The sequence below is a fragment of the Esox lucius genome, chromosome 5, assembly GCF_011004845.1.
Source record: "Esox lucius isolate fEsoLuc1 chromosome 5, fEsoLuc1.pri, whole genome shotgun sequence".
NCBI classification, from domain to species: domain Eukaryota; kingdom Metazoa; phylum Chordata; class Actinopteri; order Esociformes; family Esocidae; genus Esox; species Esox lucius.
Genome location: NC_047573.1, coordinates 33,218,879 through 33,290,967, shown reverse-complemented (window position 1 = coordinate 33,290,967; position 72,089 = coordinate 33,218,879). Strand labels below are relative to the sequence as shown.

The following is a 72,089-nucleotide window of genomic DNA, read 5'->3' as shown; positions in this document are numbered from 1 at the left end:
GTTGTGGGGCTGTCTTGGTTGACACGCCTGTGCAACATCGCGTGGCGGTCGGGGACAGTGCCTCTGGGATGGCAGACCAGGGTGGTGGTCCCTCTTTTTAAGAAGGGGGACCGGAGGGTGTGTTCCAACTATAGGGGGATCACACTTCTCAGCCTCCCCGGGAAAGTCTATGCCAGGGTTCTGGAGAGGAGAATACGGCCGATAGTAGAACCTCGGATTCAGGAGGAACAGTGTGGTTTTCGTCCGGGCCGTGGAACACTGGACCAGCTCTATACCCTCTACAGGGTGTTGGAGGGTTCATGGGAGTTTGCCCAACCAATCCACATGTGTTTTGTGGATTTGGAGAAGGCATTCGACTGTGTCCCTCGCGGCATCTTGTGGAGGGTGCTTGGGGAATATGGGGTCCTGGGTCCTTTGCTAAGGGCTGTCAGGTCCCTGTACAACCGAAGCAGGAGCTTGGTCCGCATTGCCGGCAGTAAGTCAGACTTGTTCCCAGTGCATGTTGGACTCCGGCAGGGCTGCCCTTTGTCACCGGTTCTGTTCGTAATTTTTATGGACAGAATTTCTAGGCGCAGCCAGGGGCCGGAGGGTGTCAGGTTTGGGGACCACACAATTTCGTCTCTGCTCTTTGCAGATGATGTTGTCGTGTTGGCCCCTTCTAACCAGGACCTTCAGCATGCGCTGGGACGGTTTGCAGCCGAGTGTGAAGCGGTGGGGATGAAAATCAGTACCTCCAAATCCGAGGCCATGGTCCTCAGTCGGAAAAGGGTGGCTTGCCCACTTCAGGTTGGTGGAGAGTGCCTGCCTCAAGTGGAGGAGTTTAAGTATCTAGGGGTCTTGTTCACGAGTGAGGGAAGGATGGAACGGGAGATTGACAGACGGATCGGTGCAGCTTCTGCAGTAATGCAGTCGATGTATCGGTCTGTCGTGGTGAAGAAAGAGCTGAGCCGCAAGGCGAAGCTCTCGATTTACCAGTCAATCTACGTTCCTACTCTCACCTATGGTCATGAGCTTTAGGTCATGACCGAAAGGACAAGATCCCGGATACAGGCGGCCGAAATGAGCTTTCTCCGCAGGGTGGCCGGGCGATCCCTTAGAGATAGGGTGAGAAGCTCGGTCACCCGGGAGGAGCTCAGAGTAGAGCCGCTGCTCCTCCACATCGAGAGGGGTCAGCTGAGGTGGCTTGGGCATCTTTTTCGGATGCCTCCGGAACGCCTTCCTGGGAAGGTGTTCCGGTCCCGTCCCACCGGGAGGAGACCCCGGGGAAGACCTAGGACACGCTGGAGGGACTATGTCTCCCGGCTGGCCTGGGAACGCCTCGGTGTCCCCCCGGAAGAGCTGGAGGAAGTGTCTGGGGAGAGGGAAGTCAGGGCATCCCTGCTTAGACTGCTGCCCCGCGACCCGGCCCCGGATAAGCGGAAGAAGATGGTATGGTATGGTATGGTATGGTATAAGTTAGAACTGAAGTAATTTTTTTGGATAGTAAATTTATTTAGATAGTAAATGTATAAATACAATAATATTTTATATTATTGTATTTACACTACTGTTCAAGATTTGGGTCACTTAGGAATGTTCTCACATTTAATGAGTTTGAATAAAAATAAATAGGAAATACAGTAATTGACAAGGTTAGAAATAATGATGTTTAAATGAAATAATAATTGTGTTCAATTAATGATTTTGGTAACACTTTACAATAAGGAGACAGTAATAATCATTATTAAATACATTGATTGACATGGATTCATGACTTATTAATGCATCTATAAAGCCTTGATTATGTGTGCATGTGTTAATAAACACATTAACATAGTGTAAACTAATAGTTAGTTAATGCATCTACAAATAATGAACTGTGTGTGGTTGTGTCAATAAACATGTAAAGATCTTACATTTTATTAATCTTTAATTATAATCAAACAAATTATTATTGTCTGCAAGTGCTTTTAAGCTATGAAAACATAGTTATGACTTTACAGTTTACAAGGATCACAAAGCTACTTAACTAATACTTAATTATCAGAACTTAATAGTTTAAAACCATTTGCAAGTTCTATTCAGCAATTAATAAACAAAAGAATAGTCGTGACTTTACAAAAAGGATAACACATTAACTTAACTATTTATTAATTATCAGTATGTAACAGTTCATAATCATCTAAAAGCATTAATAAACTAGAAAATACTGATTTACAGTCATTAGCATGAATAAATGAGATCTGCATTTTTGCACAAAATACTATAAAAAGCATCAGACATTTGGGTAATATTACTTCAGAGTTAATGAAATGCTGTTTTTTGTGAGAACATTCAAGCATGTTTAAAGTATATATATATATAACAGATTCTTGAAACAGTAGAATTATACATGTGATAATTAAGCAATACATTTGGAGTGTAACAAATGAGTTCTTGAACATCATGACATATCAACAAGAAATAATAAACAGGATTGACAACAGCTAATATTGTTCATGATGGACACAAGAAAATGCAAGTAAGTAAGCAACAGGTCACTAAGTAACAAGTAAGGTAATGTTCACGAAGGACAAAAGCCTGGCTTCTGTGACTGGACAGTATTCAGCAACAAATGACAGTAGTTGGGGGAAAGGTGTTGTTGGTTAAAGGAATTAGGGTTATTCTATATTTTGCCTTCTAAGAAATTATTTCATTTGAACTGATTATGTTCAATAATAAACGTTTAATTGTTTTTGCTATTTTGAAAGACACCAAATCATGAATCTGTAGTTGCATTATGTCATCATGAAATCATTTTAATTAATGTATGAATTCATGTTTTTTATTGGGCCATTCAACAGTTAACTAGCTATATTAATGTTTATTGACACATGTACACCAATTATAGTTTGCATCAATTAAAATTTGGATTGCAATATAATAATGTATTGATTGATGTTTTTTAACATGTCTTTTTTTAGTTACCTATTCATTTGGTAACATGTTTATTGACACAACCAAACACAGTTCATTATTTATAGATGCATTAATTAACTATTAGTTTACACTATGTTTTAATGTATTTGTTAATGTTTATTGATATGTGTTCAACAGTTACCTAATACTCGGTTAGTGTGTTCATTAACACATAGTCAAGGCTTTATAGATGCATTAATACGTCATGTATCCATGTCAATTAATGCAGTTAATAATGATTATTACTGTATCCTTATTGTAAAGTGTTACCATGATTTTTTATTCAAACTTTGCTATCATCCAAGAATCTTCTATTTGCAACAATTACAACCTTGCAGACCTTTGGCAATCTAATGGTCAATTTGTTTGGGTAATTTGAAGAGATTTCACCTCATGCGTCCTGAAACACCTCCCACAATTTGGATTGGCTGGATGTGCACTTCTTACGTACCATACGGTCAAGCAGCTCCCACAACAGCTCAGTAGGGCTGAGATCCAATGACTGTGCTGGCCACTCCATTATAGACAGAATAACAGCTGGCTGCTTTTTCCATAAATAGCTATTGCATAGTTTGGAGTTGTGCTTTGGGTCATTGTCCAGTTGTAGGAGGAAATTGGCTCCAATCAAGCATTGTCCACAGGGTATGGTATGGTGTTGCAAAATGGAGTCATAGCTTTGCTTCTTCAATATCCCTTTAACCCTGTACAAATCTCCCACTCTTCCACCACCAAAGCACCCCCAGACCATCACTTTGCCTCCACCATGCTTGACAGATGGTGTCAAGCACTCCTCCAGCGTCATTTCAATTGGTGATCCGAACATCTCTAACTTAGATTTGTCTGTTCACTGTCATTTAATGCCTATTCTCTGGAAACCATTTTTTATTTGACCCATTGAATAACCAATGTTGTGGATATGTTTTCATAAAGATATTTTGCCTTTTATCTTTAATTTATAAAGGGTAACTGTAAACAACGAGGGGCCCTCACAAATGGCACAGTGGTCTGAATTACTGCAGTTTTTCTGCACTGTTATGACCTCAGTTCACTCCTAGGCTTTGCCATAGTAGACTGTGGCCAGGAGTTACCAATGGATGTTGGATCCCACATGGAAGTATTATACAGCTCAGGAAAAAATTAAGAGACCACTGCAAAATTATCAGTTTCTCTGGTATTACAATTCATAGGTATGTGTTTGATTAAAATTAACAGTTTTGTTTTATTCTATCTTATCATATACTTAAAACATTGCTTCCAAATTCCAAATAAAAATATTGTCATTTAAAGGATTTATTTGTAGAAAATAACAACTTGTCTAAATAACTGATTTGTAATCAAATGCTCTCCACCAGTCTGTTACATTGCTGTTGGGTGACTTTATGACACTCCTGGCACAACATTTGAAGTAGCTTGGCTTTGTTTGATGGCTTGTGACCATCCATCTTCCTAGGCTGGCCATGACAGGGTCTTGATCAGTTGGTCCTCCATCCACACCTAGATTGACCTGGCTGTGTGGCATGGAGCATTGTCCTGCAGGAAAAAATTATTCTCAGAGTTGGGAAACATTGTCAGAGAAGAAGGAAGCAGGTGTTCTTCCAGGATAACCTTGTACTTGGCTTGATTCATGTGTCCTTCACAATGACAAATCTGCCTGATTCCAGCCTTGCATCCCAAGATCATCACCGATCCTCCACCGATCCTCCACTCTTCACAGTGGGTGTGAGACACTGTGGCTTGTAGGCCTCTCCAGTTCTCTGTCTAACCATTAGATGACCAGGTATTGGGCAAAGCTGAAAATTTGACTCTTCAGAGAAGATGACCTTACTCCATTCCTCTATGGTCCAATCCTTATGGTCTTTTGCAAATTTCAGCCTGGCTCTTCTTTGCCTCTCATTGATTAAGTGATTTTTTCTAGCTTTGCACAACGTCAGCCCTGCCCCTAGTAGCCTGTTTCGAACCATCCTCGCCGTGCACTTCACCCCAGCTGCTGTTTGCCATTCTTTTTGTAGGTCATTTGATGTCATCCTACTGTTGTTGAGTGGCATTCGAATGAGTTGACAGGCATTTCAGTCAGAGGACAGTCATTTTCACCCTCTGCCTGTAGCTTTGTTGTCCCTAATGTCTGTTGCTTGACCTTGTTCTTATGAACTGCCGTCTTTAAAACTTTCAGGATGGAAGCAAGCTGACGCTGACTGTATCCCTCTGCCAGTAAAGACAAAATGTAACCCTTCTTTTCCTCACTCAAAGCTTTTCTTATCAACTATTTTGTCATGCTGAATTTTTTTTTAAATTACCTTTGAGGTACTACTTGCACTGTTTTTGCCATCCAGCTGGTCCTATTACAAGAGGATATTGATGACAACAGCAGTGTTTTTTCTACTTTTCCTCGTAAAAAGATTTGATTCAGGTAATTACCTAATCAGCACCTCATTACGTAAAATGAGGTGTGCCTGTGTTGGCATTTAAGAAAAATTAGGAGTGGTCTCTTAATTTTATCCAGAGCTGTATGTGCATATATAATTTGCAAGAGTTTTCCGTGTGGGATATTGGCCCAGTGCTGTCCAAGTGGAGGGAGGTTGTCAGCAAGTGTTATTCTGTGTTGTTATGCGTTAATGACTCGGGTGCCTGTGTAACATTTCTTTATCGGTTCACACACAACAAAATCTATTATTGCATAACAACCTGTACTATTTGTGGTACTGTTAGGATAAAGAGATGGAGAAACTAGACTGGGGTTGCACCAAGGTAGAATATCAAAACATGTACTGCAAAAGAGCCACCTACACACACTAATCTTTTTCTACTTCTCTTCTACTAATATCAGGTCAGTATAACTGCACAAAACATCTTATCTATATTTGTGCATTAAAGATAATTAATATAAACGTGTTTGGAGTAAGTTATGATTATTGGAAAATGTTTTGTTATGGTAACTGAAAAGTTATTTTGTTTGCTGTGATTGGAATATGTTGTTTGAAAGCATGTATATTGTTATGCAATGTATTCATTTTTCCTAAATATGCACGGTTGAGTTCAAGAGCTGTTTTGTGTAAGTACAAAAAAGGATGGTAATGCGCACATAATATGGTGGTGCCAGGGTATTAAATTAGGATAGTAGTCTAGGAGAGGACCACCCTGCGCGCAAGTTAGTTAATTTGTCTGCAGTGAAATACTTCCTGAGGCCCTATTGTAAGGGCACACTACACTTGTTAATCTGTAAAGGTTGCACTGTTATTTAATTAAAGGCTCATTTAGGAAAAGGAAAGTCAAATGTAAAGTATTGTACTTTTTTTGGAAATATTTCTTTACATTAGAAGAATAAGAATTCATGGTGAAAGTGTTTGAACTAAGAATATTGAGAATATTAGAGAAAAAACTGCAAAGGAGCAAGCTACATACTAATCTTTGTCTGTTTCTCTCTCAGACAGTGTCAGCTCAGACAGTGTCTGAGGCCAGTAACTCAAAATTACTGGTAGCCTAGTGCTTATGAGTGAAGGGCCAGTAAACAAAAAGTCATTGGTTTTAATCCCTGAACAAGGTGAGAAATCTGACTCTGAATTCATCTTTTCTCTTCTAAGTTCTCTTCTAAGTTTTCTCAATTTCTTTCTCACTATTTATAATTTTTTTCCCCTGCTACAGCTCCTGTGACAAAGTTGGGAACCCTCAGGTCAAAATCTAAGGTGTAATGGCAGAATATCTTTAATGCCCGAGTGAGAGCCATGGGTGGTAGTTGCACAGACCATTGGAGGGGCAAATGCAGAGAGAATTTTTTTTCCAAACAAAAGTATTTTCTTCTCTCAGAGGTTAGGGAGTTCATTCTCAGCCGGAACCCAATCACAGCTGGGCTCGGCCTTAAATTCTGATAATGTAGCTGGACTTGCGACAGTGATATTTTTTAAATAAACACAACAATAAATAAAAATGTAATAGAAAAACTCTCTCTGTTAGCTGCAAGGATGGCATGCAGTTAGTGCTGGATTGTGCATTAGGCTATTTGTATCAGCTAGTGCCGTAGTTGTGTTAAAATATTCATATTTTTATAGACGTTTGGAAAAGTTAAATCATCCTATATTATGGGGTCAGATTTTCAGGCACGATAAAATCTTTAAGTTGGAATACATTCTGCTTTTTAAATATATAGCTAATCTATTAATAAGCTACTGCTCTGGAAAAAATTAAGAAACCACTGCACCTTTTTATTTCCTTTCCAAAAAAGTTGAAAAGGGAAGTTTTGAGTGAGGAACAGAATTTTGCAGTGTTCAATTTGCAGTGGTCTCTTAATTTTAACCCTTTGGTTTCTCACTCAAAACCTTTATATAACAGCAGCTCTTCTAGCTGCCGAATGCTTGGTTATACAATGCCCTTTTTACGCACATCAACAGTCTTGTAGTCCATATCTAATTTTCTGTTTCTTTATTTACAAAATGCAAACATTAAACATACTTGAGAGACCGTGAATATCCAACTTAGTGTGAGGTTGAACAGTGCATTGGAATTTGAGTAGAATTCTTGGGCAACAGTAGTTGTAGAATGTGATTCAGTGAATGTGATATTTTGCATTTTGAATCATCAGAGAGTGCTCTTCTACTACTTCCATCCTGCATGGTTGATAAAACTGACAACATTGGCTGCTATTTTTGCATTCATCATGAGTTGTTCCTTTTGTTTGATTTTGTTCACTTGATTTAACTTCTGTTTTCTAGTCCTTTGCAAATTTTGAAATAGCAGAGTAACCCCTTTAGCGGTCATTTTTCTCAGTCTTTTTTGCACATCATTTCCATCAACATCACAATCATCATTTGCAACCTTTGTCTGAACAACATCTCCACCATCAACACCAGTAGCCATCTCAGAATCTGATTTCTCCTTTCCATCCATAAACAACAATACAACCAGCACATAATATCAGCGCAGCATGTCTCTGTTCAATTCAAACTTCAAACTCCATTTTATGAAGCCTTTAAACAAAGTAAACAGCACCCACCGGCCTTCCTTTGTTTCCGTCCTGTGTCCATGTTGCCAACTTACAGCGAGCAGGATCCCTTTAATCCTCATTCATCGTCCTTTGTTTGGAGTTGATACAGAAACCACTTCAAATAGCGCTCCACGTATAATCCATTCAACGCATCTTCGCGATCCCACGGGAAGCCAGGGGGGTCCGAAAACCAGTCAGTATCTGGTGTGACCACCATTTGCCTCACGCAGTGCAACACATCTCCTTCGCATAGAGTTGATCAGGTTGTTGATTGTGGCCTGTGGAATGTTGCTCCACTCCTCTTCAATGGCTGTGCGAAGTTGTTGGATATTGGCAGGATCTGGAACACGCTGTCGTGTACGCCGATCCAGAGCATCCCAAACATGCTCAATGGGTGACATGTCCAGTGAGTATGCTGGCCATGCAAGAACTGGGATGTTTTCAGCTTCCAGGAATTGTGTACAGATCCTTGTAACATGGGACCGTGCATTATCATGCTGCAACATGAGGTGATGGTCGTGGATGAATGGCAGAACAATGGGCCTCAGGATCTCATCACGGTATCTCTGTGCATTCAAAATGCCATCAATAAAATGCACCTGTGTTCATTGTCCATAACACACGCCTGCCCATACCATAACCCTACCGCCACCATGGGCCACTCGATTCACAACGTCGACATCAGCAAACCGCTCACCCACACAACGCCATACATGCTGTCTGCCATCTGCCCTGTACAGTGAAAACCAGGATTCCTCCGTGAAGAGAACTCCTCTCCAAAGTGCTAGACCCCCTACGAATGTGAGTATTTGCCTACTCAAGTCGGTTACGACGCCGAACTGCAGTCAGGTCGAGACCCTGATGAGGGCAACGAGCATGAAGATGAGCTTCCCTGAGAAGGTTTCTGACAGTTTGTGCAGAATTCTTTGGTTATGCAAACTGCATGTTGCAGCAGCTGTCCGGGTGGCTGGTCTCAGACGATCTTGGAGGTGAAGATGCTGGATGTGGAGGTCCTGGGCTGGTGTGGTTACACGTGGTCTGTGGTTGGGAGGCCAGTTGGATGTACTGCCAAATTCTCTGAAATGCCTTGGGAGACGGCTTATGGTAGAGAAATTAACATTAAATTCACGGGCAACAGCTCTGGTGGACATTCCTGAAGTCAGCATGCCAATTGTACGCTCCCTCAAAAATTGCAACATATGTGGCATTGTGCTATGTGATGGAACTGCACATTTTAGAGTGGCCTTTTCTTGTGGCCAGCCTAATGCACACCTGTGTCTAATCAGCATCTTAATATGCCACACCTGTGAGGTGGATGAATTATCTCGGCAAAGGAGAAGTGCTCAGCAACACAGATTTAGACAGATTTGTGAACTGTATTTGAGAGAAAAGGCCATTTGTGTACATAGAGAAAGTCTTAGAACTTTGAGTTCAGCTCCTGATAAATGGGGGCAAAAACCAAAGTGTTGTGTTCATTATTTATTCAGTGTATGATCATATTGATCACATGAACTTTTCAATTCTATGCACATTCAATGTACATTAACACATTTTAAGGTAACATTCATAGGCGCTATTATACTTACATTCATAATATTTAATACTTCTTTCATATTTTCTATATTGTCAGGGCCTTTTTTACACTCTTTGGAATTGTTGCCAGTGGAAATGTTCATGTATATAAGAAAAAAAAATTTTGCTCTACAGCTCCGGAAAAAGTTAAGAGACCACGGCACCTTTTTCTTTCCTTTCCAAAAAAGTCGAAAAGGAAGGTTTTGAGGGAGGAACAGAAGGTTTAAAATTAAGAGACCACTGCAAATTATTGATTTAAATTGAACACTTAAAACCTGGCACAACAAAGGAATAAGGTAAATCAGTTCACCTTTTTTGAACAGTCTTTCATTTTATTTTACATTTAAACGGTTTACAGGTAAACGGTACACACATACATGGCCGTCCACGTGATGTAAAAGAAAACAGGACTAGGCGACCTTATCCACTGCTCTGAGATCCAGTTCCAACACTCGTGTGCCCATTGTAGGCACTTTTGACAGTGAACAAGGTACTGTGGGCACTGGGACCGGTCTGCAGTTACGCAGCCCCATACTCAGCGATGCATTATGTGTTGTGACACATTCCTGTCTCTCTTCGGACCACTGTTGGTATGTATTCACAATTGCTGACAGGGAGCACCCCACAAGCCTTGTCATTTCAGAGATGCTCTGACCTAATCATCTGGCCATATCAACTTGGATCTTGTCAAAGTCGCTCAGGACTTTTCTCCTGTCCATTTGTCCTGCATCCAACACATTGGAAACGCTGTATTCAGGAATCTGAGTTGACAATATATCCCTACACACTTCAAAATCCATCCGGCTGCTTCTGTCTTCTGTCACATCATCAATAAACACTAGTGACCCAGTGCCATTGGAAAGGTAAGAAAAAGGTGCATTGGTCTCTTAATTTGTCCTGGAGCTGTATACATTGCTCCAAAAAACTTAATCACACATAATCATCACGGTATAACACCAAGTCAGTTGAACTTCAGGGATATCAATCTGTCCAGTCAGGAAGCATAAGCGATTGTGAATCAATGTCACCTGTTTTGGTGCAAATAAAAGTGACAGAATATGCACTGGACAGGCAATTGCAAGATAATGGCCAAAAAGTGAATGGTTTATGCAGTTGGTGGCCACAGACAGATGCTCTCTCCTTATCCTTACTGACTGATTCTTCTCTAGTGTTGCATTTTGCTAGTGTCCTTGCCACAACTGGTAGCATGAGGTGGTACCTGCAGCCCATTTAGGTTGCACAGGTTGTCCAGCTCCTCCAGGATGGCACATCCATACGTGCCATCACAAGAAGGTTTGTTGTGTCTCCTAGTACAGTCTGAAGAGCTTGGAGGAGTTACCAGGAGATGGGCTGTTACAGAAGGAGAGCTGGGCAGAGCTGTAGAAGGGCATCAACCCAGCAGCAGGACCGGTATCTGCTCTTTTGTGCAAGGAGGAACGGGAGAAGCACTGCCAGAGCCCTACAAAATGACTTCCTGCAGGCTACTGGTGTGCATGTTTCTGACCAAACTGTCAGAAACAGACTCCATGAGGGCCTGACGTCCTCTAGTCGGACCGATCAATTGGCAGAGAACACCAGGATTGGCAGGTCCGCCATTGGCGCCACGTTCCCTTCACAGATGAGAGCTGATTCACACTGAGCATGTGACAAACGTGAAAGAGTCTGGAGATGCCATGGCTATCCAGCGGTATCTTAACTGCTGTTGGGTACCGGCATGAAATCCTCAGACCTTACACCGATGCAGTGGGCCCTGAGTTCCTCCTGGCGCAGGATAATACCCAGCCTCATGTGGCCAGTGTGTGTAGGCAATTCCTGGATGACGAAAGCATTGATGTCATTGACTGGCCCTCACGTTCTCCAGACATTAATCCAATTGAGAATCTCTGGGACATTATGTGTCGGTGCATTCAACGCCGCCAAGTAATGCCACAGACTTTCCAGGAGCTCACTGATGCCCTGATCCAGGTCTGGGAGGAGATCCCCCAGGACACCATCCGCCGTCTCATCAGAAGCATGCCCAGAGGTTGTCGCAGAGGCGTGCGTCGTCCATCTTTTTAACGCACGTAACTCACTCAGATGGGCATGTGCCCGTCTTTTTTTGAGCGCCACTCAGTCCAACACATCGTCCATCCATGTGAGCCGACAATTCCGCCCACTTTTTCCCTTGGAAGGTCTGTGCATGGTTCTGAGTGGTGGCATGGGGGGGCCTCCATGGCAAATGTTTGCAGCCATGGGAGAGAAAGCTCCGTCACTGGGTTTTCGGGAGTGCATACAGGCACGTGGGAGCCATACACACTACTGTCACATTATGAGATGCCTTGATGAAATTCACACAAGTTGGAGCAGTCTGTGAATTCAATTGTTTACTTTGATATTTGGTGTGAGTTTGAATCCAGCCCTCAATCGGTTCGGGATTTTAGGTTTCATTGACCGTTGTTGTGTCATTTTGTTCTCAGCGAATTACACAATGTACGGTAAAGATTTTGATCTTTAATATATTTCCTTCATTGAGATCCGAAGTGTGATTTAAGTGTACTGTCCATCTGTGTGACTCGTGTCACTCAAGCAGACAGGCATGCATCTATTAACTTTATGAGTATGTGTATAAGTATGTATGTACATGTAAATACAGTAGTACCAAGAACCCAATGGCAACTCTAACAGAGTTTCAGGTTTTCTCTGGAGAGATTTGAGAGCCTGCCAGAAGGACAGTAAAAGTAAAATGACATGCCGTCTGAAGGACTCTCAGAGTATGAGGAAAAAGATTCTCTGGTCTGATGAGACCAAAGTCAAACTGTTATTGTCACATCCACCCCTGGGGCAAATTCTCCTCCTGTTCCGTTCAAGCGCAGGCGGTCGGCGTCGCCAGCCTTCTAGCTGGCACCACCCTAGCCATCATTATCTTTTCCCGGACTGTCTTTGTGCAGTCAGTGATCACACCTGTTATCTTTTCTCCCCCATTAGCTGTGTGCATATAGGTCCCTCTGCTCCCCGTGTCCTTGTGGGTTATTTGTTTGTGTGTGTATGCTGTGTGCTACACCTTGAGAGTATAGAGTTGCCTTACAGTAGTATAGTTATTTTGCATCCCAGGTATGGGCTAGATTTACATTGGGTTACGTCCCAACTCCCCTTTGTTTCAACTTTCCTTTGGGTTCCAATAAACACCCATTTATCCAGCCACTGGCCCTGCCTCCATTCCTGTAACGTGGCAGTTATGCAATGCTGGAGTGGCTTTGAAAAACGTTTGTGAATGCCCTTGACTGGGTAGTCAAAGCCTGCATTTAAACCATTTTAAACATTTGTTTGGACAACCAAAGATCGCAGTTCACCGACACTCCTTATGAAATAAGACAGCTTGAGAAGATCGACAAGAAAGAAGGATAGAAACTGCCCAAATTCAGATGTGCAATGCTGGTAGAGACATACCCAAGAAAACTCTAAACAGGGTCTGAATAATTATGTATATGAGATATTTCAGTTTTTTTATTTTATATAGTAATGTACAAAAATGTTAGGCCACTTGAGAAAATTCTTTAAAGTAATTACTTGAGCTGTTTAAAAGTGTTAATTTTGTAGACAAAATGTAAATATTACATAATAATAAGCATTCATTCAATGAAAACTAATTAAAATTAAAATATTTTCTTGTGATTTTAAAAGCAAAAGGTAATCTAATTTCTTTAAGAAGTCCTTAGGTAAATTCTTCTAGGCTTTTTTGGCCTTTCCATAGATGTTTAGTTTTGCTCCTTTATGTTCTTTTCCCTTTCGTAGTGATCCCACAGCTTTAATTATGTTGAGTGTCTGTGTTCCATGTGCAGAATTCAGCTCCATGTAGGCCTCAGTCGTCATTACGGTGTTTAATGTCATTATCGTTTTGAAACATTATGTTTTTCCTAATCTTAGACATCTTATTAGACGTCTCACATTTGAAGCATTTATTTTCATACCAGATGATTCACCCAAATATTTAGTAAGCACAGCTTGTTATTTTCTATTTTCCCTTGCCCAGCATCTTCACATTTCTTTATTACATTTCTTGCATATTGATTACCTTCAGAACAACACAAGCAATTCTTATAAAATTTTATTGTATTAATGTGTATTGAAATTATGCTGTAAATGCACCATTTCTTTAAACCAACTTATTTATTTATTGTCCATCCAGGATGTTGTAATAGTTCTTACAATGAGTTTCTTAACAGGCAATTTGCATTAATCATTTAAGAAAAACAAGTGCCTCATCAGTATCCTGTTCAGTATCAGTATAATCTTTTATGTATTAAACTAAAAAATAATTGGAAACATTTTCTATGAGCTATTAGAAATTACTTTAAAAATGTATTTTGTTAGGAGCACAGCCATGTTATAATTATTGGAACCTAGTGCCACTCTCAGCTATAGAGCTTTGTACAGAAAAAATATCAATACAGGTTGATGATGGTACCAGACTTATTAGTGAATGTTGTGGTTGGTAGTGTTATCAAGTGGGTCAGGTTACATATACAGTGGAGAGAACAAGTATTTGATACACTGCATGTAGAAGTCTGTAATTTTTATCATAGGGACTCTTCAACTGTGAGTGAAGGAATCTAAAACAAAAATCCAGAAAATCACATTGTATAATTTTTAAGTAATTAATTTGAATTTTATTGCATGACATAAGTATTTGATACATCAGAAAAGCAGAACTTAATATCTGGTACAGAAACCTTTGTTATGGAGCCACTCCTTAGTTGCCCTGGCTGTGTGTTTCGGGTCGTTGTCATGCTGGAAGACCTAGCCACGACCCATCTTCAATGCTCTTACTGAGGGAAGGAGGTTGTTGGCCAAGATCTCGTGATACATGGCCCCATCTATCCTCCCCTCAATACGGTGCAGTCGTCCTGTCCCCTTTGCAGAAAAGCATCCCCAAAGAATTATGTTTCCACCTCCATGCTTCACGGTTGGGATGGTGTTCTTGGGGTTGTACTCATCCTTCTTCTTCCTCCAAACACGGTGAGTGGCGTTTAGACCAAAACGCTCTATTTTTGTCTCATCAGACCACATGACCTTCTCCCATTCCTCCCTTGGATCATCCAGATGGTCATTGGCAAACTTCAGACGGGCCTGGACATGCGCTGGTTTGAGCAGGGGGACATTGCGTTCGATGCAGTATTTTAATCCATGATGGCGTAGTGTGTTACTAATGGTTTTCTTTGAGAATGTGATCCCAGCTCTCTTCAGTTCATTGACCAGGTCCTGCCGTGTAGTTCTGGGCTGATCCCTCGCCTTCCTCATGATCATTGATGCCCCACGAGGTGAGATCTTGCATGGAGCCCCAGACCGAGGGAGATTGACCGTCATCTTGAACTGATGCTGCCACCGCTATGCTTCACAGTAGGGACGATGTTCTTGGGATGATGTGCAGTGTTAGGCTTGAGCCAACTGGTGCTTTGCATTGAGGCCAAAAAGCTCTATTTTGGTCTCATCAGACCACAGAATCTTCTACTTGTTATCAGTCTCCCACCACATGCCTTCTAGCCAACTCTGGTGAGATTTGATGTGTTTCTCAACAATGGATTTATTTTTGCCACTCTCCCATAAAGGCCACCTTTGTGAAGCATCCTAACTGTTGTTGCATTATCCACAGTCTCTTCCAGCTCACCCTAGGATGACTGGAACTCCTTTAAGGTTGCCATGGGCCTCTTGCTGGTCACCCTGAAGAGTGCCCTTCTCACCTGGATACTTAATTTTTTGAGGGAGGTCTGTTGTAGATAAATTCAGTTGTCCAAAATTCTCTCTATTTCTAAATTGTATTTATTGTTCCCCAGGGGATATTCAATGCCTTGATCATATTCTCTTATCCTAGCCCATATTGGGGCTTTTGAGTTTTTGTTAAGAATTGTATTAACCAACTGTTTGAACTCCCAGAGACAGGTGTATTTAACCTGACATAAACACACACAGGAAGATTTCATTAAACTCATTGTCTGACTTGATTTGTGTTGATCAGTGGCAAATAACCCTGATTAAATACATTTTTATTTAATGTTAAATGAGGAGTCCAAGGGGGTAAATACATTTCAAAACGGTTGTATATAATTCCATGTTTTCATCCAATACTTCATACAACAAGTGACAACAATATATTACACATCAGCAATAGAAGGCCAGAAGCAGCCAAGAAGGATATGTTTAAAATATGGTGAATGCACTTCTACCATCCATGGAGCCTTTATCTTGCTCAGCATTAAGTTGTTGTGCTGTTTGGCTGGATTATGACTCTGCACATGACCTGCATCTCCACTAGCATTCCAATGCTTTTTAAAAAGATTGTTTCCATGTACTAATATTGCTATTATATTAATATTGTTTGATTGCACTAAACAGCAAATTTCATTAATCCTATTCCATAACCTGCATATATTAAAATGAGCAATCAACAGACCTTGTTTTGGTAAGTGTGAGGTATTTGATTATCCAAGACTGAGTAAGCAGTTGTAGTCAAAGACAATTTGTGTTTGTTCATGTGTGCACATGTGTTGCCAGGGGTCTTGGATTACTGACCCTAGAGATTGTTTCTGTCACTTCAGTTTCTGTCACTCCTTATAAGCCTGTGGTAGAGATGAAGGATAATGAGCTTGTTACAGCCGTTGAAAGCTATGTCTCCACATTCATTGACAGTTTTCATGGCTGGGTATTTTGTCTGGTGCACAAATTCCAGAACAGCTATCTTTTATACCATAGAAATTTGACCATTGCTTTCACTTGGGCCAGTTACAGGTTTTGCCCAGGAGTTGGTATTATAGCACCAACAGGCTGGCACTCTGACTAGTTGAAAACCTAGTCATGACTTGTATGATACAGTCATAACAATCTGAAACATTTTAAATGCTACCTAACAATGTTATTTCCAAGGTAATAGCCTAGATTCAGGATGAAAAAATAATGCAATTTTAAAGAATTGACTTGTTTTAAATGGCTTTCATGTATTGGTGAGATTAAAGTTAGTGGTATGCTCCTGGAAATGATTGATGGAGAGTTTTAAGGCGAACAGCAAATATCGAAAATGTGTCTACTATGTGCCTAAATATCCGCTTCTGTCAAAGTGCAGTTTCATCAATCATGTATTGCTGGAAGCAAGTGTTTTAGCATGGACAACTTCACGTAAGCCCTGTTGCTTGGCAGACATTTCAGAGTAAAGTAGTCAAATGTATATTTCAATTAGTACACTGAACAAAATTATTAACGCAACACTTTTGTTTTTGCCCCCATTTATCATGAGCTGAACTCAAAGATCTAAGAGTTTCTCTATGTACACAAAAAGGCCTATTTCTCTCAAATATTGTTCACAAATCTGTCTAAATCTGGGTTAGTGAGCACTCTTTTGCCGAGATAATCCATCCACCTCACAGGTGTGGCATATCAAGATGCTGATTAGACAGCATGATTATTGCACAGGTGTGCATTAGGCTGGCCACAATAAAAGGACACTCTAAAATGTGCAGTTTAACTGTATTGGGGGGTCCGGGGGGGTCCAAAACCAGTCAGTATCTGGTGTGACCGCCATTTGCCTCACGCAATGCAACAATCCTTCGCATAGAGTTGATCAGGTTGTTGAATGTGGCCTGTGGAATGTTGGTGCACTACTGTTCAATGGCTGTGCGAAGTTGCTGGATATTGCCAGGACCTGGTACACGCTGTCGTATACGTCGATCCAGAAAATCCCAAACATGCTCAATGTGTGACATGTCCAGTGGGTTTGCTGGCCATGCAAGAACTGGGATGTTTTCAGCTTCCAGGAATTGTGTACAGATCCTTGCAACATGGGACCGTGCATTATCATGCTGCAACATGAGGTGATGGTCATGGATGAATGTCACAACAATGGGCCTCAGGATCTCATCACGGTATCTCTGTGCATTCAAAATGCCATCAATAAAATGCACTTGTGTTCATTGTCCATAACACACGCCTGCCCATACCATAACCCCACCGCCAACATGGACCACTCGATCCACAACGTTGACATCAGCAAACCGCTCACCCACACAACGCCATACATGCTGTCTGCCATCTGCTCTGTACAGTGAAAACCGGGATTCATCCGTGAAGAGAACACCTCTCCAAAGTGCCAGACGCCATTGAATGTGAGCATTTGCCCACTCAAGTCGGTTACGATGATGAACTGCAGTCAGGTCGAGACCCCGATGAGGACGACGAGCATGCAGATGAGCTTCCCTGAGAGGGTTTCTGACAGTTTGTGCCAAAATTCTTTGGTTCTGCAAACTGCATGTTGCAGCAGCTGTCCGGGTGGCTGGTCTCAGATGAGCTTAGAGGTGAAGATGCTGGATGTGGAGGTCCTGGGCTGGTATGGTTACACGTGGTCTGCGGTTGTGAGGCCGGTTGGATGTAAAGCCAAATTCTCTGAAATGCCTTGGGAGACAGCTTATGGTAGAGAAATTAACATTAAATTCACGGGCAACAGCTTTGGTGGACATTCCTGCAATCAGCATGCCAATTGCACGCTCCCTCAAAATCTGCAACATCTGTGGCATTGTGCTGGGTGATGGAACTGTACATTTTAGAGTGGCCTTTTATTGTGGCCAGCCTAAAGCACACCTGTGCGATAATCATGCTGTCTAATCAGCATCTTGATATGCCACACCTGTGAGGTGGACGGATTACCTCAGCAAAGGAGAAGTGCTCACTAACACAGATTTAGACAGATTTGTGAACAACATTTGAGAGAAATAGGCCTTTTGTGTACATAGAGAATGTCTTAGAAAGTTTTACTCATGATAAATGGGGGTGAAAACAAGAGTGTTGCGTTTATAATTTTGTTTGGTGTATGTTGGCCTCTTCAGAATGTTTCTTTATTTTCGTATACTTGCTTTTTTCAACAAAGTTGTCTGTAGCATTGCAATGAAAGAAAGGGTTAAATAACCTTGTGGCATACCATGCATTGTTGCGTTACCAGACTCTGTGACTGAGAGATGTGCTCACTGTCCAACATAGGTCAATGCTTTGGCCTGTACTCACTTTTGTTGCCAGCGATTTAGACATTAATGGCTGTGTGTTGAGTTATTTTGAGGGTACAGCAAATGTACACTGTTATACAAGCTGTTCACTCACTACTTTACATTGTAGCAAAGTGTCATTTCTTCAGTGTTGTCACATGGAAAGATATAATCAAATATTAGCAAAAATGTGAAGGGTCTACTCACTTTTGTGAGATACTATAGATGCTTTTTTTTCAAATTTGCACTTGTTCCCTTTTGTCTTAAGACTGCCCTTAATTTCAATTTCAAATATGCCTTTTGGAATTGTTCCACCGTTGATTCATCAATTCAGTTTAAAGACCTATGTAATTCTGCAAAACAAAAAATTAGGAGAAATTACAGTGAAATTAGCATTTACTGTTAAACTGAAAAACCCATATGGCAAAACAGAGAGTAGAAAAACGTATTATCAACTCATGAATAAGAAATGTTTCTTTTAGAGTTGTTTGAACACTTTCCCCATGGCACCCTTTCTGTCATTTATTACGCCATATGCTGCATGCATGTCCACCATTAAAAAATTAACTATACTTAGCCTACCTATTAGGATTTGGAAGCTTGAGTGTTAGTAGCTTGTGTCTCAATGTTCATTTTAATGTAAAGAAATCTTCTAGCCGAAAACTAAAGATTGGATCTTATTCCATTCATTCAGGACTCAAAGACTACATAGTAGTTAAAGTGTAACTTAGTTTCTAGCTCCAATGCTTGGGGTTCCACAAACAATTTTGAAACGTTTTTTCCCCTGATCAAACAATGTATTTCCAATGCCCTATGCAATTAGATTCCCAAATGGCTAATACTGGCAGATTCACGAACCAGACAGACAAAACACACACACAGTAAATTATTACAGAATACACCAGACTAATGACACCAGACTGTTTTCATTGGCAACATGATCAACCTCTGGGGTCAAGTGTTAACACTATTGACAACATGAAAAAGACCATTCACACTGTTATTGATGGCACTTGGAACACTCCTCTCTGGAGAGCTTCATTCTTGTACACACCAGTGCAAGTCGGCACATATGTGCCGCAGAGGCGAATGTGCTCAGATCTTGTTTGTGTATGTTTCTGTGTGTTTGCTGAAGCTCTGTTAGTCTAGGCCATGTCTATCTCGACGTGTTTTGTAATCAGATTCCAGCTGTCGTCTAGGCTAATATTGTTTTCTTTTTATATCACATTCCACTCACCCCAATCTCTTCAAGAAGCCAGGACATTTAGAGTTTTGAAATGAAATTCTTCAGGAGCACAGCAATACAGTAGCCCTCTGGTCAGAGGAGATAAAATACAAACAGCAATAGGAGGGGTGAGAGAGTGAGTATTATAAAGTAAGGAGATGCTGAGCTATTGTTTACAGAAAGAAATAATTCACCAAGTGAAATCCATACTGCTTAACTCAAAAATGATAAGCAGAGCCATATGTTTACTAAGCCCTGCTAAACGTAGAATAGTGAAAGAAGTATGAAGGTAGCTGTCATGTAATGTGCATGAAATTAGGTCCTAATTGGAGAAAACTCAATAATGAGTGATTAGTTGTAATCTTGACATCACTCTTGCAGTGTTTCTGTTCAATTAATTGCTTCATTACATAAACCTTGAATTAAAATGTCTAGGGAAGAATCTCAGGAAGACTGCCTGAGCACTGATAATGAGCTAGTGAACGAGAGAGTGAGAGAGAGAACGGGTAAGATAGAGACAAATCGGAGAAAAAATAGGGCGGAGGAGAGAGCGGAAAGAGAAAATATGGAGGAAGATCAGGAGGAAAAGTAATCTGTAACATTTCCTTAAAGTTGCGTACACAGATTGGCAGGTATACCAGCAGGGTGTAGCCAAATGTTTCAAGCTTCTGATAATGCAGCAAATAACAGACATTAGTCAAGTGTCAGCTTATAGTGAAGGCAGAACATAAAAAGGCAATCCATTAGATTGGGCTATGTTAACAATTGGTATATTGATAGATAAGCTTAGTGGAGAGTTTCTTAGGTACAACCATCTAGTACCGAGTTGGACCCAGAACAGGATAAATGATTCAAGGAATGGATTCTACTAGGTGTGAAACATTCCAAATGGATGTTGGCCCATGCAGATGCTATAGCGTCATGAAATTCCTGCAGATCAGAGGTTTAGTCATGATGCTAACAGCCTGTCCCATCTCATCCCGAAGATGCTCTATTGGGGTGAGGCCTGGGCACTGAGAGGGCAATTCAAGTAAACTCAAGATTTTTGCAATTCTGAATAATCTAGTGTTGGTAATCACAAGCCCATGGGTGCCACTTCTTGTTTTTAGCCAATAGGAATGGAACCTGGTATGGCTATCTGCTGCAATAGCCCATCCGTGACAAGGAACGATGAATTCCGAAATGCAGCACAGTTGTACTGCGCCATTATCTGCTTGTTTGCGGCCCATCTGTTAGCTTGCATAATTCTTGCCATTCTTCTTCCAACTCTGTTATTAATAAGCTGTTATCACTAACAGGACTGTCGCTGACTGAATTGTTTATTTTTTGGCTCAGTTCTCTGCAAATCTTTAGATGCTGTTGTACATGAAAAGTCCAGAAAGACGTACATTTCAGAGATAAATCTGTTAGGTCACTTGTTTTTCACGTTCTTATGTTTAATTGAATGCCTGTCTACCTGCACAGCCACTTGACTCCATCCAGAGGAGCAATTCATTTTTGTGAACAGGGTGGTGCACCTTAATAAACTGGCCACTGACTGAACAACAAGAAAAAAATACACCAACTGACTGGTGGCTTGGGTGAACCACGACACAATAGAAAATGGACGTGGGCAGACCATCAGACTGCAAGTCGGCTGGGGACGGCTATTCAGCAGCATAATAGCCTGAAAAAAGTAGCTCCTTTTCAGTCTCTCGGTCACTGCACTGACGCACCTGCACTGATGCAGCCTCTTAGATTGTCCCAAAGGCAAATTTACTCAGAAGAACCATTTCCTTCTCCTGAGTATGTCTCTTTAGCTTACATTGCACTCCCTGTACTCCACAGGTCATGTGGCAGTGACAAGTAGTGACTATGATTGGAATGTTAGCTGGAGAGACTGGAACACAAACTAGCTAGCTATTTCTGCCCCAAACTCCAGAGAAAAGTAGAAGCATCTCTGCCTAACCTAATGAACAAATGTTTGGCTAATGGAGAACTGAAGTATTATACTTGGGGAACAGAAACACACTCACACGTTAGCTGGCCTAAACTAGCATTAATTCTCTACTATATACGGTCCCAGTCAGTTGCTAGGCAACCATGGAACTCCTACCATTGGTGTCATGACTGCAGGTCTAGTGGGGAGCTGGAAAGGGGGGTTGGGGGGGGGCTGGGAATAATGATGACAAGGGGTCTTTTATTTAGAACCTGTTTGAAGGAAGGGATACACAGACAGGTCTGCTACTTCTCAGCCCTAGTCTTTCTACTACTTATTGTCTGCTTACAGGAAAATGTTTTTTACATAATATTTCAGACACCACAATTTTTATAAAATGTAGGTGAATGGTGTCTCATCAGGGAGATTGGTATTTGAAAAATTACACTGGTTAGGCATCGGAGAGAACCATAGTCAAATACTGTACTTCACAAATTTGAACAAGGATACAATATCTCCTGTAATGTTTCAGATATTACATACAGTGAGGGGAAAAAATATTTGATCCTCTGCTGATTTTGTACATTTGCCCACTGACAAAGAAATGATCAGTCTATAATTTTAATGTTAGGTTTATTTGAACAGTGAGAGACAGAATAAAGACAAAAAAATCTAGAAAAATACATGTTATAAATTCATTTGCATTTTAATAAGTGAAATCAGTATTTGATCCCCTCTCAATTAGAAAGATTTCTGTCTCCCAGGTGTCTTTTATACAGATAACGAGCTGAGATTAGGAGCACACTCAATCAATCAATCAGATTCCAAACTCTCCACCATGGCCAAGACCAAAGAGCTGTCCAAGGATGTCGGGGACAACACTGTAGACTTACACAAGGCTGGAATGGGATACAAGACCATTGCCAAGCAGCTTGGTGAGAAGGTGACAGTTGGTACGATTATTCACAAATGGAAGCAACAAAAAAGAACTGTCAATCTCCCTCGGTCTGGGGCTCCATGCAAGATCTCACCTCATGGAGAACGGAGAGGATCATGACAATGGTGAGTTATCAGCCCAGAACTACACGGGAGGATCTTGTCAATGATCTCAAGGCAGCTGGGACCATAGTCACCAAGAAAACAATTGGTAACACACTACACCATCAAGGACTGAAATCCTGCAGCACCCGCAAGGTCCCTCTGCTCAAGAAAGCACATGTACAGGCTAGTCTGAAGTTTGCCAATGAACATCTGAATGATTCAGAGGAGAACTGGGTGAAAGTGTTGAGGTCAGATGAGACCAAAATCGAACTCTTTGGCATCAACTCAACTCGCCATGTTTGGAGGAGGAGGAATGACCCCAAGAACACCATCCCCACCGTCAAACATGGGGGAAACATTATGCTTTGGGGGTGTTTTTCTGCTAAGGGGACAGGACAACTTCTCTGCATCAAAGGGACGATGGACGGGGCCTTGTACCATTAAATCATGGGTGAGAACCTCCTTCCCTCAGCCAGGGCATTGAAAATGGGTCGTAGATGGGTATTCCAGCATGACAATGACCCAAAACACACAGCCAAGGCATCAAAGGAGTGACTCAAGAAGAAGCACATTAAGGTCCTGGAGTGGCCTGGCCTGTCTCCAGACCTTAATCCCATAGAAAATCAGTGGAGGGAGCTGAAGGTTCGACTTGCCAAATGTCAGCCTCGAAACCTTAATGACACGGAGAAGATCTGCAAAGAGGAGTGGGACAAAATCCCTTCTGAGCTGTGTGCAAACTTGGTGGCCAACTACAAGAAACGTCGGACCTCTGTGATTGCCAACAAGGGTTTTGCCACCAAGTACTAAGTCCTGTTTTGCAGAGGGGTCAAATACTTATTTCATTAATTGAAATGCAAATCAATTTATAACAATTTTGACATGTTCACTGTTCAAATAAACCTACCATTAACATTATAGACTGATCATTTATTTGTCAGTGGGCAAATGTATAAAATCAGCAGGGAATCAAATACTTTTTCCATCACTGTAGCAATCAATTTCTCATGGGAACCAGTAGTCATTACATCCAATGCTTAGTTAACATAACAGCACTTACATTTCTCCAGCTCCATTCCTCAGCTGTTTACTACTAGGTCCGGGGTTACCTTTTATTGTTTGCCCAGCAGAATGCTCCTTTGTGGAAAATGTATTTTTCTAATGAACACGAGTCCTTCAGACTCCCTGTTATTCTGTTTACCTAATGCACTATGAATGACAATAGCTATGTCTTCCATGGTCAATTTATTTTCCTTTTCTGTATCCAGGCACATTGTAATGAATGGAATGTCAGCTAAGCAAGGCTCCTAGTCTTCATCTGAATGTGGAAGACAAGGCCTTGGGCCTAGCAGAACACATTAGAAGAAGACTCTCTTTTAAAGGAATCTTAAATAGCAGCATGGGCTCCTGTTCCTTGTATTGTACAGGTGAACAGGACTCTATTCCTTATTGGAAGAGCTGAGTTAGCAAAACCACCAAAAGTAACATGCCCCAGCTGTCGTGTGTAAGCTTTCACTAAGTTGTCTGGGCAACCGACATTCTAAAAAAAAGGGTTTTTAGGGGTGGTATTGCTAGGTATAACTCAGAAAGGGTTGTTCAGCATCCTTGTGAGACACCAGGGTTAAATGGAGGGATCTTTCAAAAGGAAACAATAACATGACAATATACTGGGAAAGATGATGAGTCATGATCTGTGGACATTGTAGGGTTGAAAATCAATTAACTGACACCATTGTCAGGTTCTGGCTGGGGTGCCTCTATGCATCTCTATGTGTCTGGAGGCCACAGTCGGCAGAGGTGCCTCTAGGTGCCGCTAGGCATCTCTGCACTTATGTTTAATTATACCCAATCAGAGGCAGCTGCTCCCTATTGCCTCTGGTTGGGGAGCCTATTTAAATTGAGCTAGTTGGGGGTTCATTTGTTGGTTATTGTTTGTGTTGTTCATGTCAGTTCATGGTTGTTGTTGACTGTGTTATTTTGTCCCTAAAGAAGAGTTAAGTACATTAAAATTATGGCTACATCAACCCTCTCTGTGCCTCATGTCCTTTACCTTGGCCGTGACAACCATTCATTTGAACAATGGATGTCTGGAGACAAATGGGTATATTTTTATATTTTTGTCCAGTTTGATAGGTTAGGATGGGATGAGTAGCAAAACAGAAAAAATAAATGATTCTAAAAAAGAAAATATGACTTTTCTTAAGAAAAGAATTTTGGGATTAGAAATTGTGCAATAATTTGATGATTATATTTAAAATGGTTAAGCTGATCTACTCCATATAAAATGTATTAAATTACATTACAAAAACAAGTAGGGGACAATTTGTCCATCTGCATAAGGTATATGAGGTCAAAATACAGTCACTTGCATCCAAAATGGCACACTATCCTCTATATAATGTTCTACCCTGTGGGAAATAGGGTGCAATTTTTGATGCCAGGACTGCCTTACAGTCCAGACTCATTCAGGCATTCACATGCTGCTTCAGCCATGTGACTTTTTCCTCAGCCTCACGGCTGAACTGGAAGGACGTTTTACAGATGAAGTCAAGCTTAACTGCATAGTTTGGTACACTGCTATCTCTTTTTGCTCAGTGAAGCCAAACTGCGCTGTAGAGGGTAATTTAAAAATAACCACATTAAGGATGATCGCAAAATAAGGCTTGTTAGTTAATGTTAGTGAATCTGAATGTCGTATCAACTTCAATTGACTTTGACACATCTTGGTTAGCTGCTGTGTTGGATCATTTGTATATATGTATATGTTAGTGATGTGGAAAACAACATATTGAATTAAATCATGCATGCCTCTGAACTACAGACATACATGAATACAAACAGACAGTTAAACATTTAGAAATTGTTGTAAATGAGCTGTGTTTTTCATTTAAGTGTGAGATTTTCCATCTTCTGTGTTTTGTACGGATAATGTTCATACAGTGACAAAAAGGCAAAAAAGTATATTCACACGGATCAAAGGTACCACTTCATTTTACAATCTTCCATAACCATTATGGCCAGTGACAACTATGTAACAATTACCTCATGCTACTGTATCTTCAATTGCAAGCTCTTTGAGCTACTGTATCTCCAATATAAGACACCCTGTGAAACTATCTATAAACACTGGTATTTTAAAGTTCAGGTGCCAATGGATTGCCCAAAGTGACAATACGAAATCCTAAATAATTTTGGTACTTGAATACTGAGAATTTTGCAAGAAACTACAGTTCAGAGAAACCATGCCACCAAGTGGAGGCCTTTGTTAATAAGATGATGGGGAGAGGCCAAGGAAGGGAGATGAAAAAGAGCGCTGGGGAGCAGATAGAGACAGAGGGAATTTCATTTCCTGAAATTAATTAAAATCGAGAAATGTTAGTATATAGTTCAAAAAGCACAAGTATATCAGCAATCTTTTGAAAAGTAATCTAAGTTGAGTCCGTCCCTCTTGTTAATGTTGGTTTCGTCGTTGTTAGTGTCAAATCCATATACTTCCCATTAAAGCCCCTAAAGATTTTCTAAGCTCCCTGCCAGTGACAAGCATAGCCATAGAATGGGATTACCATCAGAATATTTATTAAAGATCAGTAATGTAACGGTCCCAGACTAATGGTGCTTCGTGTTTTCTGTATGTCCTTGGCTTGTCATGTCCTTGTATGGTCTTTCCTATTCTTGTTTCAGGTAATCGGTCTATTCCTTTCACCTGTGTTTAGCCCCCACCTGGTTCTGTTCTCCTTGTTACTCTGTGTATTTAGTTCAGCCATTTCTCCCTGTCCTTGTTGGTGTTATGGACATTTTTAAATTAAACATTTGAGAAATGTCTGTCTTTCCATTGGCTGGTATGTAAATCTTTACTTTGATTGAGACACACATGTCTGTATAATATCAGAGGATTATTAGGTATTTGGGCCATGTCCTCCTGCCTAGACAAAGGGTGTCAGTCATTTCTGTTCCTTAGGAATGTAGGAGAGAGGGATCTGGTATATGTCTTAGGGGTCATTCTTGATTGGTCACAGTAGAGTATAGGGTTAATCATCTACCTATCTGTAGGTTGTCTTTATGTTCCCCTCAAGGGTTGAGAAAGTTAACCAGATGGGGGAAGACAACATGTCCCTTGTGTCAAGCCCAGGACATGTGATAGAACAAAGGGCATGTGTTTCATTGACAAGGCAGATGGGCAACAACTTACCACACCCCTTTTTCTATGTAATATGTACGGATTATGCATGTATTGAGTTAGACTCCTCGGACGATTGTTTGTAAGCGATTGACGCGTCTCATTTGCAAATAATAATTAATCAACTGTTTAATTGTGCCGAGAGTATTTCGTCTCTGTACTTCCTTCTTAAAGCGATCTGATTGATAAAATTACCGTCACATTGGTCATTGTGTTCGTACGTGTCACAGTTTGTGTTCCTGATTCCTGATGGTATTTTGTAGTGCACGGCACTCCGTTTTGTTTTTCATTAAATACGCCTCCAACTCTATGCTTGCAGTAAGTAACGTGGTATTCACTCAACATTGTTGGCCTGAATGACAAAGTCAAAAGAATGAAGGTTGAAAAGACATTCTCTCCAAATCATCCTATTTGCAGGAAGTCTGTTGAGTAATACAACACATTAACCTTTTCACCCAAAGGACCCCCAAACATGCCTAATCCACATCCTCAAATTTGTAATACATTTTTTTATTTAACCTAAACAGATGGACAGTACAGGAACCTAAACCAACATACAGTGAGGGAAACAATTATTTGATCCCTTGCTGATTTTGTACGTTAGCCCACTGACAAAGAAATGATCAGTCTATAATTTTAATGGTAGGTTTATTTGAACAGTGCGAGACAGAATAACAAAATAAATCCAGAAAAACAAATGTCAAATGTATTAATTGATTTTCATTTTAATGAGTGAAATAAGTATTTGATCCCCTCTCAAACAAAGATTTCTGGCTCCCAGGTGTCTTTTATAGGTAAAAAACTGAGATTAGGAGCACATTCTTAAAGGGTGTGCTCCTAATCTGTTTGTTACCTATATAAAAGACACCTATCCACAGAAGCAATCAGATTCTAAACTCTCCACCATGGCCAAGACCAAAGAGCTGTCCAAGGATGTCAGACAAGACCATCGCCAAGCAGCTTGGTGAGAAGGTGACAACAGTTGGTGCGATTATTCGCAAATGGAAGAAACACAAAAGAACTGTCCATCTCCCTCGGTCTGTGGCTCCATGCAAGATTTCACCTTGTGGACTTGCAATGATCATGAGTTACCAAATGTCAACCTCACAACCTTAATGACTTGGAGAAGATCTGCAAAGAGGAGTGGGACAAAATCCCTCCTGAGATGTGTGCAAACCTGGTGGCCAACTACAAGAAACGTCTGATCTCTGTGATTGCCAATAAGGGTTTTGCCACTAGGTACTAAGCACTAAGTTATGTTTTGCAGAGGGGTCGAATCCATATTTCACTTATTAAAATGCAAATAAATTTATAACCTTTTTGACATGTTTTTTTTGTTCTTGTCTCTCACTGTTCAAATAAACCTACCATTAAAATTATAGACTGATCATTTCTTTGTCAGTGGGCAAACGTACAAAATCAGCAAGGGATCAAATAATTGTTATCTGCCTTGTCAATTTTCTAACTAAAGAGTACAATATGATACAATACAGTTAAATTCTATAGAATATTGTACTTTTTAAAAGATTTGTGTCTAAACAATATGCTTTATTTGATTAGAAAGTGGGTAAAGATGGAAAGATGTTTTTGTATAAAGAGCAGAGGATTAAATTGCAACAACAGTATATGTCAATCGGCTTAGCTTTGAGTTCTGAAAGCATATTGGCTGAATGCTGTGAGGAAGTATACAAAGTGAATGACCCAACCTAGTCTCAGAATGATGACGTAGACTATTTTACGTAAATTTTAAGATAATGTTAGTCGGTATGAAAAAAAATAAGCAAAAGCAGTGGTTCAAACTGGCGACCTTCCACACCTAACACAGGCACACCACCCACTGCTCCACTGGGGAATCTGCAACTGGTATTTTCTAACTAGATTTTCTATGTAATCCAAACCATAGCCTTAACCCCAGTGCTGTGATAGCTAACCATAACCCAAACCCTAACCTGAACCCCAGAGCTTACATTAAAAATGATGATCCTGTAAAATGTAGGATGATTTCCATTCTCAAAATATTCATGTATTTTGATACACATTTCATATTGATGTGAAAGTGTTTTTTTAAACAATTAATTGTTTCAAGCACGACTAATGCCAGACATGGCTCAACATAGATCACCATTTCACATAGCTAAAAGCTCAGATATTCATTTGACAAGCTATGTTGATTTCTCAATAATATTATATATTATATATAATAATATTATTATATTGATAGCAGTACAGTAAGCCTAAACTGTTTTCATCTAGAAGCAATCTGTGTAGTTGTCTTTCTCAGTGTAAATAGAAATTTGTGACTAGACTAGCTACTAATAGTAATTGCACACCTGCCTTACTAGCTATCTCAGCAGCTGTCCAACATGCAGCAACAATCAGTGCTAATCTGATAACGCAAGCTACTTATTTCACAAAGTAAAGATGATATATACAGTTTTAGTTCTGAGTCATCTTTTTTGCAATGATATAATGGATGATCATGTATTTTTTGTTTCCTATGTTATGCGTGCCATAGAATGGCCAAATTAAGAGAAACTTGGTGCTCAATTTGCTGGCTGGTATTTTATAACTTTTGAATCTAATCTGTTATCTTGTTGTATTTCTGTACATTAAAGCCATTTAGTTGTCAGGGGCCTAGTAAGCTGCAGGTTGAATAGTTTATTGAATAGGCTAATTGTTTGACTTGTGAGTGCTCCTTTTTGAACTGCTTAAAAAGTTTGTCATTTTATGAGTGTTATTTTTGTAAAGCAAGCTTTGTCTTTTTTCAGATATTGGGTGAGCGTGCTGTTCTTTAATGTAGAACTTATTGAATAATAATGTGTAAATGTAAAGTGAGTTAATTTGTAAGGTAATTAATAAATGTAAATGTATATTAATGAATCTTGGCCACTCAATTTTTTTTACTTCTATTTTTGCAATGCAAGTCTGTTTAACACAGCCTTCTGGCTAGCTAGCCTTAATGTTACTTAACTGTCAATACCGTTGCCTCTTTGTCGTCCTCATGTGAACGCATGGAATGAAACAAATTCCAGAATCTGTAAACAAATTTGAGGGAGGAGTAAATGTAACTTCAAGGATTAAAACATGATAATTGAACTTTTTATGTAGAAAGACCATATCAGTTGTAATAAGTTATTATTCAAAGTATGATACTAAAAAGGTTAAATAATGTGGTTTTTGAATCTGCAATTCAAGTTGTTTATTTGTAAGCTCAAAATCCTCCTATTTCACTCAATGGTCTTTGTGCCCTGGCTTATGTGGCCTTGGTGCCCTTAACATTTTTGTGACACTGAAGGCCAAATGGCCTTGCCCCTAAAATTACGAAATTCCAAGCCTGGTGCTGAGCTAAGATCACGTTTGTCTTCTGTGGTTATAGCCTATAGGCCTACTATCTACTACAGTGAATTGTATTTCACCTTTTAATAGAATTATTAATTGGCCATGTGCATTTAAAAAAACAGGGGAGGAACTTTGGGTTTTGAATTTATTAAAGGATGAACTATAGCCTAGTTTTCCTGAATGAACAGAACTTTGTCCTACAAATATTTTTCAAATCAATAGTTAAATAAAAATGCAAAATGTTTAAGACTGTAAAACAAAATGTTGAACTACTTGAAATAATTTTCAGGTGTTTACACTGCAACACACTACTGGAAAAGCAAATCTAAAAATAGAGGGAGCAAAGTATAGGATGGCTTCAGATGCGCTAGGTACGTATAGGAAACTGAGTAGATGCAAGTAAATAAAATAATATAAAAACAAAAATATAATGCAATTTAGGTCTTATCAATTCTTCAACAATTAAGAACACTGAATTACACTCAATGAATTACACAATGTACAGTAAATATTTAGATCTTTAATATATTTCGTTCATTGAGACCTGATTTAAGTGTTCCTTTAATTTTTTTGAGCAATATATTTTAAACAATCACTTGGAAATAGTTTAAATTTTTTTAGATAATCATCCCAAATTGCATCAGTAAATTCTACATGACATTATCTAACAGCCTCAACTTTATTTTTAAAATCTCTATATTGAAAAACTTAATTAATAACAAGCTTAATAACAAGCATAGATAATTTTTAGATAATATGCGTTTTGGGATGATTATCTCAAAATTTAAAAAAGATATTTCAAAGGGAAGCTTTCAAAAATTGCTAAACGATCTATGCTTGTTATTAATCCTCCAGAATGGCACGTCAGTCTGTACATGTATGTGACCTGTATGTAAACCTCAACAGTATTGCATGACTTGTATTTTCAGAAGTGTTACTTGTATTTGTGAGAGATGTATGTTTGCTCCATGTACTGTTTCTACTGTGTGAAGATAAGTGCGCTGCATTTGTTTATAAAATTCAGTTATTTTATTGGCTTGTTACGCCCCCTTCAACGGCTCACATGTTAGGAGGAGAACGTAACTATATCCAAGGTCACGTACACCAGATGAGGGGACTGAGTGTTCTGACTAAATGATAAACAGACAGACAACCAAATAGACGTTATCTCTTATTGTCGATGAAAAATATATAACAGACGAACGACACTACTGACAACACTGCTAAACAGGGTAAAGAGGGCAGCAGGTTGAAGGGATAGAAGTAGGGCAATGCCAGCGGTCTATCAAATCAAAGAAACAATACACAAAGACACTACACGACAGCTGCTGGCTTCTAACCTAGTGTGTATAACAGTGGGTTAGCTACAGGTATATGTAAACCTGAAGGTGTCTTCCTAACCTTACTCCATAGAGATCTAGGATAAGAAGAAGGTTGACACATAACACCACTACCAACCCAAATACACCTCTTTCACACAAACCGCACTCTAACCTAACTCTAACACTAATACAAATGATCTCTTTCTCTCGCTCAAACAGATCGTGAGCTAACCTAACCAAACATTAACTGAAAGACTATATGGCGGTGAGCCGCTCAGGATTGGGTGGAGACTGAAGGCAATACGCACACGTCATCTGCAGCAGCTCACCACACCTGGGAAGGAAACCGAGGAGAGACAGGGACAACACATAGACAGAGGACGTAAAATAGCTGAATTATCAATACTGATTTCAGCAAAGACCCTGTACCTGGGTTACACCTAAACGACCCTACAGTCTCCGCCAGCCCCACTAGCCACTTAACCCTGAGGCCTCTGAGGGAATATCACCTGTGTTCAAAGCATTACATTTTGTCTTCTGCTATCTGTGATTGTTTTGTTTGGTCTGTTCACTGGTTTTTTCTGTTTGTTTTTGATCATTGTATGTGTAAACATGGATATACAGGGCCCAGCTGTAAAAGAGAGCTTGGTCTCAGTCTGTGTTCATTGTTAAAATAAAGGTATAATAATTTTGTGAAAAAGTTTGCCAAATAATGTCATGTAGAATATACTGATGAGATTTGGGAGTATTATCTCAAAAATCGAAAAGGAAAACTTTATAAAATTTCTACAAAATTCATGCTAAGTTGAGCCAGTTAGATAATGTCATGTAGAATATACAAACGTTATTTGGAAGGAAGATCTCAAAATGGGAAAAAGGTATTTCAAAGTAATTATTTTGAATATTCCTAGAAAAATATCTATGCTTGTTATTTTTAATAAGTTGAACCTGTTAGATAATCTCAGGTAGAATATACTGATGCGATCTGGGATCAATATCTCAACATTTGAGAAATCTATTTCAAAGGGGGAAAGCTTTCAAACATTTCAAAAATCTATACTTGTTATTTTGGAAAGAATCTAATTTGAGGCTGTTAGCGCCATGCAGAATGTACTGATGTGATTTGAGATAAATATCTCTAAATGTTAAACAGCTATTTTAAAGGGAAGTGTGTTTTTTAAAACTATTTAAATCTATACTTGTTATGTCGCGAAAAAGCGAAGTTGAAGCTGTTAGATAATATCATGTGACATATATACTGATGCGATTTATGAAAATCTCAAAATTTGAAAAAGCCATTTCAAAGGAAGCTTTTACATTTCAAAAAATATCTATGCTTGTAATTGGAAACTATTAGATACTGCCATGTACAATATACTGTAGTGATTTCAGATGAAAATCTCCACATTTGAATAATCAATTTCATGTTATATTGTACTCATGAAAAGCCATCGTTCTGGGGACTGTACTTTTATCCAGGTCACTAAGTAGCTGGTCACTAAGTAGCTACTCACTTCGACAGTCCGCGCAGTCGGTAGTCCAATGACAGTGGTATCTTGATTTACAGGAGCTGGCGAAAGTGAATACTGGACGTTTCTTATTTACTTTCTGCCGAATGTGTCGTTTGTACCATTGAATTTTGTCAATATATAATATCTATGTTGAACGGAACTAGGAAGGAGTGAAAAGCAAAGTTGGGTAGGTCACAACCTAAATTAACGGACTATTTAGGAGTGCGGAGCCGCGGTGTAAACTTCAGTTTGTTTGTGCCACTAAAACACTATCTCCGGGAGAGAAGCCTCACAATGGACGGGTGAGTGTAGGGTACATTGCGACCGCAAGTATTAGGCTAAATGTAAATCATTTTACAGTATTAAGATGATTTCAGGCTAAAGCGAGTATTAGGTCAAATGTGCATCTTACAAAAATCAATAGTTATATCTAGAATGATATTCTGATGTAATAGAAGTTGGTTTGACTTGAGATATACCATCATTGCACCAAATTACCCGAACCACCTCAGATTCACAACTGATGATTCATCCTCGTCATAAGCCCCCCCTCTATCTCCCCTTTGCCAGGCCTGCCACCCTCCAGGACTACAAAGCTGCAATGCTGCTGAGCGGAGTTGGCGATGCCCTGGGCTACCGCAACCAGCTGTGGGAGTATAATGAGTCAGGGCCAGCCATTCACCAGGTGGGCATCCTGGAAATTACCACGAAATCCCCAGCAGAACAGGTTACGTTGTTGTATCTAGCCTGGATCCCAGATGCTGTTGGACTTTAAAGTGATGTGAAAGGGAAACTGTTTAGATCCAGGCTATAATTGCCTGGAACTTAGTACTTAGACCCTACGGTTTACACATCCAGTGGTTGATTAAATCTGGAAGGATTGTGCTGAATCACTGCCTCCAGTGCACACACTACAGCAGAATGTGTGTAAGCTCGGGCCACTGGTACTTTAGCAAAAACGTTCTCTAATTATTTATAAAACAGTCCTGATGAAATAGCTTTAATCTGTAAAGATTGGATAATGTGTAGTTAGTATAATTTCTAACTACCTAGCTAGCCATTTAGAGAGAAGTTGAGCGAATGGAATGCTTTTCCAACAGTCTTAAAATAGTTCCCACCTATGTTAAGTACTTTTTGGCAGCTTTTCTTTTACTCAGCGGTCCAGCTCATCCCAAACAATCTCAATTGGGTTGAGGCTGGGTGACAGTGGAGGCCAGGTCATCTGATACATCATCATCACTCTCCTTCCTGGTTAGATAGCCCTTACACAGCTTGGAGATGTTTTGGGTCATTGTCCAGTTGAAAAACAAATGTGCAAACCACATGGGATGGTGTATTGCTGCAGAATACTGTGGTAGTCTTGCTGGTGGAGTGTACCTTGAATTCTAAATAAATCATAAACAGTGTCACCAGCAAAGCACCCCCACACCATCACCTCCATACTTCACAGTGGGAACCACACATACGAGATCACCCGTTCACTCGCTCTGTGTCTCCCAAAGGCACAGTGGTTGGAAACAATCTCAAATTGGACACATCAGACCAAAGGACAGATTTTCACAGATCTAATGACAATTTATTGTTTCTTGGCATAAGCAAGTCTTTTCTTCTTATTGGCGTCCTTCAGTAGTCGTTTCTTTGCACCAATTCAGCCATAAAGGCCTGATTCACACAGTCTCTAAACAGTTGATCTTGAGATTTGTCTGTTCTTCTTTTTGCTTATTTGAGCTGTGGACTATTAATATGGACTACTAGAGTGAAAACATAGTGATGGTCTTCTGTATACCAACCCTACCTTGGTATACAGAAGTCACAACACAATTGATTGTCTCAAATGCATTAACAATGAAATAGCTACCACATGAAGCAGATTGAGAGAATTCAAAGTGTGTGCAAAGCTGTCATCAAAGCAAAGGGTGGCTACAATGATCCATTTCACACCCTTTTGGTTGCTACATTATTCCATCTGTTATTTCATAGTTTTCATTCTTCAACTAAAGAAATACCCTTGAGTGAGTAGGTGCCCAAACTTTTTAATTGGTATTGTAAAATATATTTAAAAAATTGGACACATGGATATCTGAGCTAATTTCCAACCACATTCATTGATAAATCATACTTTGAAACCATTTATGAATTTACAATGAACAAAAATACAATATAAATTTCCTTATATTGAGAAGGTTAGAGCACCAAAAACTAAAATTAGAAATAGGTACACCAAACAGATGCAAATTATTAAAAAGACAGTAATTTGTGAGGGTCCAGAATTACAAACTTAGTCTGGTTTGGCTATAACCATATGGGTGTATGGTTACACATCATGCCAAGAAAATAATATATTTTTGAGAAAGCTCAAAATAAATATTATTGATACCTGGCAGGTGAGGGGTTAAAGTAATTCCCCAAGCAATTCCAAATACATCAATCCACTGTCCAACAGATCCTCCACAATTGAATAAAAGACCACTTGCAATCTACTTAAACAGATAGTCCCATCAAATTCAGCCTAAGAGCTGACCGAAAGATGCTCATAGAAGTCTCTATGAAGTCTTAACAACCCCAATCCCAAGGGATCTACTGGCCTCTCTTGCCACAATCAATGTCAAAATGCATGAGTCTACTGTCAGAAAGAGACTGAACAAATCTGGCCAACAAGTAGACTCTCCCCTCAAAAAAATATGAATCCACCATAGACAATTTCCAGACAATCACCTGGTGTGCTCTGGACAGATGAGTGAAGGTGGAGTGGTTTGGCTGCAGAGCCAGGCACCATGTTTGTCAAAAACAAAACACTGCATTTGAACAGAAGAATCAAACTGTAAAACATGGATTGGGGATGCTTTGCTGCCTCAGGGCCTGGACATCATTTAGTTAACCATGAATTCCATATTGTAACAGAATTCTTGAGGCCATTTGTCAAAACATTGAAGCTGAATCAAGCATGGATCTTGCAACAGGACAATGATCCAAAAATCACAAGCAAAGCCATAACAGAATGGTTCAAAAAGAAGAAATAGACAGTTTTGGAACGACCAAGTCAAAGGCCAGATCTCAATTCTGTTGAAATGCTGAAAAGGGAAGTCTTCAAACATGACACAGTTGAAGCAGTACTGTAAAGAACAGTGGGTAAGTATTTGTCCCAGTCAATGTACGAGTGAGGATAATAAACATTTACATTAAGTAATTTCAACTAAATGAAGACCAGCTATTGAAGCTAGGTGTAATAACTTTTTCTGCACTCTACGTTTCTGTAGATTTTTGATCAATGAATGACTGCAAAGTGTCATTCTTTTAAATTTGGTTATTTGGATCTATAAGTAGCATTGAAGTGAAGATTACATATCTGTATATACAGCCCTGTTTATAAAAATGTTGGGTGCTGTGTAAAGAAATAATAACAGAATGCAATGTAGTACAAATCATTTATCCCTGTATTTAACTGAAAATAGTACAAAGACAACATATCAAATGTATTTATGCCTAAATATCCGCTTCTGTTAAAGTGCAGTTTCATCAATCATGTATTGCTGGACGCAAGTGTTTTAGCATGGACTACTTCACGTAAGCCCTGTTGCTTGGCAGACATTTCAGAGTAAAGTAGTCAAATGTATATTTCACAATCAATTATACTGTCTGACTTTAGTACACTGAACAAAATTATTAACGCAACACTTTTCTTTTTGCCCCCATTTATCATGAGCTGAACTCAAAGATCTAAGACTTTCTCTATGTACACAAAAGGCCTATTTCTCTTTCACAAATCTGTCTAAATCTGTGTTAGTGAGCACTTCTCCTTTGCAGAGATAATCCATCCACCTCACAGGTGTGGCATATCAAGCTGCTGATTAGACAGCATGATTATTGCACAGGTGTGCCTTAGGCTGGCCACAATAAAAGGCCACTGTAAAATGTGCAGTTTCACTGTATGGGGGGGTCCGGTGGGGTCCGAAAACAAGTCAGTATCTGGTGTGACCACCCTTTGCCTCACGCAGTGCAACACATCTCCTTCGCATAGATTTGATCAATGACCGCATGCAGTCTTTTGTAATAGTTGTGGTATAGCTGCCCATTCGTCTTGGCAAAATGCCTCCAGGTCATGCAAAGTCTTTGGTCGTCTTGCTTTCGTGCAGAAGAATGCAAATTGTAAGGGCGATAGACATCGTTGTTGTTTTTGTTTCCTTAGGAGTTGCAAGAGCTTGGGGGGCTGCAGAACATCACAGTGCAACTTCCTGATTGGCCGGTCAGCGATGACACGGTCTTGCACCTGGCAACTGCAGAAGCGCTCACCACAGGTTTGGCAAAAAAAGTTTCCAGATGTTTGAATTTGTTTTTGATGGTGGCCTCTGACTTTTTTGTTGTTGTTGCATTCTTTTGCAGGTAAAGAAGGGGAGGAGCTTCTGCAAGATGTGGCTGCTCGTTATGTGGAGGGCATGAAAGATATGGAAAGAAGGAAACCAGGGCCTTCAAGCATCTTAGGTAACACGGGTGCATTTAATATATCAAAAGGCTAGTTGATGTTGTGTTCCTGAATGTATTCTTTCCACAGAAAACATTTAGATACCCATTTGTGGTCTCTTATGCCCTTAGGAGTGTCCCAGTTGAGGCCAGGAACAGCAGGGGGCTTCAGAGTGCCCTACAATCCTGACAGCACAGGATGTGGGGCTGCCATGAGATCTATGTGCATTGGTCTGAGGTGTGTGATTAAAATTGCTTATAGAGTGATTTACCTGTTCAGACATCATGGCTTGTATTCATAAAGTACATGACCTCCGAGTAGGAGTGTAATGATGATAATCACCTGATTAGATATACTTCCAGGACACTGGATATACCACCCCGACTCATAATCCGAGCCCTTGGATGTTTAATAACCACAGAGTCAGGACACCCATTTAACATATAAGGGGCAGTTTCTAGTTACCATTTGTCTGGTTAATGGAAATGGACTCAAAGCAACATTGCAGTAACTCCACACGGTGCATTCTGGAAAGATATTGGGTTTACCTTTGTAATCATAAATGAAGCTTCCATCTTGATGTCACGGTCCACTTTTCTAGGTACCCGTGGCCCGAGCAGCTGTCCACACTGGTGGCTGTTGCCGTGGAGACGGGAAGGATGACCCACCCTCACCCGACCGGTTTCCTCGGTGCTGTGGCATCAGCACTATTCACTTCTTACGCTGTCCAGCGCCGGCCAATCACAAGCTGGGGCTTTGGCCTGCTTAAGGAGGCCTGTCCAATCGCTAAGAGCTTTGTCCAGTCGCAGGGCTTTGCTGTCAATGAGACGGAGAGGGATTGGGGTTATTTCCCTCAGAAGTGGGAGTGGTAAGATTAACCAGTAGCCTCCATCACAACAAAAAAAAAATAGAGAACGTGGCTGTATATTGGTTGAGCCGCAATATAAATTACAATTATTTTTTAAATCAATAATGGCACACTTTTTGGTGTAAAGTTTGACAACATAGGATTACAGGACTTTTATAAATCAATTAAATTACATAGCAAAAAAAAATACAGACCAATACAGATCTTATCTTTTTAAACATACTCTTAGTAAAGATATAAAACTGAAATAAAAAATAAAAAAAATCCATTCTGGTGTGATGCAAAAAATAACATAAGTTGCTCTGGATAAGTGTCAGCTAAAGGATCAAATGCATAGAAATCACAACAAATTCTAGAATCATCTTCTCTTCCCCTAATCCTACTCTTAACCAATAGAGCGGGAACTTCAAAACAGATCCAAGATCAGTATCAGGGGGCCATTTCAATCTGCACGCTTTTTGACCCATCCCCCTCTGTAGGTACCTAGAGCTGAGGGGCCTCTCTGAGGGGAAGGGCCCTGTCTCTTGGCCTGTCTCCTTCGGGCCACTGGAGAGAGACAAGGCCTATAAGAGCTTCAGCCTAGATGGGTGGGCGGGGCGCAGCGGGCACGACGCTCCAATGATCGCTCTGGATGCTCTTCTTGCAGCAGGGTCGGACTGGAAGGAGTTGATGAACCGAGGCGGCTTCCACGGAGGTCAGAGTTCACTTGGCATTCTGAAGTCTACTATGTTCTATGCCTGGATGGTGGCCCATTTTAGGGGTTGTGGTTAACACCGTTTAAAAATACAGTAATACATAAACTCACCTAAAGGATTATTAGTAACACCATACTAATACTGTGTTTGACCCCCTTTCGCCTTCAGAACTGCCTTAATTCTACGTGGCATTGATTCAACAAGGTGCTGAAAGCATTCCTTAGAAATGTTGGCCCATATTGATAGGATAGCATCTTGCAGTTGATGGAGATTTGTGGGATGCACATCCAGGGCACGAAGCTCCCGTTCCACCACATCCCAAAGATGCTCTATTGGGTTGAGATCTGGTAACTCTGGGGGCCATTTCAGTACAGTGAACTCATTGTCATGTTCAAGAAACCAATTTGAAATGATTCAAGCTTTGTGACATGGTGCATTATCCTGCTGGAAGTAGCCATCAGAGGATGGGTACATGGTGGTCATAAAGGGATGGACATGGTCAGAAACAATGTTCAGGTAAGCCGTGGCATTTAAACGATGCCCAATTGGCACTAAGGGGCCTAAAGTGTGCCAAGAAAACATCCCCCACACCATTACACCACCACCACCACCAGCCTGCACAGTGGTAACAAGGCATGATGGATCCATGTTCTCATTCTGTTTACGCCAAATTCTGACTCTACCATCTGAATGTCTCAACAGAAATCGAGACTCATCAGACCAGGCAACATTCTTCCAGTTCAACTGTCCAATTTTGGTGAGCTCGTGCAAATTGTAGCCTCTTTTTCCTATTTGTCGTGGAGATGAGTGGTACTCGGTGGGGTCTTCTGCTGTTGTAGCCCATCCGCCTCAAGGTTGTGCTTGTTGTGGCTACACAAATGCTTTGCTGCATACCTCGGTTGTAACGAGTGGTTATTTCAGTCAAAGTTGCTCTTCTATCAGCTTGAATCAGTCGGCCCCTTCTCCTCTGACCTCTAGCATCAACAAGGCATTTTCACCCACAGGACTACCGCATACTGGACGTTTTTCCCTTTTCACACCATTCTTTGTAAACCCTAGAAATGGTTGTGCATGAAAATCCCAGTAACTGAGCAGATTGTGAAATACTCAGACCGGCCCATCTGGCACCAACAACCATGCCACGCTCAAAATTGCTTAAATCACCTTTCTTTCCCATTCTGATATTCAGTCTGGAGTTCAGGAGATTGTCTTGACCAGGACCACACCCCTAAATGCTTTGAAGCAACTGCCATGTGATTGGTTGATTAGTTAATTGCATTAATGAGAAATTGAACAGGTGTTCCTAATAATCCTTTAGGTGAGTGTATAGTGCCAGACCACAACAAACTGTATTTTAAGTGTTTTAGAGACATGTCTAAACAATGGGAAAACACATTTGAGATATCACACATGGTGAACATTGATTAGGACAACATAGTGTAGGAAAAAAAGGAGTCACTTGCCATTCAATTGTTTATACCGGCTTTGTTTACTTTACAGGAGTACAAGTCCTCCATTTTGTCTTTGTCTCCACTTTGCATTCCTCTCCTTCCAGGTGACAGCGACAGTACAGCGGTGATCGCGTGCTGCTGCTGGGGACTCCTCTATGGAACAGATGGTGTCCCGCCCGCTAACTATACCCACCTTGAGTACAGAGAGCGCCTGGAGAGAAGTGCCGAGAAGCTATATGCCCTGTCACACTCAGGCCTAGCATAATCCCCAAAGCAATGAAGGGATTGAGAGAAATGTGAAATTGAGACTCCTTAATGTTTTTGAAATGTTGAACAGGGAAATGTTCTTCAATGTAGGGTTCAAATTGCACCTGCTACCCTTGAAATGTTACTGAGCCACACCTACCAGACTAAATACATCAACATTTGTTATAAATATTTAATATGTGCTATAGGGGCCCTGAATGGCGGGAGTGTGATACAAACTAGAAAAGCATTGGATGGGTTTTGGAAAACATTAATAGTCCAGAGTCGCCCTGGGAGTTGCTGCAATTGTCTAAGCAGTATCATTTGATCCTTTCTGATACTGCCCCATGTAACCTATTTCTGATCACAGGTTCAGATATGGTCGGGAATAAAATTAAGATATTAAACTTTGACTCCGAAAAATGTTTTACGAACAATAGAACTTGAGTTTTGAGGTTCGGAGCAGCTTCTTGCTGTAAAACAACTACACAACTCTAATCCTGACCACACTGAAGTAGTTAGCTGGATGAAAAACCATCAGTTAGGCACAACTGTGGTTAGAGAACCAACAGGATTGTTGCTCTCTAGGAAAAGGGTTGGGCAGCCCTAGTGTTAAGGTGTGTTAAGTACAGGGCAATCGCTTAATCAAACTGAATAGATCTCTACTGTACTCATGTCCCCCCCCCTTTTTTTTTACCAACCAAAATACTGACCTTTTGCCAAGGCCTCACTTTGACTGTGGCTATGTTTTTGGCAGTGGTTAAGTACAGGATTAAGGTTAAGGGATTTGGGTTTAGTTTAGAGAAAATGTTTTTTCTAATCCATTGGTACTCTCTTAAAGGTCTTCACTTGTAATACAGTACAAGGCTGTGTACATGTTTTACTATCCTGGTCAGGACAAAATCCTAACAATAGTAAAGTAAGAAATGTAACCTTGTCTACTTTCGCCTTAGATAAAGAGTAGTAGTTAGGATTAAGATTAGAATTCAGTTGTTTTTTTTATTATGGTTGAGCATTAGGGAAAGGTTTTTCAATGAGATTTACGTTTGGGGTGCTCACAAGGATAGTTCAATGTTAACTGTTGGTGTGGTAGAGCAAGACAAGAGATCATGCACTGCGTCAAATAGTCATTTTTGGTAGGAGGAACATTCAGCCGAAGTAGGGCTGCCTCAGAGTATAATAAAAAGATCATGTTCAAGTGGAGTCTGGAGGGAATAGTTCCATTCCACTGGCCTATGTTAGGGAAAGGTAGAGTCCTAAATTCAACTATAACTTTAAGGCGATGGTTTAAGTGCACTACGACATGGGGCACCATTTGGCATGCAGACTAAATTTACACGATCATTCATCGAAAAGGTTCCCTATTGAAACAAGGCATGAGAAATGGAGTGTTAAGAAAAAACAGATCTAGATAACTCACAAATGTAAACATTTAGACAAGAACACAAGAAATTCCGTAAGCACGCTTGAAATGTGGAGGCTGGTTAATTTCTGAAGGTTAATAAAGGTTTACACAGTAAGCACAAATGTTTCGTTGAAAAGTAACAGGCTAAAGTACAATGCATGACCATACCTAGAATTGCTTAAACCTTTGTTCTGACTTCAGTTACAGCATTTTGGCTGTATATGATTTCTTAGTCTTGTTTTCTTTCAGTGAACGTAGCCCTTATGACATTAGACCTGACAACCCTTCATCCCCAAAAAAACAAAGATCTACAAACAAGGTGTTTCTGTAGTTAAGTTTAAAACTTTATTTTTTTGGTCATTGTAGTTTTAATAGTTTTTTTTTGTATTTTCCATGTTTTATTTAATATTCATAATTCCCTATAACAGAGGGGGAAGGGAAGGATATGGGAGACAGGTCACTACCAGAAAGTTAAAAAAGGGCGAAATGTTTTTTGTGCTAAAATCCCCCCTCCCATCCAACTCCCTCCTCTGTAATGCCTTCATGTTATTCCTTTTTGCAACACAGTGATTTCTGAGGAAGATATTTTCTTACATCAGTTTGCCTAATAAAAATATGAAGGAACATAAAATCATTTTCAAAGCACATCTCCGGCGTTGAAAGTCTTCTGCTCTTTCGGCGCTCCTGTTGTCTGCCCACTATGACGACCCCGTGCAGCGGCATACGTCCTCTTTCAAACGGAAGGAGTTGGAAGGGAAAACAAAGCATAGGACTGGACACTGCTGCTGGCGGCACCATTTGTCACCATCTTATGTAACCAAGGTTTCAGCAACAATGAAGCTGGGAGCTACGGCCAACCAATGACATCCTGCTGCTTCTCCTCGACACATTGTCACATGATCGCGTCACTTCCTGGGTGGGCATGGCCCGGTGGACAGTTCTTTTAGAAGGGGCAGGGGGTAAAAGAGGGGGTCAGTTTCCAGGAGGGTGGAAGGGAGAGGGGTGTGTCTGGACCGGCATTGCTGTGGGACATAGATGAATTTAGTATTGAGAAACAGACAGTTACACTACAGATTCACTTGTAGTTTTCATTCACATTGAGAAACATACCATTTTGATGTTTTGAGAGCAATGGACACCAAAATCAGCGCTCTGATATTTATTGATAATCTCAAAACATTACAATGGTATATTTCAAAACAAATTAACCACAAATATCTACATTTCCTTTCAGTTGATTCAGTTGGTAAAGTAATTGTTGGACTCTTTAGTGGGGGTGAGCAATATAACCAGACTACACTGTATTGGCACTAGCTCAACCCTGCTCTATCTGAATGAGAGTTACATGCATAGAGAGATTAAGCAATTTAAGAACTAAGACAAATTGAAGATAAGCACTGTTATTCCCCTTGAAAGCGAATATTGGCAAAGAGCTCCAGAAAACACAGATGCTTTTAATATACATTGAGACATTTTTTAGTTTTTTGTTCAGTATGATGGATAGAGCTGAGCAGAAGGTCAGATTTGAACCCAATGCTGGGCCTCCCAGGCTGCCACGGGGCACCTTTGATTTATACACACATACCGTTCAGCACAAGATGATTAGATGACATTGTTCTGCATGAGCATAGCTAGCTAACTTCGCCACGGCATAAATTACAAAGATGGATATTAGAGGAGCAGTTTAATATCTTCAGAACTCCAAGCCTTGGCTCCCTTGCTCACCTTGTGGGTGTCCAATATAAAAGTGTTGGTGAGCCCCTTGCTGCGGGCCATGTTGAGGGTGCTGTGGGACCTGCCCGGGTCCCTGCTGGGGGGGCGGGGCCTGGAGCATAACTACTTGGGGGTGTCCGTGTTGACCCTGGTGGTGCCCTTGGTGCATGGCCCCCTGGACGTGAGCCTTTGGAGATGACAAACAAGGGAGCGTGTTTCAGTTTACACAAAACATCTAGGTAGGCATGCATCAAATGTTATGTCATCAAACATGGTTTCTGGAATTAACCATAATAATACATACAACAAGGAAACATAAGTGGTAGTAAAGGATATCACCCCCCAGGATGAACTGCATTGCTCTGGATCAGAACAACAGAGGTTTCAACTTGCCTGCCCGTGAATTCGATTCAGCAATAGTTTGGTTAGTGGTCAGCTGCTGTAACTAAACTACCTGCCGTGCAAAATGTTTTTCCTCCCCCACAGCAGTTTTGCTTTTAAAAAGTACTTTCAAAGCTTTTTGGTCCTTTTCTATTAATCTGGCATTATTGCATTTTTATATGGGCTTCCAATAGATACTTAACACTCATTTAATGCATCCAGGAATCTGAACACCAAAGCAAGACAGATAAAAAGGTGATTCCTGATAAGGTGCCTTGTGTGGATATTTTTGGGTTGTGGTTAGCTTCAGAGTTCTGGTCACTTCATCAGGGCAGTAAAGGTGAGATAAAGGTCGTGAGGCATGTGTTAAAATCCATTTCTAGTTACCCTCATTACAGGGTTGTTATAAAATAAATAAAAGGACTGAAACAGGATTTTGACAATGCATTCCTTTTTTTTTTTTTATGTTTGCCTCCAGCAGCACATCTGTACCTGTGTCAACTGTCCCAGACCGGGGTACGTGTGCGGGATGCCCTGGTGGCTGTGAAGACTATAGCCCTGCAGGGAGTAGGATCCCTGGGGCGACGTGTGTCCGGGGGGCATGTTGGGCGGGGTGGGGGCCGAGAGGGAGACTGGGTGATACAGAGACTGGGGGCCCGACTGGGGATTCTGTGGAGAGTGGAAAATACAGTCATTAGAGAAGTGAGGCTGTCCAAAAAACAACTCCGACTCAGCTTGAACATGGGAATATATAACAACGGTCTCACCTGTCCAGGGCTGGGGGCATGCTGCTGAGGGGGGGGCTGGTTCCCCGTAGGGGTGCTGGAGGGTTGGGGTGGGTGCACTGCGCCCTGATGATGGTTGAAAGACTGGGGAGCTGGGGAAGAAGGGAGTGAGAAAGAGAGCATAAATATTTTATGTCTGGAGGTTTTACTTTCTACAAATATTAGGCTGGAGATCCACTGGGATGTCAAACTTTGCTGTTTGAGACAGCGGAGAATCTCTGTTCTTGTAGTTCATAAAAACAGCTACTCTCCCGGTGATTGATCTTTCCCATGTGTGTGTGTTTTTCTTTAGACAAAAGGGGTCATTAGATTACTTGGGCGATTGTACACCAATATATCAAATGTGTTATAAATCCCTTTTTACATCAGAAGATACCCTGACGGAAACAACTTTCTCAACTTTTTAGTAGTTATGATTTCAAATGACAAATGGCTTGCAAAAGAAACAGTTAAACAAGGAGCGTTTCCATTTTCTTTATTTGCAAGCTCTAGTTCCATTTTCAGCAATAACTCAGCAAATGACTTTTTAACCTCCTTTTCTACTTTCCCCAATTTCTTCTGTATAAATGTTTGTCTATGGCCCTTCCTAATAGCAACAACTCCCAAAGTATTGGAAAGAGTTGAATATCACAAACAATTTCCAGATAAGTAGCAGCGCCTATCCCTTCTTGTGCTGTTTTATGAACAAATAATCCAGCAGCCTGGTACAAGATCTGTTTGCACAAAAATAATATTGTTTATTGGGTAAACAGCTAAACTGAGTGGGCTAGAACACAAAACAGTGATCCAGTCTGAATCCAGCAGTGCCACTTTTGACCGGAGGTTTGGGACTCACTGTAGATCGTCTGCTGTGGCCCCTGAGACCCGTCACCCTGGCCTGGAAACTGAGGGGCCCCCAGAGGTCCCATGGCCTGGGGATGACCCCCTCCCTGGCCCAACATCCTTGCGCTGCTCTGCAGCATGGAGTACATTGGCTGAGGGAGGGAGAGAGGAAGAGGAGGGTGAGACGTGAACAAAGAGGCATCATCCCAGACAAAAACACTTACCCAACACACACCGTGTCCCAACACACACCTTGTCCCAACACACACCTTGTCCCAACACACACCTTGTCCCAACACACACCTTGTCCCAACACATAGCGTCCCCCCCAACGCACACCTTCACCTGACACACAGTCCCGCCAGACACTGACCTGTCCAGGGTAGGGCGTCATGGCCTGGATGACCTGCTGCTGGCTGTACTGCTGGGGGTTGTACTGCAGGTAGGACTGGGGGTAGGGCGAAGCCACCAGCGGGGTCCCGGCTGCAGACGCTGCTGCTTGCAGCATGGCCTGGGGCGGCCCGGAGTTGGCGTGGTCTGAGCGGGGGGGCCCCACCATCGAGCCTGGGGGAGGCCAAAACATGACTGCATAACAACGTTGACAGGGAGGGGAACTCGCTCATAGTCACATAGACCATACTGTCACACCAGCAGCTATCAAAAAGTGTTTGAAGAATAGTAAAGACCCATGCTGACCCAGGCGGGGGAGGGGCAGTTAAGGCACATCTTGACAATCAACCCAGGGAATGTGGAGGCATTTTTTTAAATAGTTAACTTTCTCAAATAGCTCATCCTGCAGTACTAGACATCCTTCTTCCAAGAACTTGACAATAATTTACAAGGTCTATTATGTACACGTGTGAATTTGGAGGAATAAAGAAAATTGCATATTGGACTGAGGTCTCACTCAGGAGATCATTCAATTGACAGTGACCCTGGAGCAATTAGGGTTAACTGACTTGATCAAGCACTGAACGACAGATTTTTCACCTTGTCCTCTGAGGGATTTGATTCAATAACCACTTGATTACTGGCCCGACACTTAACTGGCTAAGCTACCTGCAGCCTCACTTCTGCCTAACTTACAAAAGGAGAAACTACTGTGCCATATGCCTTGGCTTAACCAATCATCTCCCACAACCCCTTCCTCATAGACCCTCCCACAAATATCCAGGCCAGGTCCTGCCTCCATTTGGAGTCCCACCACTCGGTCACGTTTGGCTAAATTTAAATGACAAACACTTTTGACTCGGTGTGGTCACATCCAAGGTCACTCAAACCACTTAAAAATAGTTTGTATGTTGGGAGTACACTTTATGAGCTTAGTGGATAAGAACAAGGTAAGCCTGCCTTTATGTTCAGCCAGCTTGGTCCCAGAACTGCATGGCATTCAACTACACTTGATATTGACTACCGTAGTTGCCCAGATAAAATACAATGCATGCAGACTGGTAGAGAGATCAGGCGTGGAGAAAGCGCGTACCTTTGGCCCTTGGGTATTTCCCCTGGTTGACTGTAGACACGGTGTACTGGTACATCTGCGGAGACTGGAAAGGACCAGAAACAAGGACGAGACAAAGGGTCAAACACAGAGCTAAAAGCCACATTGTGGAGCTGTTCAGAACTACATTTAGGCAATTTCCATTATTGGAAACATCAACTCAGTGCAATGTACTCTGAGATTTAACAATGGTGGCAAATCCTGTCATTAATAGGGATTCATTTTCTCTCAAACAAAACATTTAAAGTGGTATATACTCTATTCTGTACACATGCATGCAGTGTCTTCAGAAATTATTCAGACCTCCCCACATTTAGTTGCAATATACATTTTCTTAATCAGTCGACACACAATGCCTCATAATGACAAAGGGAATATAAGTTGATACATTTGTGCCAATATATTGAAAGAAGAACCAAAATCTCATGTACGTAAGTATTTAGACCTATTAGTGGTCTTAAGACCTATTATTACTACCAAATATTCATTATTTAGCAGAAGCGCCTTTGTCAGTGATTACAGCATTGAGTTGTCTTGGGTATGCCTTGACCAGCATTGAGTTGTCTTGGGTATGCCTTGACCAGCATTGCACACCTGGATTTAGGCCGTTTCTCACATTCTTCCTTGTAGATGCTCTTAATCTTTGTCAGATTGGTAGTGAATGGGGATTTTCAGATTCAATAGGGTTCAAGACCAGGCATTCGCCAGGCAGACCAAGGGCTGGGTGCTTCAGTTGTTGTCCTGAAATCTTCACCCTCAGTGTGAGGTTCTGTGTCCTCTGGGTCAGGTTTTCAAGGACCTTTGTATTTTTCTCCATTCATACTTCTATCAATCCTGATCAGTACCCAAGGGCCTGCCACTGAGAAAATCTCCATAGCTTGATGCTGCCGCCACACAAGTTTGACAAGGTAGACAGAGAACCATCATTTTGTCTGTAATGTGGTAGTCCGTACTATGGCAAGAACAGGGCAAATAAGCAAAGACACGAAAGTCCAACATTACTTTAAGACACAAAGGTCAGTCAATCCAGAAAATTTCAAGGGCTTTGACAATTTCTTCAGAGCTATGATGAAACTGGCTCTCATGAGGACCTCCACAGGGAAGGAAGACCCAAAATTCTCTGTTGTAGAAGATAATTTCATTGGAAATTGTCAATTGACTTCACCTCAGATTGCAGCCCAAACAAATGCAGAGTTCAAGTAACTGAGTTCAAGTAACTGACAAATCAACATCAACTGTTCAAAGACTGCGTGATTCAGGCTTTTATGATTACTGCAAAGAAACCACTACTGAAAGACAACAATAAGATTTGCTTGTGCCAAGAAGCATGACAAATAGACATGAGACTGCTGGAAATCTGTCCTTTGGGCTGATGAGTCCAAATTTCAGAAATGTGATTCCAAACGCTGTGTCTTTGTGAGACGCATATATGGATGATCTCCTCAAGTGTGGTTGTCACCATGAAGCATCAGGTGAAGGTGTGGGGGTGCTTTGCTGGTGACGCTGTCTGTGATTAATTTAGAATTCAAGGCACATTCAACCAGCATGGCTACCACAGAATTCTGTGGCGATGACCCAATACACACCTCCAGGCTAGAAGGAGTGTGATCGTGATGCCTCACATGACCTAGCAACCACAATCTCCTGACCTCAACCCAAATGAGAAGCCAACAAGAGCTGATTGGACTGTTGGAAAAGCATTCCAGGTGACTACCACAAGAAAATGGATGCCAAGAGTGGGAAACGCTGCAATCAAAAACATTGTGGCAACCATGAAGAATCTAAAAGATAAAATGTATTTTGATTTGTTTAAAGTGGCAATTCAACCTGAAGCACCTTAGGTGGGGTGTATTCTGTCAGAGATTTACAGTGCAGTAAGATTAGTTTAGTCATAACTGGCTAGGAGGAGCAAGGTTTATTTTCTGCATACCAACAAACACATACTATTGTCACTGAATGAATTGATCTGATTGAGTGAAATATGAATGTAGTTTCATTTCGCGACGATAAATTGTATATGTAGTGGTGTTTGTCCTTGACAGAGATGTTTCAGAGATGTTTTCTGTCAGCAGATACATGGATACATGTACGAGATGTCAAGACTTTCTCCTTTACATTGCAACCTACTTACATTATTAAGAAAGCACACAAACATATCAGTTGATACATTGCAAAAAGGTGTCCAGATTTGAGTTTTATTTGCTTAATTTTTTTTATTTGCTTGTGTAATATTCTAAGCCACACCTACAATATTATTTTCGCAGTATGCATTTCCCTTTCAAGTGAACTGTAGAGTTACTACCCATGATTGTATTTGTTAATGACAGATGGTTATTGAACTCATTCATTTTCAATAATTCAAATTCCCAGACAGTGGTCAACACTTAATTCTGTCATTATGGGGTATTGTGTTAATTGATGGGAAACAAAATATAGTTAATAAATAATAACATAAGTCTATAACAACAAAACGAAATAATGGGTTGATGGGTGCCTGAGTACTTAAAGGGCTATGGTTGAAGTTAGCTGAAGTTTGTCATGATTGTAAAAATAAACCATGGACTACAGTTCCTCTTGGTTCATAGGCTACTTTCAGGGTGAGGAACCATCCAACATCAAGGAGTACACAACAGAAGGTTGAGATTAATTACTAAAAGGAAAAATTGCTATACATTGTGGAAAGTGTTTTTTTCTGTGTGCGTCAATGCCAGTGTATGGGCCCATCATGTTACCTGTACAGAGTGGATCTGAGAGACGTAAGAGAGGTAGGGGGTATTGTAGATGGGTCCCTGGCTTCCTGGGTGTTGTGGGAGTGCCATCGATGGACTCGGAGGGGTTGGCCGAGGTGGCGTGGGGGAAGGGTTGGGCTTAGTCTGCAAACAGAAAGGGAAGGGGGGGGACAACTGTTCAAAATAGTCCATAACATCCATTGGATTGCCAGTTGAGCTAGACAAGAAATGAAATGTATCTCATGGTTTCTGAGGAGACAATTTTTCCCAGTATTGTAAGGATTATGTTCCCTTGGATACAGATCTAGGGTCAGAGTCTCCTATCCCAACTGAATGACATGCACAGGACTGAATGAGAAAAAACAATAACTTCACAATTTCACTTATATTAAAGCGCTTACTCCTACAGCAATCGTAAACCTTAGGGGGAGTGTATATTTTCCCAAGATAAGGATATCGGGGGCAACTTAAGGGCAACTTGCTATGTTGAAAGCTAGCTGGTACGTAGACAGCTAGTGGATACCTAGCCACCCTTGTTCTTTTTGAATATGGCGCTATTCCAAACATTTACTTACCAAGGCAAGTGCAATTTTGTTGGGGTTGAACTCTTTGGCATTGGGATTCAGAGTTGACTTCTTGATTTGACTGAGAGAGAAATTAGAATGTTAGTCAATTATTAAATGATATTCTGTCCTTAGAATGCAGTTTGACAAACATCTACCTATAAAGAAATGCTTTCAGTTCCACCAAAACTCACTCATTTACTCCCTCCCCTCTCTCTGCTGTCTCCTGTCCAAGCTCCTCACTTCCTGGGGTCCTGGCAGGCTGGGGATGCCCTGGAGATTGCCTGTCTGAAATGGAGCCAGCAGTGGTGATGGCTGGGCTAGAGTCCTTGGTGGGATCTGCTGAGGGGGAAGCCGAGGGCTGGAGTTGGGAGGGACTGTGGGGAGCGAGGGTTTGTTTGGAGTCTGAAGAAGTGGGGCTGGGTTCAGATGAGGATGTGGCTGCTTCAGAGGAAGATAGTGGTGTAGTGTTGGAGCAACTCCCACTAGGCTGGAGCTGAAGAGAATCACATTAAACCCCTCTTTATGTAAAGTAAAACCCAACAAAAACAAAATGCAACAAAAAATGCTGCAGTTTGAAAATACTTAGGGCTCTCAAAAGTATCCCCGTTATAAAACAGTTGGAAATGTACCAGAAATATCAGAATAGTAAGAAGTATTTAAAAATATTTTTAATACACAAAAACTCAATCTGTTGACAAAGACATTTCCTATAAAGGGCATTTAACAGTGCCAGTTTGTCCTGAACTATATATTTTCAACATTCTTAATTATATGGAATGCATTTCCAACAGCTTATAAAAGTTATCGTATGTTCAGGTTGGTCCTGCATCTTTAAATATCACCAGTCTCAGACTAGACAGAACCAAATGATCTCAAGCAGATTATTTCCACTGGAGGTGGTTACGGACACTGCCTCGGAATTCATTTACAATTTCCTATTTCCAGGAGAGGCGACAAAAGTCTTACCCTGAATTCTTTGCCAAATTTCCGCAGCTCTTCAATTTGTGACCTTTGCTGAATGGAGGGAACTGGGGAGGGGTGGGCAAAAGAGTCAACCTTGTTACAAGTACTTGAATAGAATATAAAGTGGTAAGACTTTTTTTAGCTTCACTATTCTTTCAAACAACACCTATGGAAAACTGAAACATAAAATGCTTTTTTAGAAGAGCTGTTCTCTTCACTTAGGAAAGCAACTCTGACTGACACTCACACCTAATGTCTGTCAGGGACTGGGGCCACTTATCAATCTGATAAAAATGTTCATACAATTGTGGAAAAAAATAACACACAGATCAATGAAACATTTATTTGAAAGCTATCAGGGTCCCCCTTTTTTAAGGTTGGAAACACTTTTTTTCTTTTCTAATCAGCACAAACTGTCAGCATTTGTTAACACAGACAGGATCTCTCAAGCTGTGCCCAAGTTCACACACACCTTTACTCTTGCTGTCTTCCGTGCTCCCTGGACTCTCTGCCGACCGCTCTTTGGCTGCCGTGCTGAGAATCTCGTTCACTGTAGTGGAGACAGAAGAAAGGACAGATACAAAGACACAGGGGACCAATTAGGCTATTGGAAAGACCCAAACGCTTCAACAATTGTTCACAAAAAGCCCATCTGGCCCTCGTACAGGTGGCCCTTTCAAGATGACAGTGTGGCCTTTGTATTAGCGTGAAACAGCTAATATGGACACATTAAGCGAAGTGGAACAAATGACGTGGAGGATGTCTGGCTCTACACTTCCGGACATTTCAAAGTGAACCAGTGGCTGAGGTTATGGTGCAGACAGTCATCTTTAATTTGAGGGTATTTACTATTGAGGGGGAATCCAGGCAGTTTTAGTGAGCAGGCTCTTGTGGCTCTGTTCACCTGGAAGAGACGGCTCATTTGACTCCCAAACGGCTCTATCAACAAATTGCTCTATAACAGTCAAAGAGCATCACTGGCCAGATTACTTTAACAAACATGCTTAAAAAACACAGCATAGCTAACTCGTTTACTTGGATATTATATTTATATATTTCAGATATCGCTAGCCATCAATTACGTATTGCAAGAGCGAAAGATAACACGCGTGGATTGTTGTGCTGGTCCATAGTTACGTACCACAGCAACAGAGAAAGATTGTTTCAACTTAAGTCTTTTGAACAGACAGTATACTGTATACAGATACTACTGTACTTAATACTGGGAGTGCCACGGGACAGCCGTAAATGAATTAACGTGATCTACAGAGCTCGTCAAGTATAACGTTTTGGATGCATGAAGGGCTGGATAGAATGACACAACGGGCCGTGTCTGGCCTTATCTCGCCCAGGTTTGATCCATAACCCCAGAAGCATTAAAAAAGTATTCAATTTGAATCCAGAGAAGTAGGCTACAATTGTTAGAGTGAAAAGCACATCCAGGTAAGTCCATTTTAGGGGAACAGGCAATTTGAGTAATTCTCATAAATGTGTCATATGATACTTGGGTGAAAATCCTTTACATTGATGACTGCTTGAAGTCTTACTAGAGGGTTACATCTTGTGGAAAAACCAGACGTTACGAGAACAGTTTTAGTGGGTTAAAATCTGTTGTTGTTCGTACCATCAATAGGGAAAAGCGGGGCAGGTCCAGAAGTTTTTTGGGCAGGCATAGAGACGGACGACGTGTCCAGGTAGGGCACAGATTCCTGTGTGACTGATTTCGGGGAGCGGGAAGCTGAGACGAGACAAGAGAGGTTGTTATTTTTATTCCCATTTCACACATTGACAACAGTGTAGAGTGTATAGAATAAATTTGTATTTTTCTGGGAATTATCGAAATATTTCTGCATTTTGTAGGTATTTGTTACAAACATGCAAAAAAGAAACCCCGGCAATAAATCTGTGGAATTCCAGGGTTCCCCCGGACCTCAGTTTGAGAACCACTGTATCAAGGCTACATGCAGCTTGAAAATGGGCTTTGGTCCATGACACAGAACGATTGTAGCTGGACCTCTGGAGTGTGTTTTGAAAGTTCACCTGTGGACTGGGTGTGTGCGTTTGGGGTTCGGATTGGCCTGTTGGACTGGATAGGTCTCTGGGCTTTGGGGGATGTACGCGATGACACTGAGAAGAAAAATGAAAATGACATTCCACTTCTACATTCTACTGCTCACCGCCACACAAAATATGAACCCACAATATTTTGACAAGCTGTCATCCGTCACTGAGACTGCGCACATAGCTTAAACAACGACTGCCCGCAAACCTTTTAACATTGGTTGTAGACACACAGGCACCCCTTTACAAGATATTTTACCACCCCGAAAACATCCACACACTTCACTGACCTCCATTGACCGGTCTGCCTGTCTCCGACAGCGATTGGGAAAGGGCTGCAGTGTGACCGTGCTGGGCTGGGGGACTAGCGGTAGAGAGGATGGCGTTCGCGGGGGGAGGAGCCCCAGGGGAGTAGGCTGGACCTGGGCTGGGGCTGCCCTGGGTAGGGTGGTGTGGGGCGTGACCACCGGCCCGGCCGGACAGCGGGCTCACACGCTCTGAGGAGGGTGGAGGGGGCTGAGGTCCGCTGGTGCCCGAGGGCAACGGGGGTCTGGGAGAGGACGGCGGGGCCGAGCGGTAGCCAGGGCTGGCGCGGTTGTGGGCCGGGGGCCCGCCGGGGCCGGTGCTTCCGCCGCTTCCCGGGCCCCGTTCTGCCCGCTCGCCTCGCACACCGCCACCCATCTCCCTTGCTCGTTGGGGTAAGGGAATGTATTTGCCCTCCCTGCACGAGAAAGACAAAGAGAAAACATGGATTGTAGCGGAGTATTTTGCGGAATTTGTATATCTGAGATTCCGCACAGCCCCAAAACACCCAAACCCTATTTCGCATGCGTTCTCGCAATGCCCGTCAGGAATTTGTAAAACACTAGATAGATGTAATGATCAAACGGATCAAAATGGACTGGATGGAGCGCTTACCTGCTGACGATTCCTGGGCTGTCGCGGCCCCTCTCTCTGGGGCTCTCCCTCCCTCGCTGCTCGCCGCCGTCTCGTACCACCGCACTGTATTTTTCCTCCTCACTCTTGCCCTCCTCGTTCTCCAGTGACGCGCGGTGCCGGTAGTGGGGGCTGGACTCAATCTCGCTGGCCAGGCGGGTGGCACGGGCCTCCCGCTGCCGGAAGCCCTCCGTGCTCCCCTTCTCCAAAGGGAACCTGAGGATGGTGACAAAGAGACCAAGATGAGTGGACAAGGAGAGATGAGTGGACAAGGAGAGATGAGTGGACAAGGAGAGATGAGTGGACAAGTCCAGCACCTGATAAAAAGCCTGCATTTCACTTGGGACAATGCTCTATTTAAATGCAGGCCTCTGATTGACGTCCACCAGTTGGTCCGACCTAGCCCCTGCTCGACCCCATTGTAAAAGGCAGGGTTGAGTTTACACGGCCAGTACAAAAAAAGCATAGGTGTGTAGTCGCTGTTCGTGAATTGCTAAACGCGAGTGTCCATATCACAGTAGGTGTGAACAAGGGGTGGGAGGAGATGAGAATTTCATGCAACGATTATCCCGCCCAGAATTATCCCGATTTACGATTTCATCCCGATTAATAACAACCTCAATAATCAAAATGGCTGATCGGATATTCTTCCATTACATAAATATTGTTCTTGTGAATTTAAAAAGCCATTACAATAAAATTATATCAAAGCTTTTTAATAATTAACTAATACTATTATAACATGTAAATCACTAAATGTGACTGCCAGCTTCATTGACAATACATTGCAGAGGTGTTTAGTGGCATTTAGAATTGCCCTTTGTACAGCATTTGACTTAATTGCACATCAATACATCCGTATCATACATTACACTTAATACAAGTACATTTTCTGCCCTCTTCTATTAGCACTTCTTTAGACGCTAACTGCATTTCATTGTACTGTAATTGTTCAATGACAAAGTTAAATCAATTCTTAAAAGAAAATGTATATGTGCTCCACCAGTTCAATAAAAGTAGTAGTCAGGAACACTTCGGTGACTGGCAAGAGATTTTTCAAGTAACATATCTGAGGATCGGGGTGAAAATAGATTTCATTTCAGTACCGGTACTGACCGGTTGGTGCATGCACTTCCGTTACGCATTTTATGTGCCTTATTAGCCATGTATAGTCCTATTTGATGTGTCAATACTTTATAATTTTATAATTCATTATAACAGCTCCCCGTTATGTCGTGTGCATCATGTATTGTGCAGATCACGCAGATCGATAAAGTTATTTTGGCCGGCAAAAATTATATTCCATTTGCCTTCTCTTGTCATTTTCAGCAGGGAAGCATTAACAATTAGCCTACATTATAAACAAAATTATAATTAGAAAATCAAATGAGCTGTGTATAATGTATATCCTATTCACATTTTCCAGAAGTTTTTTCTGCATGCATCATAGCTGCATGTCTTCTGGGATATCATTGGTTTGTTTGAGCTCAACATTGTTTCAACTGGTTATTAAGCTAGCCGAGCTTCATTGACCATACATTGCAGAGAATGTTTATTGGTGTAGTACAACGTAAGACGAGATGTGCGCCGGGCAGTACCTTTTCAAGTCACTCGTGAGGATTATCCTGATTTACGATTATCCTGATTATGGAATTTACACTATTTAATCGTGAGTATTTTCCATGGTGATTACTACTAAACCCGTCCATCCTCCATCCTAGTGCAGACCTGTAAGGTGGACTCACGTGTACATGGACAAGCTGGAGTCGTAGGTCGACTTGACGCCGTAGTTCACCTCGTTGTAGCGGAACATCTCGTTGGCGTCCCAACCGTTGGACTGCGAGGGAGAGAGAACATGTAAGAAAGTTGGCAAAGTGAGTGGCGGTATGGAGTACCAAGTTGGGTGTGTGTGAGAAAGTAAAAAAAAGTGTGAGAATGAGAACGCACGAGAGTGACCATTCGTGTGAGTGACAAAGTCAAAGAGTGTGTGTGGGATTGTCTGAGGGAGAATAAGCATGCAAGTGACCGTGTGTGTGTGACTGTGTGTGTGTGTGTGACCGTGTGTAACTCACAGCATCCTTCTCCAGATCAAAGGCCTCTCCGTTGCTGTCCCCTCCCTCCCACCGCTGCAGAACCTTCTCTTTGTGCTCGCCGTTGACTCGGGTGGCGCTGATGGCCGTGTCCGTGAAAGTGTCTGCACACAGAGGGCGGGGATACAGCCGTTACCCAACAGGCCGTGTGGGAGTCAGAGGATGTCTCAGCAAGCAAGACACAAAGCAGAGTAGCCAAATACAGCCTTTGGCTGACGTGTATTGGTCGCGCACCACAAATGCCTGAGGTGCCTTATTTGCTGTTATAAACTAGTAAGCATCAAAACTGAAGAAAACAGGTTACATCTCAGCTTCAGGGCACACCGCACCAGCCGGCCCTCTACCCAACAGTAACACGTCCATCAGTACCACAGGACTCTTCTGGACCGACCCAGGGACAGAAACCTGCCAGCAGCCCCAACCCTCTAGGGTGAATTCCGGCTGTCAAACACAGGAGAATACCCAGGACTATTTAAAATTGCAAATAAACTGATTCCGTTGCCTTGTACTTTTGTGTCATGTGTTAGCTTGGAAACCCCTGGTATAAAATGATCTAAAACGATCAGGAAGTCCTGAGCTAGTTTTGGACAGCAAGAAATGTGACCTGCTTCACCATACTGAAAGACACTTGGGGGAAACTTGATCATGAGTCTGCAGGAACATAATCGACTCTTAGAGACATTTCTCAAAAAATGGAAATCCAAGAAAAGGCCCTAATCCATACCCCGAGTGGCAAAGTTGAGGTCAACATCACGGCACATCATGGTGACCACGTCCGAGGGGCTGAAGACCATGGTGTCAGTGATGTCCTCCCTCCGGGGTTGGACGGTGGAGTGGCCCTCATCCGCTGCATGTTTGTGGACTGCATCCACCGCCAGCTCGCACTGCGGACATCAGAACATTACTTAACTTGATGTTGGACGGTTCCTCACCTTCGACCAAAAGTTGATGTTCTATTAAAGGTGTTAGACATGGGATTTGTCCATGCAGCTGAAGATTAGTAAAAAGAGCATTAGGCTTCATTCAAAACTAATTCACCCTCTCCAGCTGCATTTCTGCATGCTGGCGTCTTACTTCGGTCCTCTATTTTTAAACTGTTAAAATAACTTTTTTAAAGGTTGAAAATAAATGTCTACTTAAAATGGTAACATGATCTCCTTTGGTTATCAGTGCATCTGTTTCTCACCCGGGAGCCGAGCGTCTTGAAGATGCCCTCGTACACGTTGCCGTTCTTTACTCTTACATCACAGGTGGAGCCCTATAATGCACACAACAAAAAAGGGGGGTTGGAAAGAGGGAATAAAGGCAGAATGAGCTCGAGGCTGGTCCTGGTGTAGCTCCCCCCGACAACGAAGAGTCAAGGACATCTGTTTGCGAGTGTCATCGTCCTCAACCAAGAAGTAACCACAAAATAACCAATAATTAATTTACCAACAAATCAGAAACAAGACTGAAATCAAGTATTGGCCAATGAGAACAGATCTATGGGGTTGGCCAATGGGGATAGTGACAGGGCAGGAAATAGAAGCGGAGTGTCTTTTCCCTCTCTGCCCCTCATGTAACCAGTAACGTTTTCATTTGGTGGTCTTAGTTATTCCTAAAAGACAAAATTTGCCTTTCTGTCTGCTGATGTTTGTGATCTTATTATACAGCCCTTGAAATGCCTTACATAGGCATACATTCTATTAGTTCAGTAAGCCCAAATGAGTTAGCCATGGTAAAATAGTTTGTCTCATGTCATCTCAGTAATCTGTCAGCCACAGTATTTACATGGTTGGCTGAAATAATTTTTGTCATAAGCCTAGGTATGTTGAGTTAATCTGACAACTCCAAATGTAATGCAGGTATTGTTGATGGTGAATACTGCCCTTTCTTAGTTGTTACTTCTGTCAGTTATGTGTTTGTGTGGTACTAATGTTCTGGAGTAAATTGCAACCTTAGGTAGATTTTGCTATACAGAGGGTACTGGAACTGTCTTACTAAATCCAACTCCAGGCCATAAACAGCTCAACTCTCTACCTGCATCCACCAATCCTTGTCCATCTGGTCATGCTTCTGACCTGGATTACATTTTATAGACTCTGGACACAGCCCACATGTACTTACTAATTACAGCTTGTACTCTTAATATCTCACCCGGCACAGCCAGAAGGACAGGTCACCCCACCCGAGCCTGGTTCCTCTCTAGGTGTCTTCCTAAATTTCAGCCCCTCTTAGGGAGATTTTCCTAGCCACTGTGCATCAACATTGTTGTTGCTTGCACCTTGGGGTTTCAGGCTGGGTGTTTTGTAAAAGCACTTTGTGACAACTGCTGATGTAAAAATGGCTTTATAAATAAATTTGAACAGACATGCTGTCTACCTGCACAACCTGTTGTTTACCTGCACAACATGCTGTTTACCTTCACCTCAAGAGGTAACTTGCACTGAGTCTCACACACAAGCCTTTTCTCATTTAAGTCGATAATCTCTTCTCTTTGACACAGAAACCAATTAGGGGTCAAGGAGTCTGTTCCCAATGTACTCTTTCCTTAGCAATTTCTAATGGAGGACACTTGGGTACCCTACCATGAAATTGGTTTAAAATCTGCCACACCCTTTTGTATCAGTTGTTTTGTTGGAGGACAGAAATATGCTTATCTGTTCATTTTCTGTATTCTAACAAAACAAAATGTGCAATGCTATAATTGTCTTTAGTATTTGTAAATTGATGTTCATTGGCATGGCACATTCTACAGTACATTCTCTTACTACTACCTTTATACTATCTCATATATGTATCCCACTAACTGCACAGCAAGCAAAGCATTGTCCTTGTGTTTAAATCACAAGTTTTTTGGTTCAACCCACTAGGAGGACCTGGTGTGTTGTCATCAGTGAACCGAAAATTAACAAAATACAGCTGTGTGGTACCTGGCATTCCAGGAACAGGGTTGCATACCATGACTTAGTGTCTTTGGTGTAAGTTTGTTTTCCTGCATGGTTAAAAGGTAGCTTCCAGTTAAGTATCATTGCAATGTTTACACCCCCTAACAAATAAACTTTGATTTGACATTTGAGAGTAAGGATGCGTCTTCAAACTCAGACCCTCCAAAATTCTGTTTTAAACATTCTGTGTTCTAATTTAAACAAGAAACCAGACAAGCCTAGTTCAGCCGGGCCGCAACAGAAAATGTTGCCACCTCAGAGATTCGAACCCAGGTCGCCCGCATGAAAGTGTCATTAACCACTACACCACTGAGCTGTACAGTTGCTGGTGTCAGTATAGCCTCGTCTCTATCCTGAACAAATCCTTGTCAGTATAGCCTTGTCTCTATCCTAAACAAATCCTTTTCTGCCACTGGCCGTTTTAATTGTTAATTGGCCATTCGTGAATGACATTGATACAGTTGAACTGACTAACGTTTCTTACTATGTATTGCGTTTGCCACTGGCAGTTTTAACAGCGTATTACCATCATAAGCTTCACCGCTATCTACTAACTTACTGGAATAGTCATTAGAATTAAGCAATTGCTAGAGAGTCTTCCAAAGCTATTTCTTTACATGGCATAAGAATGTAATTTTTTATTTCATGGCAAAACAACATACTTTTCATCCGTGAATGACATTTATACAATAACTGTTAGTTAACGTCACCTTTATTGATATTTTCATCAAGTGAAAAGTCGACAGAATTGTGGAATCTACCAGAAATAATTAATGTTGTTGCTCTCAATAGATTCGAACGTAGGTCTTCCATATGAGAGACATGGTCTTTCACCACTACGCCTCGGCACCACAAGTTTCAGCAGTCACTAGACTCCATTGAGGATTGTGTTAAATAGGCCTCCTAGTATCTACTAACTTCCTAGGAATAATCATAAGAATTTAGCAATTTCTAACTATTCCATGCCAGAATCAGTCGCAACATAACCGTATACAGTTTAAGGCTTTGGTTTTAGCCAGCAAAGTTTACGCCAATTCAGAATAATTAAATTGCGTATTTTGCTTCCCCTGCGAGGAGATATGAACTTGGGACCTATAGTTCACAAGTCCGCTTCTCTAACCACTACACTATTTAACAAGGGGTATTCAGTCAGGCAGGCAGTCAGTCAGTGAGATTCGCTCTTCTTAGACAGCTCCGCTTACGCTGTCCGGCAAAAACGAACATGGTGCACTCAGGCCTCTAGAAATCTAAACGATATTATAGTGATTGTACTCTATGAACATTGATGACTAGATCTGAACACTAATAGCGTTTCAGGAAAAAGGACACGCTCTGGACACACATTAATTGAATGCTTTATTTCTAGTTTGTTTTTAGTGTAATTCATTCTACGTGCAACAAAACCTCCAGCTTGGGATTTAATTATTTGATTTAATTTGTAGTTACAGAAACTACAATTATATAGTTAATGATATAGCTAAGTATGTTCCTAATGAGGACTACATCCTTCATCACATATCACTAAGATATTAACAAAAGGAGTTTTAGGAGCGACATTAGTGAACTAGACTCAGGTGTTTTTAGGTTTCGGAGTTGTTCAGGTATCAAATATATTTCACCTTACTAAAACATAGTGCCTAAACAACAGCACCGATTTCAAATATCACACTAGCTATTCTTGGGTGTTAGCCAAGGAAAAGTTCATCCCACCCCCCTCCGGTAACTTATGTTATAAAATGGACACTTAGCCTAGCAACAGAAATGCTAATCAGTTTCCCCCGCCACACACCCTCCCTGCAATGTGCAAAAGGGCACAGAAGAGTGTGCATGTAGCAAGGTTGGCACCATCAGTTTTCAGATTACTTTATTTTTAAAAAAAAGTTGGAACTTGCAATTTGAAATTGAATCTCTGGGTCAATAAACATGCGTTTTCAGAATGTTTATTTTTCTTAATTTTCTTACTGCCTGAAAATGCAGAATCCTGCGTTAGCACAACCTCTGAGCCAGCAATCAATCTCACTCCATTCTTAGTTAATGATATACAATTGTAGTATATCACTGGGAGGCAGGGAAATGTTTGTTCCCTGATGTTTATCCAATTGTATAAAATCTTTATCACAGTTAAACAGTAAATGTTATGTCATAATTAACATATCCTTCCATTCCTCTTTATTCACTGAGCACATTCTTGATTCAAAACAACTTAGCTAATGTTACATTCTTTATGTACAATCATAAATTAATAGACTAGATTATGCCTTTAACCTTAATTGGGAGAATTTAATTATAAAATTAACCTCTAAGTTTTAATCCTGATGAGGGAGAACACTTTAAATAGAGCTTTTCCAATTAAAAAGTATGTACTAGGACCAAATTATGGAGCAAGTACACCAAGGATTGTTGAAAGAAGTCAGCTGGTTTTCCACAGTCATACTTTTTATTGTAAGGAAAATAAAAACAATAACGTGGCTTGGAAAAATAAAACCCCATTGTAGGCTAAATCAGAGCAGCCCATGTCAGGATTCAATGCAGTGTCAGCAAATATATTTACCTTTTCTGTAACAACTGCATCACCCCCCGCATTTGATAAAATACTGATTATTCGTTGCTCAACGTCCACTACTGAGCAATATCCTTCTCAGTTGCTAGAGCAAGGCTTGTGCAAGGCCAGGGTATTAGGTTCGATTCCCATGGGACACCAGGACAACAAAACATGAACTTACTACCATAAATTGCTCAAGATAAACATCAGTTAAATTAATTAAATGTATAATTTACAGACGGCTCTACAGAAGAACAAACTAGTGTGAGCAATGTCAACATTTTAAGGTTAGATGTATCCAACAAAGATGCTAGAAAGTGCCAAGAAAGCCCATAGAAATGGCTGCGCCTACCACATCTCATTCAGGATTAAGAGAGATCCCAGCCAGGATTAACAGAGGCAAACGTGCTGACATTGACACAGGGTAAGAGTGACTCACCACCACAGCTGTGAGAAAATGGATCATTCTGGCATTGTTGTAGACACCCTCAAACACCTAAAAGTGGGACCAGAATAAACTCAGATAATTACACTTGACTCATCCTTCTGACTGCAGCTATGCACTGTATGACCAATCATTCAGAAATCTGCAATATGGTATAAATATACTGCCGTTCAAAAGTTTGGGGTGATTTAGAAATGTAGTGCACATTAGGGAGTAGTACACATCGTTGTGTTTCTGGACATTTTGAGCCTGTAAATAAACCCACACGAGATACTGAACAGTGGATATAAAAAGTCAACACACCCCTGTTAAAATGCCAGGTTTTTGTGATGTAAAAGAATGAGACAAAGATAAATCATGTCCGAAAAACCTTACAATAACCTGGTTGCATAAGTGTGCACACCTGATATCTGGGGATGTGGCTCACATTCAAACTCATGTTAAATAGAAGTCATTACACACCTGCCATCATTTAAAGTGACTCTGATTAATCACAAATAAAGTTCAGCTGTTCTAGTAGGATTTTGAGTTATGGTCTGATGAAACCAAGGTTGAAAAAACAACGCTGCACATCACCCAAAGGACACCATACCCAAAGTGAAGCATGGTGGTTGCAGCATCATGCTTTGGAGCTGTTTTACTTCAGCTGGAACCAGGGACTTTTAGCATGACAACGACCAAAAGCACACATCCAAATCCACAAAAGCATTGCTTCACCAGAAGAAGATTAACATTCTGGAATGGCCCAGCCAGAGCCCAGATCTGAATCCAATTGAATCTTATTTTTCCCCCTCAAAGATTTGTTTGTTTTTCAACTGATCACGTTATAGGTCACATTAAAGTGTCTCATTCTTTTACATCACAAGAACTTGGCATTTTAACAGGGGTGTGTAGACTTTATATGGGCAATTCCAGCGTTATGGACGTGACATTTGCAGTCAAAACATAAAATATAAATTCAGAAAATGCATTTAATACCAATATATTTAAATGTCTGTTTATATGTCCATACTCCCTTAATAAAGGAGTACAGACATTAGAAAAATATCAATCGACACATGCGTTTTATATTTAATATGAGGGAAATACACATGCGTTATGGACGTGACAAAAAAAAGACGGGAGTTTGTGGGAGACAATATACTTTGTTGAAATTCTGTGAATTAAAATGCACAAGCCAAAATAAATAATACTAGCCGAATGGATGAGTGTCGGCTCTCTATAGAACATACATTATTTATTTTATTTTAGTTTTAAAAAATCTATTTATGAGGAAAAACGGACGTTACGGATGTGACTTCTTTCCGTTATGGACGTGACCGTTCCGAAATCATCACTTGGCTGACTCTGGAAAACTTGAACAGAGACCTTTTTGTGTGTCTCTTTTTATTTGAAACAACAAACATCTGAGACATCAGTAAGGTAAGTCTGCACAATTAATCAAATTTAAACTGAAATCACCGTGTTATAGATTAGTTCACGCATATCTCTCATGCTGCTAAACTTGAACCGGCATGTGAGCATGTTCAAAACTCAATTCGGGCATGATATTGCTTGCTTGATAATGTGTTTTTATCATCAAGGTGTTTACTTTAGACCCCGAAAGATATGGAATTGATAATGCTAAGATACATAATCATTATATATGCAGTTTATCATATCGATATTCTCCGGAGTTAAGAGCACCGGTTTCCCCTCAGTCCCGTCAGTGAATTGAAACGATGTCTGATTGTAACAGTGTGTTGGCCTGTGTCTATATAGAACCAACAGTCTGGAGAGCGTTTTTTTTTTTTGCATGCAAAAAAGTAATCATGTCACAATGATCGCAATATTATGTTTTGTGTCAAACTAATCGCAATGTTTATACCCGTTTTGCGTTGTTGAATGCGCAATCGTGCTTTAAAATAGCCACATTATTGCAAAATTAGCCAATGCATTGAAATAATAATTGAAATGTTATTGTCTTTAGTCAAAATCACAATGATTACTTCATTTCATTAGGCCCGATGGGTTTTTGCCACGTTTATATTGGGTTGGATGTCAGGAGGATCAAGACGATCTGTGTGAAAGAGACGCCCGAAATACTTACCAATTACTGCAAATAAAGTAGAGATTTTGTCCAGAAATCGCAGATCTACAATCACCACAGAAATAACTGCCTTTGACCACAGAGGGCGTGCGCGGGAAAGAAAGTGAGTCATCACAGAAGGCGCGTCTCATATTTCTCTCTCTCACACACGCGCACGCACACTCCATGGTACTAGTATTAATTGATTTCTAAAAAGTTCTGATGTACAGTAATAGAGATCAATTTAATATATGTGTGGGGTTTTTTTAACAGTAAAATTATGAAAGACCAAGGTGAGTTTAAATAGGTTTGACTTCTTTCCACTCCATTTCAAGCAATATATCGATTTATATTGTAAAGTTGATGAATTTATCTTTTCGTATTGATTTAATCAGAATGCTTCTTGATTGCCTTTGTTATGTGTCATTATATTGTTTGAAATAAATAAATAAATTAATTAAACAAATATAAGCTGGTCAAATCATGCATGATTTAATGTGAAGCGTCCGTCACGTCCGTAACGCATAATTAGGTTGTTTATAGCAATTAAGTGAGATGATTTGTCAATCATAACTAGAATGGACATATTTTGGCTTTGTACATAAAGTTTCAAATTAATTGTAATAATAATGATTATACAATCTAAACTTATTCTTTAAATCGTTACGGACGTGACACAGCACTTAAGCGTCGTGACTTCCTAAATATAGCCTTTATAAATTTAAAGGGAAATGCAGTTATAACAAAGTGAGTGTATTTATATCTCAGTCATGCCCCCATCTTTCTGCAAAATCCTTACTAACAACATAAAGTATAATTAAAGGAGTCTTTGATTCCTCTTTTTAAAGCATGAAATAGGTTTGTATAAAAAAAGCAATTTTAGTATCTGTGCACACCTTATCTGAGGTGAATAAACAGAAATGTCTTTAAAATTTACATGACAGCACATCAATACAATAAAATACAGATCTAAATGGACAACTTAGAAAGGGTTTTGATTTTTTTATGATAACTTTAATTTTTCACAGCAAGGTTGACATTTGCGTGGAATTGCCCATATCCATTGTAGAAGGTCAGGTTTATTGCTTCTTTAATCAATCAACAGTTTTCAGCAGTGCTAACAATCACAGAAGGGTATTCTTATGATGAATTTGCTTTCTAAAATGATCAGCTTGGATTAGCAAACAATGTGCCATTGGAACACAGGAGCGATGGTTGCTGATAATGGGCTTCGGTACACCTATTTAGATATTCCATTGAAAATCTGCCATTTCCAGCTACAATAGTAATTTACAACATTACCAATGTCTACGCTATATTTCTGATCAATGTTATGTTAATGGACAAAAACATTTGCTTTTCTTTCAAAAACAAGGACATTTCTAAGTGATTCCAAACTTTTGAACGCATGTTGATTTATCTTAAAACCTTTGGTCCTAATTACATTGGTCTTGGATTGTTGCTGCTCTGCAACGTTTTAGTAATACTCACAGAAGAAGACTGGAAAGGTGCCTTCACAGAAGTTCGACTCCTGAGTGAAAACAGGTATATTCAATTAAGTACAGATGTAAAAAAAAGGTCCTTTCTTGGCACACAATACATGAAAGGCCGGTCCTACTATATATACACACACACCAGACATTACTACAATATTAACACACAAAGCTCTTTACACTTGTATATGAAAGATTGAAGACATAAAACAATTTGAATGTGAGGACTATAGTGAAATACCACGCTGACAAGCCTAAAACCTGTCAGTGCAAATTATTACTTTATATTCTCATATCATAACTTCATGATCACTATATGATGACACTATCCAATAAAGTGTTTCACCAACAGGCAAGAACAAATTCCTTGTTTGTTGTGAAACGTACATGACAATAACTCTGACTCTGATAACTCTCCAGTTGTCACCAACCAATTCCCTTCAATTCCTACCATAGTACCATCCAAGTTTTTTCAGAACCTGTGTAATTAAAATTCCAATGTATCCATATGGTCAGTTCCAATTAGTGTAATGCAAACCACATCAAAAATATAACATTTCAAATCAAAGTCACATTCCTGAATGTGCACCTAGCAGTTATTAGAGCTACCTGACAAATATAGAACTTCCATAATTAGTACAGCACTCTGGTTGAAAATTGATGTAAATTTATATCCCTATGATGAAAAACGTAATATCTTAAAACCATTGTCAAAACAGATTGTTTACTATGCCATCAATAAATCTTGCTTTGTTTCAGTCGGAGCTTGCAAGAATTCTAGAAAACAGCAAAAAAAAAAGTTAGGTGAATAAACCTTGTAAATGAGTACGTTCAAACCAACGTACTAATCACTTGCAGTTAGTCAACACTTGCTGCTTAGAGTCAACGCCCTCCTCTGAAACAAGTAATGTGGCTGGCAGACCTTTCTATCTAACCTAGTCTCCCGCCTTATTTGCTTCTCCATGCTTTCAATCAAACTTAGATCTCTCTATTTGCCAAAGAGAGCGTCAGTCTTGATATACAAACTCTGATTGGTAGTCAATCAAGCGGGATCGATTCTCATAGGCCCATTAACAAAATCCTATTTCACGCCACACACCCACTTTAACAAGCTACACTTGACCGGTAGGCCTTGAAGCCATGGGAAAATCCCCAGGTTTTCCTATCTGGGTATCCTCATTTCACTCACCTCCCAACCGATGATCTGTTGTTAGTGTTGATCCCACTGACCGTGGAAGACATACTGACGGGGCCTGCGGTCCCATTGGAGGTTTTTCGCCCGCCGGAACCGGGCTGTTGTGGTTTCAACATGACCAAGTAGCAAGCTTCAATAAAATCGAAATATTATTAAATCCAATATTTGGTAAGGGGACAGCCAGACGTTTTACTACCAATGAAGAGTAGCATGTAACGTTAGCCTATAACCTCAATGACTGACAACAGTTAGCTAAGCCTTGCCAACTAGAACATGGTACATAAAACTATTGTAAGATGGAACACAATTAAATATACCTTGATTTCTGATTGTATTCGGTGGCTGGCTACTGTGTTACGAGCAACTTGATACAAAACAGCAATGTTTTCACACGATATCGTGGTTTAGGCTTCTTCTGATCCTAGCTAGCTGTCTTCAGACATTCGCTTGGTAGCTTCCCTGTCTGGATTACTTTCTTCGTTAAGTCGACTAGCAGTGTTCTTCTTGAAGGTTAAACCTCCAAATCCAGTTATGATGCTGGTGCAATTGTCATTAGCTGTTAAAATAGATATTTTTAAGGTTTCGGGATGAAAACCCGCGGTCGGTCACCACCTCTCGAGGTAGGCTTCACTCGATCCGCGCGCGGTTGAGTGGAAACCGGGTGGGTGGGGGGCGGGGGCTGACTGCATGGATGTGCGTACGCGTCCATGAGATATGAGAACGTGGACGCACAAGTATAATTTCTAGAGGGATGCAACCTTGGAGCTGAATGGCTGAATGGCGAATATTGAGGGGTTTTATTTGTCGTAATACTTAAAAGTTCCAGAGTAAAAACAAAATCAAAACGTCCCTGTTCCCTTTCGGTCTTCAGTGCTACTCAACCGGATAGACACATCGTGAATGTGTAACAGTGATAACAAATACACTCATACCTGATAAAGCCCAGCAGGTGCAAAGCACCCATCAGCTGTGCTTTAAATACCCATCAAAGACCTGCACTCACTGATTTTCCAATAACCACGTGCACAGTGATTGAGTTTGGCCTGTGCATCTCTGGTCGGTATGATTGACAGTAAAAAGAAGTCTGCCAAGATTTCCAAGTCGTGTCCATCTATTACACCATGTCCTCACTCATGCAGCTTCTGCATCACGGACAAGGATCCCCACAAGGTATGTTTGTTGTTTTTCAGTCTAGAGCATGCTGATGTGGCTCTTCTGCAGCAAACCCTCAAAGTCCTGCTTTTCTCCCTGATAGACAGACAATGCTTGCTTGAGCCAGCTTAAGCACATTTTCTTAGTGCTTTGTCCATGTTCCAGGTCTCAGTGTTGTTGGAGTTTGACCAACTTTGGTAACTGGTTTCCCCAGCTCCTATCTTCTTAAGGAAGCATCGGCAGCATGAACCGCTGTCGTTATTGGACGGCTCTATTTCCCCCACCTCGTTGACTCATTGGGCGACCTCCACACTTATCTACACGAGTGAGAGGCAAGGAAGATAATGCTCTGTGCATACCTTTCTCGGCTATGTCCTGGTCCTTCTAGGAAATGGCATGGGAGACCTACCCCTGGGAATGTTCAGTGTGCGTGCCTCTGTGTTTAACTGATTTGTGGCTCTGCAGGCTCGTCAGGCCCAGTACGCCCTCCCTTTACCCTCTAACTTGATGCTGTGTCTTCCACCTCCTCCGCTATGAGAGGATGCAAGATAAGTTCCTAATAATCAATGTGAAGAGATGAGCAGGGTGTCAGCCCCCCCTCTACTGTCTCCTCAAAGGTGGGTAACACCCATTGTGTCACCTGTGGTGACCCCGCCCCAATGCATTCTTTCTCCTCCGTGAGTGGTTTGCTCCGCCATGAGCTCCCACAACAGAGCCCCTACCTTCCTCCCAAAGAACCCTGCGTTCCTCTCTCAGTATTGACCCAAGATGTTACATCCCATTTTGGACAATATTTCCTTCATAAATCTATCAGAAAAAGTATTTTGACAGATTGCATTGTTAGCTAGATCATTTGGTACACACCCAACAACATACTGTTGCTAGATAGCTAACATTATTCTGCATATAAAATTAATGAGGTGAAATTAAAATGATGATGAAAAGATTTAGGTACTTGCTATATTTTTCCTTCTTTACAGATGGCATCAAGCTCCGCTGTAATTGAGGATGCGCCGAGTGGAATGCTCAGTTAGATAACCCTCAAACAGGGAAATAAGCAACCCCATGCAAATTGGTTATGCTAAAGGCCTAGCCTACTGGGCATTGCCAACATTTTGTGTTAGCCAAAGAGCTATAGTTGCAATTATGTAATTGCCAAGTCATATACAGTATATATTTAGCTAATTAAGCAACTAAGAAAGTATAAGAAATATTTTTTTCTCAGTCACTGCTTATGGTTTTGTGAGTACACACTGCCGCTTCCTGCCATTGTCCTGCCTCCATTTAGAGCCATGCCTTGCCGTATTGTTATTCAATAATATTAAACAACAAAAGAATGTCGCTTAGTAAAGTCCCTCCACAAGGCCAACTTTGAATGAAAGGTGTTCCAGGCTTAAAAATAGATAACGAATTAAAGGAAAAACCAACTTAATGCATCTCAGTAAGGTTTTACAAGTCTCTGGAACTGTACTGGTGGGATGGAACACCATTCTTCCAAAAGATATTCCCCCAATTAATGTTTTGAAGATAGTAGTGGAGAGCACTGTCCACAGATCGGTCCAAAACCTCCCATAAGTGTTGGGTGGAGATCAGGTGACTGTGAAGGCCATAGCATATGATTCACATAAATTTCATACTTTTATTCAGTAACCCCTTGTGCCCTGTGAATCGGGGCATTGTCACCCTGGAAGAAACTACTTCCTTCAGGATAGAAATGTTTCACCATAGGATTAAGTTGATCAATCAGAATAACTTTGTAGTTTTGATTTGCAGTGACCCTTCACTGTAAGGGGACATGTGGACCCAAACCCTGCCAGGAAAATGCCTCCCCACAGTGCTTTAGATCACAATTTCCAACCCTATTTACTGATGTCTTTCCCACAGATCAAAATGTAGATGTAAATTAAGTCAATATTCCTACTGAAAAACTAGCAGTATTTGTGTCTGAAGCTCCTGCCATCCATACCCTTGCCACTCTGCATCTGTGTGGAATTGTCCGGGGGTTCTGGAACTGTGACCAATTGTTTGTGTCTTTGTTACAGGACTGCCACTTTCTATGCAGCAATATTATAAAAAGTATATATAAAAAGTTACAGTTAAATAATGACTCTCTGCTATAATTTCAGGGTATTCACATCCACATTGGAGGAAGGGTTTAGAAATTACAGCTCTTTAATATGTAGCCCCCTCTTTTTCAAGGGACCAAAAGTAATTGGACAATTGACTCAAAAGCTGTTTCATGGGCAGGTGAAGTACTCCTTTTCTACTCCTATTTCTTCATCAAATAAGCAGGAAAAAGGTCTAGAGTTGATTCCAGGTGTGACATTCGCATTTAACTGTTGCTGTGAACCCACAAACCACAACAGAGGTTTTCACCTCAATATTCAACCTCTCCCTGTCTCTGTCTGCAATCCCCTCCTGCTTCAAACAAACCACCATCGTCCCTGTACCAAAGAAACCTTCCATCACCTGCTTGAACGAATACCACCCTGTAGCACTGACCTCCACCATCATGAAGTGCTTTGAGTGGCTGGTCAGAACTCTCATCTGCTCCAACCTTCCTGACACCTTGGACCCCTTTCAATTTGCATACCGCCCCAATAGATCTACGAATGATGCCATCGCCCTGACAACACACACCGCCCTCTCCCACCTGGGAAAAGGCAACACATACGGGAGGATGCTGTTTTTGGACTACAGCTCTGCATTCAACATTATTGTGCCTGCTGAGCTTATTCCTAAACTCAGGATTCTGGGATTTAACACCTCCCTCTGTAATTGGCACCTGGTCATCCTGACAGGCCGACCCCAGAATGAGCAACCTCACGTCTTCTACACTGACCGTGAGCACTGGAGCCCCACATGGCTGCATATTAAGTCCCATCCTGTACTCCCTGTTCACACACGACTGCGTGGCCACACAGTTCCAACATCATCCTCAAATTCATGGACAACACTTTCATCCTGGGTCTCATCTCCAACAAGGATGAGACCGCTTACAGAGAGGAGGCAAGGAACCTGGCTACATGGTGCCAGGACAAGAACCTCTCTCTCAACGCTGTATGACTAAAGAGATGATCGTGAACTTCAGAAAGCTGCATGCCCCCAAACACATTGATGGAGCTGAAGTAGAGAGAGTCTCCAAATTCAGGTTTCTCAGTGTGTTCATCATGGATGACCTCACTTGTTCCAGACAAGTGAACTTGGCTGTGAAAACTGCCCAAAAACGACTATAGTTCCTGAGGAGACTCAATAAATTTGGCATGTCTGTAAAAACTCTCACCAACTTCTACAGGTGCACCATTGAAGGCATTCTCTCAGGCTGCATTACTGCCTGGTACGGCAGCTGCTCCACTGCTGATCGCAAGGCCCAAGAGGGTGGTAAAGTCTGTGGAGAGTGCCATTGGCTGCCATCTTCCCTCCGTGCAAGGCATCTACCATACAAGATGCCTGAGGAAAGCACGGAACATCATCAAAGATTACAGCCACACAGGCTATGGTCTGTTAACACTGCTGCCATTTGGTAGACATTACTGGAACATCGGGGCACTCAAGACTCAAAAATAGTTTTTTCCCTCAGGAC

At 41.1% G+C, this 72,089-nt stretch overlaps 2 protein-coding genes across 3 annotated transcripts; one reads left to right on the top strand and one right to left on the bottom strand.

Moving 5' to 3' along the window:
* The first annotated feature begins 33,006 nt into the window (after window positions 1–33,006).
* Window positions 33,007–41,139, top strand: adprh (ADP-ribosylarginine hydrolase). Its single transcript, XM_010894299.2, has 8 exons — window positions 33,007–33,315; window positions 33,584–33,698; window positions 37,200–37,308; window positions 37,394–37,492; window positions 37,604–37,709; window positions 38,074–38,340; window positions 38,820–39,034; window positions 40,591–41,139. The coding sequence occupies exons 1-8, from the start codon at window positions 33,308–33,310 to the stop codon at window positions 40,749–40,751; spliced, it is 1,080 nt and encodes a 359-aa protein (XP_010892601.1). The 5' UTR covers window positions 33,007–33,307; the 3' UTR covers window positions 40,752–41,139.
* Window positions 41,140–42,457: 1,318 nt separating this feature from the next.
* On the bottom strand, window positions 42,458–68,019 carry LOC105024378 (ataxin-2-like protein). 2 transcript variants are annotated; one of them, XM_010894301.4, is made up of 24 exons: window positions 67,672–68,019; window positions 67,349–67,484; window positions 66,158–66,197; window positions 62,593–62,649; window positions 57,871–57,942; window positions 57,409–57,568; window positions 56,667–56,788; window positions 56,340–56,431; window positions 54,577–54,810; window positions 53,949–54,379; window positions 53,638–53,724; window positions 53,222–53,335; window positions 52,070–52,147; window positions 51,601–51,662; window positions 50,826–51,127; window positions 50,644–50,713; window positions 50,072–50,212; window positions 47,322–47,385; window positions 46,212–46,423; window positions 45,852–45,990; window positions 44,999–45,108; window positions 44,724–44,900; window positions 43,863–44,037; window positions 42,458–43,159 (listed from the first exon to the last, which is right to left on the bottom strand). In XM_010894301.4, the coding sequence occupies exons 2-24, from the start codon at window positions 67,468–67,470 to the stop codon at window positions 43,110–43,112; spliced, it is 3,111 nt and encodes a 1,036-aa protein (XP_010892603.2). In that variant the 5' UTR covers window positions 67,471–67,484; window positions 67,672–68,019; the 3' UTR covers window positions 42,458–43,109. The 2 variants fall into 2 exon arrangements, with proteins under 2 accessions (XP_010892603.2, XP_010892604.2); XM_010894302.4 differs by having other exon boundaries at window positions 46,212–46,402.
* Window positions 68,020–72,089: the final 4,070 nt, after the last annotated feature.

Bases quoted from the DNA above. Each gene is read 5' to 3' on its own strand.
- adprh (XM_010894299.2), top strand. The intron at 37,309-37,393 runs GTTTGGCAAAAA...ATTCTTTTGCAG, and splicing joins TGCAGAAGCGCTCACCACAG to GTAAAGAAGGGGAGGAGCTT. The intron at 37,493-37,603 runs GTAACACGGGTG...TTATGCCCTTAG, and splicing joins AGGGCCTTCAAGCATCTTAG to GAGTGTCCCAGTTGAGGCCA.
- LOC105024378 (XM_010894301.4), bottom strand. From the start codon at position 67,470: ATGTTGAAACCACAACAGCCCGGTTCCGGCGGGCGAAAAACCTCCAAT. The intron at 57,943-62,592 runs GTGAGTCACTCT...TGTGCATTATAG, and splicing joins ATTTTCTCACAGCTGTGGTG to GGCTCCACCTGTGATGTAAG. The intron at 45,991-46,211 runs GTCAGTGTCTGG...TCCCTCCCTCAG, and splicing joins TGACGCCCTACCCTGGACAG to CCAATGTACTCCATGCTGCA.